Here is a 67,553-nt window from a genome sequence, read left to right as displayed (position 1 = left end):
AGGTGTCACCTGCCTACTAGGCATGGAAAAACCAAGCCCAGCAATAAAGGGACCTGAAGCCACGGATAGTGCCAAGCCCTATAGATGCTGTGGTTTTTTGCCTCCATGCACGTATCTATGATAAGGCATCATTTATAAATGATATAAACAGGTGGCCAACATTAGCTCAAATGACAGGATAATTAATGCTGTAAATAAGGTAAAAGCTACCTGGACACAGGCACTGCCATGTCATGGATCCAACATCAGTGATGGCTACTGAAGGATTGCAGTGTGCAAGACATGGGCAGTGTGGCTGGCACTGCCCAAAGCAGGTACAGTATTTGTTTCTGGAATTTTGTGTTTAATACTTTAGGACTGGAAGTGGAGATGGGAGTACCAAGATGGGAGTAACTAGAGCCACAGGTTAGGGGTACTCCTGGAGAAGCAGCAGTATGGTGAAAAAAGAAAAGGACTTCAACAGCATGGCCCATCAGCTACCTTCCCTCAACCTACCACTGAGAGTTTATGCAGGAGGAAAGCACAGCTCAGAAAGTTGGCTTGCCTTAAGTTAGTTTCCTAAACTTTCTCCACCATGAAAATATTTGAAATACAGCTTCCCCGCCCCATCTCAGCTCTGCTACCTCCCCAGCTCGTGGAGAATCAGTATTTCTAACAAGTTCCTTAGATGGCTGCTCCAGGCGAGCTCAGGGAACCACGTCCTTCCAGCAACATGTTCCTACTACACTTTCAGAATATCAGCTCCCGATGGGCAGTGGCAAGACTGGCCAGCCAGGTTCCTGCCTCCAGGAACATACAGGAGATGCCCAGGATCCCACCTGGGGGGCCAGGTCCTTCAGGGCACTCCCAAGTCTGGGATCAGCCTAGGACAAGGAGACCATGGCCTGTTGTCACAAGCACTCCACCTCCCGGGACAGACACTGTGAGCTAAAGCTGGCCTGGCCACAGAGGAGGGGTCCTACCCCTGCCTTCCAGCTGTGGCTGTTGCTGGGGAGACGTGGCTCTCAGCACCTTGGCTGCTTGGGCCTATTTTCCCTGCACACTCTCAGGCAGAAGAGGCACAAGGAACAGAAGCCTCACCCTGCAGACATGAGAACAACAGCAGCAAGAGCTAAATGGAACAGAAGAGCCGCAGATGGCTGAGTAGAGGCAAGAGCACGGGGCAGGCAAGAGGAGAGAGCCAGGCAGTTCTCCTTTGGAGCCAGCAGGGGAGCCACCAGCCAAGGACAGCTTGGTTATCAGCTTGAAAAAATTAAAATGATGTGGAGATTGGGTTGTTGGTAGGTGAGGCAGGATTCAAGGAGTTGTCTGTTTGGTCCTGAGTCCCAGGAAGGAGATGAAGGAGAGCAGAAAAGAAGGAAGGAGAGGTGTGGGTGAGGTACCATACCAGGCGTTTTGTACCTATGAGCCAGAGGAGTCCCCAGGTTACTGCTGGAGCAGCTGCTGCTCCAGGTGGGGCCTTATTCGGGTGTCTCCCCAAGACCCATAATAAGGTTTGGCCCCCAGAGTTCTATGCTAATGTTAATATTCTATGTTAATGGTACAAAGAGAGTGAAAACATCACCCAACTTCAGTATGGAGAGGCAGGATCTTTGAGGAGTGATTGGCATGGCTTGGATTGCCAAGATGGAGTCTAGGAGGACTAGGACTGCATTCTAAGGAGAAGCAAGGACAGACGTGGCGCCCTCTGAGTCACACAGGACTCTGCTCCGAGGAGGGGCAGGGACAGACACGGGTGCACTCTGAGTCACATGGGACTCTGCCAGCAGGACACCAGCCAGCACACCGAGCCAGGAGACCTCTCATTCTTGCACTGTGACCCTCCCAGACCTTACTGCATTGTAGCAGGAAAGCGGGTTGCATGGTTCCCCCCAAGACTGCCATGATTGAAACCTTGAGGGGCCAGCTGTTGGCCGCAGTGGTTAGGCCACTCTTTGGGAGGCCCACACTCCGTATTAGAGTACATGGTTGGAGTGTATTCCCTGGGAGGCAGCAGGTGATGGCTCCAACAGTTGGATCCTTGCCACTCCTGCAGGAGACCCAGATTAAGTTCCTGGCTTCAGCCTAGCCCAGCCCTGGCTGTGGCAGCTATTTGGAAAATGAACCAACAGATGAAAAATCTTTGTGTGTGTGTGTGTCTCTTTCTCTGTGTTTTTACCTTTCAAATGAACTAAAACAAATAAAAATTTACAAAAGAGAGTGGAGGCAGGCCAGCATGTAGCCATTAAGCCACCACCTGCAACTCTGGCATCCCATGTGAGTACAGGTTTAAGTCCCGCTGCTCTGCTTCTGGTCCAGCTCCCTGCTGATGCACCTGGTTAGGCAGCAGAAGATGGCCCCAGTGCCTGTTTGTACCTGCGGGGAAGACCCTGACAATGTTCCAGGCTCCTGGCTTTAGCCTGGACCACTCCCAGCCATTGTGGCTATTTGGGGAATATGCAAGAGAATGGAAGACTGTCTCTCTCACAGAGCTTGGGGTTACTAGCAAGGCTTTCACTCAGTCAGGTCATAGGCCAGAGGCTTTACTTGTTTTCAATAAATCTTTACAACATGTGGGTACTGCACAGGTGATAAAACCAAGGTAGTTGAGTGACCATTCCCAAGTCCCAGCTAGGACCTGTTCTGCTTTGGACACTGGCCTGGGTGTTCCCCCAAAGACCCACATGTGCAGGGCCTTACTTCCTAAGTCTCCTGCTCTTGGACTGGGGTGGATTTCCAAGCAGTCATGGCGTCTGAAGGTGGGGCCCTGGATCATGTCACGTTGCTGGGGAAGGGTTCTATGGCTGAATCCTGGTGGCTTCATAAAGAACCCCACTTTGGACACAGCAGTCGAGTGTGCAACCCACGGCTCTGTTCTTTCTATATATTGCCATCTGACCCTCCCTCAGCCTGTACTTGCCAGCCGCTGCCCTCAACTGACACCACAGTTGCTGAGTGGGATGCTGAGTTTGATCTGCAAACCTCTAAAGCCAAGAGCCTCGGTAGACCTACTTCCTCTCAGGGATTGTAGTTACAGTCATGAAAGGGCACGTAACACAGAAGCAGGGCAGATCCAGAGCAAGAGCCAGTGTGACCCTGGGGTAGGGTACCCAGGGGCTTGGGGGTGCTCTCACCTATTTAGATGGCTATGTACCACTGGGCAGGAAGCACACATCCCTGCTGGCCCTAAGTGCACATTCACATGTGTGCAGCTCAAGTTCCAGCTGTTCCATTTCCAATCCAGCTCCTTGTTCATGCATCTGGGAATGCAGCGAGGCTGGGGGAGTGGGGGAAGGTACTTGGGCCCCTGCCTCCCATGTGGTAAACCCACAGGCAGCTCCTGTCTCCTGGCTGCAGTCTGGAGTAATCAACCCTGAAGCCGGGAAGGAAGGCAAGAAGTTGGACGGCTTAGAAAGGGCTTGCTGAGTCGAGCAGGGTGCTGGGCTTTGTTCCGGGTTTGCTTGTGCAATCTCTCCCTCTCCAGCAAGGCGTCCTCAGGACACTAGGAAGAGGGCTGGGCACAGCGCTGCTGGCCCCTGAGGCCCCAGGGACTGCAGTTGTGCTCCGCAGCCTGGAGCTGGCCCAGCTCTCCCCAGACCTGCTCATCCCAAGGCCTGGCCCAGCAATGCCTTCCTGAGAACTCCCAGCTTCTGCCAGGCTGTGCCATGGCCTCATCGCAGCACACAAACACATACACACACATACCCACACTCCACATGCGGGCAGGCCAGGGGCTGTGGCTGCGGTTACTGGAAGTGGCAGAGTAAGGAGCAGCGGACACTAGACAGTGACAACTTACTTGCATTTTTAGGTCCCCTTCATTTCACTGCCCTAGCATCATCTGGATGCCCAATTTCACCATCTCTTCCTTTTTCCGGAAGGGAATCAGATGGAAGACACTGAGCCCCCTTCCTTGGGGCACCCCAAAAGCACTCCCAGCAGCTGGAAAGCCTCCAGGTCTGCCTTCACCAGTCCCAGGCTGGGCTGGCCCCTTTTCCTGCTGGGATGGGGGCTGGGCAGATCGCCCAGAGCCAAGAGCGGCAACCGCGTGGGGTGGGGTGCATGGGGGAGGCACCACCTGTTGCTCAGCCCAGCCTTGCTGGAAGGACACAGCCCCTCTCCATTGTCATCGCACCATCTCACGCTGCTATATTTAAGACCTTGCGGGCGGCAAGCCCACGTTCTCCTCCCAGTCCCCACTGAACTGAGGACACGAAGAGGCCGGAGAGCCTGTCACCTTCCGTGCGCGTCTCCCCGGACACTCCCCAGTGGGCACAGCCATTTCTGTAAGTGTCAGTCCCCGGGGAGGAGAAGGAGCCCTGGGGAGGGGGCTCTGTAAGTGTTCGGGCAGGTGTATGGGTGTGGAGAAAAGGAGACCACGGCCTGGGCAGCAGCACCGGTAGGAGTGAGAGAGGACGCCCCTCCTGCATGCATTGGGTCCTGTGAGCTGTTGGTGATGCCCTTGGAACCAGAGCCTGGCGTGGGGAGTGGGTGAGCTGGCACAACCGGGAAGTTAAGGACAGCGCTGGCCAAGCCATGTTTGGCCCAGGCGGAGGGAGAGGGCAAGTCCTGGGATCCCGAATCCAAGAGCCAGGAGGGATCTGCTCCAGCACCGCTGGGGAAGGGCTTGCCTCGGCTCAGCACAGCCAGGGCCTCTCGGAAGCCGTGGGAACCCGTGGCTGGCACAACCCAGCCCCAACAGACTCCTTCAGCCACTGCCTCTGCCCCAACCCCTAGCTCAGGACCCAGCCCCAGGAGAGGACCTCCTGGGGTGCACAGCAGGGGCCTGGGTCACAGACCCCTCCCTGGCATGGAGTGCTGGACAGAGGACCCCCTAGGCTGGGAGGGGGGGTGGTGGCAAGGGCAGCAGAGGCTGCACAAACTCGCCCCCCCCCCCCGCCAATCCTGTGCATCAGTCAGTGCTTTAAAAAGCATCAATGGCTCATCTGTTAAAGCCAGGGGTCTGGCAGCTGGTGGCCCAGAGGTCAGGGAGGAGTGCCAGGCCCAGGCCAGTCACAGTGTTAATCAGAAGCTGAGCTTCCAGGGGCAGGAGGCCAGTGCTGACGCCAGCCAGCCTTAACCCTGGGCTCCCAGAGTCCCAGGGAGGCCAGTAGTAGGGAAAGCCCTCAGGTCTCTAGGCTGGGAGGTGTGGGGACCAGGAGCAGAAAAGGGTAGGACCAGCCCTGGGCTGTGTGGAGGAGAAGGCAGAGGGAACACGGCTAGCCGTCTCTTCCCTCCCGAGCAGGCGGGGGCAAGGAGTGGCTGACCTGGTGCCCTCAGGAGCCACTGAGGGGGTGGTCCCAAATCCCAACTAACTCTTCAGTCACCCCCATCTCTGTTCTCTCTGTTCTAATGGTCACCACTGCGGACGCCAGATGGAGCAGAACTGGGCAGAATACCACTAAGGCTGAACCCCTGCTGTCCCAATCCCCTGGTTCCCACAAATCCCTCTCCAGGGCCCCTCTGTGTTAGAAGCCCAAGGAGAGGGCATTTGGTGCTGTGTGCATTGCCAGGTGAGGACGCAATCTACACACACACATGCACACCCCACACACAGTCACACATTACACATGTTCAACACAAAGGATGGAAGCAACCTCGGTTCTTGTCTCCCACAGAAAGGAATTTTCTTGTGAACACTTTCAGGGAGCAAAGCAAGATTTATTGAAGACAGAAAACCTCTTGCCACAGCAACAGGAATGAGATTCTGAGAGAGGAAAGACCCAAGTATTTAGGAGGGCTGAGTTTTTAAAACTCAGTTTTGGGGAACATCCATCATCAGAGGGTGGAGAGCAGTGATCCTGTCTAGCTTGTTCAAAGCAAAGCCATCAGAAAGGTATGCTTGCTGACTTCTTGCTTTCGTTCTTATAAGCGGAATGTTCAGGCACTGACTCTTCACTTTCTCGTGATAAACCAGAGACCCACAGGAATAGAGACTGACACTTTGATCTGGCCAAAGAGAGCTTTGGGGAAGATGAAAGACCTCCTTGCTTGTTTGCTATTCAGTGATAAAACTGGAAACCCAGGGCAGTGCAATTCACACTCCCAAGTCTGCCAACCAGCTTTTGTTCTCTGGCCAAATGGGAAAGTCGGAGTGCATCCTGTGCACTTTTAAAGAAACCCCCCTTTGTAAATCCAGCCAGGAACCTGGCCTTATCTCCTAGTCTAACTCCTTACACACACTCCCATGCCAGCACACACACACACACGTGTGCACAGGCATGCACACCCCGCAACGCATACACATGTGTATACAATACACCCACATGTGTGTGCATACATATGCTCACACGTGTGCACAGGTGTGTGTGCAGACTCACACATGCACACTCACAGTCCGCAGCAAGCCTGGAGAGGCCGGGCCGGGGCAGCAGGGCCTCGTGGGAATAGACAGCCAGGAGCCGAGGCCGTCGCTCTTCTGTTTTTATTCCCCAAATCCAGCGAGGACCTTCGTAATCAGAAGCTTGTGAATGGGGATCCCTGGTTGCAGGTGCACTGCCACCCCAGGACACCCCTAGAGTTGTAAGCTTTAGGAACAGAGGGACTCTCCACAACTCTGGGCTCCGGATCAGCAAGCAACCCAAGTCCGCCCGAGACCAACCCCTTCTGGCCTGCACACTCTGCTTCCCGAATAATCACCACATCACCTTGACCCAAATCTACCCAGCACCCCATCTGTGACCTTGACCCGGGGTCCTCGGAACACAAAGGAGGGTTCACATGCTGAGACCCCCTTCATGGAAGAAAGATCGTATGGTCCACTGTGTCCCCCAGCCAAGACCTGGACACATGACCAGGGGTCAAGAGGGCTAGCCATCGGTCCCTTTTCATGTCCCATAGTTACTAAGCAAAGGCACAGAGGAGGAGGCACTTTGGAGAAACAATGCTAACACTAAGCACCCTAGGGGGATGGCAGACCCATTTCACAGATGAGAACACCAAGTCACACTCAAGGTCACGCATGTCAGATTTTGAACAGGAGTAGAGTACAGGAGGTCTGGAGGAGGGGAAAGCATTGCAGGAGATTAGACAAGTGTGGACAAAGGCCCAGGGCTGGGGCTGAGTGAGCGCAGAACAGGGGAGACCGCGGTCACCTGCCCACTCTGAAGCCCAGAGACAGCCCTGGATGTCACAGTGTCACGTTGCTCAGGGGTCTGGCAAGTGGAGGCCCAGACTGGGGAAAGCGCAACCCAACCTGCAGCGCATGAGGCCGCTGGGATGTGGCAGGAAGCCCCACAAGAGGCTGGCAATGGGGCCTGTGCTCACTCAACCTTGGGCATGCATGGCTGGGGCAGGCCCCGAAGCTGCCACTGCCCCCTCAGGCGATCCCCTTTCCCTCTCGTGCCTCAATGGCCCCCTTTCCTCAGTAGAGAGATCTCCCTCCCCTCCCACTCACGAGAGTGGGCTCATATGAGAAGGGGTGGTGGATGCCTGGGAGAGTGACCATGTACCTTGGCCTTGACAGGTTGTCTCAGTCATGACCCTACCGCACAACCCCGCCAGTGGTGGGGAGGCCCGGCCCCCCCAAGTCGTGGAGGTGCACAAACGGGAGCATCGGCAGGAGGAGGAGCAGAAGGAGGAACGGCAGCACAGCCTGCACATGGGCTCCTCCGTGCGAAGACACACCTTCCGCAGCAGGTGGGCGTGCAGCCCCCCAGCCCAAGGAGGCAGGCACAACCCTGCCCTCTGCAGGCTCCATTTTAAGGGTGGGGAGCTTGGCTCTGAGACTGCAGACTGGGGAGGGAGGCCTGGGTCTAGCTGCTGTGTCCTGAGGCTTGGGCAGCAGCGAGGCCTGTCTGCAGGGAGTCCCTCCCTCCGACCCCCGCCTCCAACCCCTTACCCACACTCTCCCAGCCGTGCAGGACACTAACAGCCTGGCCACTGCCCACGCAGGGAGGAAGAGCCTGAGTTCAGCCCTGCGGACTATGCCCTGGCAGCAGCCCTGGCCCTGACAGCAACCAAGGAGGTGTCTTGGTGAGTGAGCCGACGCCTTCCCATGAGCCCAACATTCACCCCAAGCTAGAGACAGCATCTAGAAGGGAGGCCCAGACTGAGCTGTCCCACCACAGGGCACGTGTTACACGTTGCCTGGGGTTACACGTGTTGCCTGGGGACAGGTCCCCCTCCACATAAGGAGCATGTCCCAGCAGGTGCAAGGGACCCCATCATCAGCAGAGGGCTGGGAGTGGGGGTCAGTCCACCAGCCTTCAAGCCTCTGACTTCTCCAGGGGCTGGCAGGGCAGATAAGCCTGGCAGCCTGGTGACTGGGGGTAGGGTGAGGAGTGGCCTGGGTCACACCCTGGCTGGACTGAAGTGCATCACCAATCCTCAGTTACCCATGCTGTAGAATGGGACAGCAAGAGAGGTGGAGGTGTTGTGCATCCTCAGCTGGCATTATCCCGGGCCCCACCTGAGCCTCACCAGCCTTTGTCCCCCAGGGAAGCCCAGCTGCGGCGCCAGGCCTCAACTGTAGAGCTGGAGGAGCGTGGGCAGAAGCGTGTGGGCTTCGGCAATGACTGGGAGAAGACGGATATCGCCGTCCTGAATACACACCAGCTGCTGCGCCAGAGGCAGGACCGCCATGCGCTGTGGCGGCGGGTGAGAGTCACACGGTTGGGACCCAGTGGGCACTGTCCACTCGCTCACTTCTTCCCGGTAGCCCACTGGACGCCCAGGCAGGACTCTGGGACCCTGCGCCTCCTGACACCCCCAGGCCCCTGCTGTGTGATCTTGGGCAAGCAGCTGGCATTCCTGAGCTTGTCTTCTCATTTGTGTAGTGGGTGTGGCTGCAACAGCTCTTATGACCAAAGGGGGCACAAATGAGACTGCATCTGTCCACTGACTTTCCCAGGGTCTAAGAGACGCTCGGGCAAAGCAACTCCTGACCCTTTTCAGGCCCTTGAAGCGGCTCTACATCCCTTCCCCAGGCACCCCCAACTGCGAGAGTTCCTACCCGTCCCATCAGCCTCATTATATCCCCATAGGGGACCAAAGGGATAGCATTACCTTCCCCATTTTACAGATAAGGAAACTGAGGCCCCAGCCTCTCAGCTGGTAACTGGACCCACCCAGAGCCTGGATGTCTGGTGGAGTCAGGGAGGGGAGGTGGTTCCCAGCTCACAGCCTCCACCCCTCACCCTCCAGACAGAGGAGAAGATCCGTGAGGCCCGGGAGCTGCGGGAGTTGTGTGCCGGCCGCGGGCCCTGGTTCTGGATCCCGTTGCGCTCGCACGCCGTCTGGGAACACACCAATGTCCTGCTCACCTGCACCATACAGGGCTCACCTCCGCCCCAGGTCACCTGGTAAGACGTGGAGGAGTGAGGGGGCTGGGCAGCCCTGCCCACCCCCAAACAGGGCAGCAGCCCCCCTGGGTTATTCTTAGCCTGGCAACCTGCAGGGGGCTGGAGGGCGGAGCAACTGGGGAGCTAGCTCTTGAAAAATATGATGCTGAGGCTTGGGTCAGCAGCTGCTCTGCGCAGGATGTCTCAGGGTCAGAAGGCTCTGACCCGAGTGAGTGAGCAGGAGTGGAGGAAGGGGCCCTGCAGGGGCAGCTGGGATCTGCAGCCAGAATCCTGTGTTCCAAATCGAGCTCTCTCTGAGTCTCTCTGCTAACTCAGCATGGGGTCTCAACCCTTGACCCTTATCCATGCTGGTCCTGCCTCAGTTTTCCTGTTCTGCAGCATGGGTTGGGGACTGCCCATCCACCCACCTTGCACACCTGGAGGATTTAATGCCACCAGCACACAGGGGCTCTCGGGCCTAGAAGGGGGAGACAGCAGGAGACGCCATTCCTGGAAGGGAAACAGTAGCTGAAACCAGAGGCTAGGCCTTGCTGGGGGCATGAGGAAGGGCCAGGGGTCTCCAGAGCAGAGGTGGTGGACATGAGGGTGAGCATGGCCACATCCCTGGGGCCCCATTCTCACCATGGAAGGGGTAGGTCCTTTGCAGTGGAGCTCCAGGCGCTGAGTCCCCAAGGCCCACTGCAGGTGCCTTAGGCGACTAGGAACAAGTCCTAGCAAACATTAACCAAGCACATCATCTACCCAGGCCTCACCTCGGGCTCTAGGGCGGGCAGAAGCTTCCTTTAGGAGGAAACGGCTTCCTGGAGGAGGTGGCATAACAGCTTGACCAGCAGTGAGGAGACCTGTCTGATCGGTGTTGAACTGCAATCGCCTCTACGTTGTCTTGGCATTATTTTCTCCTGAGCCTCACATGTGAGGCGGCAAGGCCCAGAGAGGTAGTGTGGCTGGCCTGCAGTCACACAGCCAGTGTGCCTGGGATCCAGGTTGCAGCTCTGCCTCACTGGCCCAGGAAGGACAGAGAGCAGTTTGGGCTGCTGCCACGCCCCTATAGTGTACACACAGCACTTCAGAAGTCTCTCCAGGAAGCATATGGGCCACCAGCCACCAGCAAGGCTGTCTTGGGGTTTGGGTGCTAGGCTGGTCATTGCCAGCTGGCACTGAATCAAAAACGTGTGCCAGGCACCATTCTGGGTGCTGGGGTTGTGTGGGGACAAGGCAGCTCTGCTCACAGTGCTGGCCCCATGAGGAGCCCCGCTCCTGCTCCAGTCTGCCCTGGTCTGAAGCCGCGTTGCTGACATTCCGTAGAAACTCTTCGAACAGGGCCTGCCAACAAGGTTGCCACAACAGGGAGCAGAGTGTTCCTCACCAGGTTGGCAGCCAGAGCCGGGCCTTCCTCCGGCACTGTGACTCAGGGGCCCCTGTAGGCACTGGCTGTGACGCTCTATCGCCTGTCACCTTGGGCAAGGCCACAAATGACTGCTGGATCAGCCTCTAGCTCACTCAAACCCTTGTAGATGCCTCACCCTGGGCCAGGGGGAAGACCCTGGCTTCTCGGGAGTGGCCATTCATCCAGCAATTATTGGGCACATCCTGAATGCAGAACCCCAACACAGGGCCTCACCCTGGCTGAGGCTTTAGCCAGACAGAGCCAAGATCACTGAGGTGCGGGAGGCAGGGTTCCCCCCTGTGGGAAGGGCTCCAGAGAGAGGAACAGCTCTGCTTGGGGGTACCCCATGAGGGCAGTGAGGCTCAGAATGGTACCTCAAAACCTCAGGCACCCAGGGTGCTGACCAAAGGCCCACCTTGGCCACATCAGCCACAGACTTGGTGCTTGACCTCCAGCTCAAGTTCAACTCAACTGTCTTCACCTTCTTTTTTTAAAAAAGAAACATTTATTTATTAGGGAAAGAGTGCTACACCATAATGCCTGCCAACCCCCCCCCCCCAACACACACACACACACACACACATCTTAAGAAGAAACATAACACCAAATAATGTAGAAGAAAGAAGACTTCAATCCGCTCTGGGCAGAGCGTCTGTCCTCCACTGTCTCACTTTGTGTTGTTTTATTACCGAAGTCACTGAGGACCATCCACACAGCCTGTACCTCTGACACCCCAGAGACCCAGCAGGGTGAACACTGAGGCTGTGCCCTGCAGCGCCCACAGTGCAGCTGCTGGCCAGGCTGAGGTGTCTGGAATGTTCCTGACAGGTGCAGGCTGGGGCCCCGCAGGCTTGGGAGAACTAGAGGGATTGGGTGCCTCTCTCCCTGTGGGAGGCTCCCTTGGGCTCCTCTCCAAGGAGGGCACAGCCTGGGCGGGGCGGGAGGTGGAGGGCACAGGTGCAATGCTGTTTGGTTGTCATGGAGACAAATGGGGCTGTGGGAGGAGTCTGTGTACTAGGATCACTGTGACCTGAGGCTGGGGCGCCCCCTCGCGACAACTCAGTCACCACCACCTTCAAGCTTGAGACTGGCCAAGCAAGGTCAGGCACACAGAGGCCCAGAGGACACTGCTTGCCCAAGATCACGCAACACACAGCATCTCGAAGCCAGGCCCCCCGACTTTCACTGACACCCCCTCCCCCGTTGCCTGACCCCTGGGGTACCCTATGGAGTAGGAAAAAGAGGCCCCAGGGGACCTGGAAAACAGATGGGGTCCAGGCAGGGGCACTGCATGACCACCCTTGAAAATCACCTTTTTAAAAGGCTGATGTCCAGACCCACCCCCAAGAATTCTGGTCTTGTTGGTCTGGGATGCGGCCTGAATGTGCGTTTTGGTCTGGTCTTCAGCAACCTACATAAGTCGGGGTCTACTGTCTCTCTGTATGGCTGCTGGGATGCAGCCAGCCCAGGCTGCCACGGAGGCAGGGCATGGCCACCCAGATGCCACGCAGCTTCCTCTGGCTGTCACTGCAGGTGTAACCATGGCTGTGGCCGTGCGTGGTGGGCACAAGCACCACCTTCCCAGTCTTATGTCTGCTGCTGCACAGAGGGTGGCTGAGCCAGGGTTGTCTGAAGCAGCCGGAGAAGGACACTGTCCCTACTTCCTGTTGACACAGCTGAGTCAGATGCCACACCTGGCTGAGCAGCAAGGAAACATGCTCCGTGCTGCAGGAAGTCCAGCGGTGCATTCTAAGGTTTTACAATGGAAGAGCAATGAGCGGTTTCGGATACAAAGTCTTAAAGCCGATTTTGAAAGCCAGAGCAGAGGGACTTTGCACAGGCCCCTGAGTATTTCTAGCACAAGGAAAAATAAAGGCCAACTGTCACTAGGGCTTGACAAAGGAGAGAGAGAGAGAGAGAATCAGGGAGGACCCCTTCCCTGGCAAGCCCTTGGAGAGGAAGGTGAAGCTAGGGGTTGCCCAGTCAGGGAAGGGGCAGTTCCCACCTCTCTGCCCTGGCCCACTTACAGCATGTGACTGGCCTCATGCTGTGTCCCTTGTGGCCATCATGGCAGCCCTGTGAGACCAGTGTGACATGCCCCCATTGCACAGGTGAGAACAACTGAGGCTCAGGGCAGAGAACATGCTACCCTGGGTCAGCAACCCAGAACTGAGGTTGGAATCCAAATCCGAGAGCCTCTGGACCCCACTAAACACTCCCCATGTCTCCACAGGTACAAAAACAATGTGCAGCTTGACCCCCGCCTCTTCCCTGCTGGGAAGTACCGCATCAGCAACAACTATGGACTCCTGGCCCTGGAAATTAGGAGGTGAGACTAAACGTGGAGCGACTCAGCCCTGCCCCCTCCACTCTGGAGCCAAGCACAGTCCCCAAGCTGATTAAGGGGGAGGCTCCTCTCCCTGGCCCCGGAGATTCCAATTAGGTAGAGCTAAAGTGACCTGTCACACACACACTCATATGTACAAACACACAACAGGGGTACATACGCACATGTAAGCGCACACATGCAAGGCGAGGCAGCCAGAGTAGAGAGCAGGACCTTGCAGGAGATGTGGAGTCTTCCAGGGGTGCAGTGGCATGGAGGGCGCACATGGCACAAGAAGGCTCACCAGAGCACCCATGGGTACCCAGCCCTGTGCAAGGGGCTTTGAGCCTCTACAGAGCAATCTTACCTCTCTCATTATAGCACAGGGGAACACCAGGGAGGATGTCCAGGGACCCCCACCTAAGTAGGGCCTGGATGGGGCCACTGCTTTCACTCAGTCTTGGTGTTTCATTTATGCCAATCTCTCCAGTCAGTGCAGGCCTCAGCAACACACAAAACACACCCAGATCCTACCCTCCAGCAGCAGGTGTCTGACCACACAAGGCCACAGAGTGAGGCAGGCTTTCACAGCCAGGGGAGGGGAAGGGGCAGAGCTCAGGGGCAGGTGCAATTGATCCTAGAAACAGGAGGGATCTCTACCTGGGTGACCATGTGAACAGAGAGGCCACTTGTGAATCAAGGGCCTCGTCTTTCCCAGGGAACCCAGCAGGTGCACTCTCTCCTTTTCAGATGTACCACCGAGGACTCGGGCACTTACACAGTGAAGGTAAAGAATGCCCATGGCCAGGCCTCCTCCTTCGCCAAAGTCCTGGTTCGCAGTAAGTGCCCCTAACCCAAGTTCCAAGCACGCCCAGAGGTATCCCATTCCATCCTGAGTTAGCAGCAGGCAGGACTGGGACTTGAACTTGGCTCTGTATGCAGGATCATTGCTGGCATGGATGTCACCTTTACATGGGCACAGGGACCCCTCTCCTCTGAAAGGACACCATTTTCTCACCCAGGCACGCGGTGCAGCAAGTGGGAAACTGGAATGCAGCCCCATTTTCCTTCTCAGTGAATGCCTTTGTGCAGTTTACAATCTACTCAACTGTCTAAGACAATCCCATCTGCCTATCCAAGGGGCATGCTTACCCCACTAGGCTGGGATAGGGCCCAGATGCTGCTGAGGACCCCTGGGAGGGTGAGCCCTGCCAACTGCACTGAGGAGTCCTTAATGACCATGGCTGGTTTCTACCCATCTCCTACCTGACTGCTCCAACCTGCCCCATTCAGACTCCAATACACATTACCCGATCGGGCTCAGGCCCTGCTAGAAGTTGCCCCATGGCATCTCCAGCCTAAAGCATGGGAGCCACACAGGAGTCCATAGGACCCACTTCTCCTACTGACTCAGCACAGACTGGCAGTGTGGACCTGAACAAGCCACTTCACCTCCATAAGCATGTTTCTAGAAGTGGGTGCTGATAAGGGGACCGAGGTGGATAAGCCTAGTGGGTAGAGGACCTTCAGAAAACTAGGACAGAGCCCCATATGGGACCCACATCGAAAGATCTGGGAAAATGTTATGCCCTGTCCCTGGAGAGGGCCGCTCCCTTCCCTGCCCTGTGCCCTCATGCACCCAGGGCAGGATCCCAGGCAGCTGGCAGGCTGGAGTCCAGCTGTATATCAGAGCTCTTTAAACTGTCCTTCACAGCCCTTCCCCCACAGCACCCCCACCTTGGGCCCTGTCCCAGATAGCTCTTAGGACACAGCTGCTCCAGGCTCCGAATGGAAAGTGGAGCTGTCCCCATAGGCCATGTCCAGAGACAAGCCCAAGGTCAGGTGTGGGAGCCCTTGGCTCCTCTGTCAGCCAGCCTTTCTTGCAGCTTCCTGCAAATTCTGCCCCTGCCTGTGTCAAGGCAGGCGACCCCCCAGATCCGCCCAGCCTCTTCTTGGCCTCTCTTGGCTAAAGCCATGGTCCACACCACTTCCACTCTGGCTATGTTCTCACAGTCCAAGTGCAAGGCCCCGGGCTGGGAAGCGAGGGTCCTGGGTTCTAATCCCAAGTCTGCCCCCTCTGGATGTGGCTCAGGAAGAACCCTGCTGTGTGGCTCTGCCTCAGTTTCCCCGTCTAGATGAGTGTCAGCGGCTCTTGTCATTCTCTGGTGATCTGTATCACGTGAACTGGGCTTTCACCTGTAAGTTTCCAGATGGTTCTCTCGGTATCACCCCTGCCTCTGTCAATTACCCTGACCCCACCAGTCATTCCATTGTCTTCAGCTGGGATTGACCACTTTATGAGCAGTGTGGGATCCTGGCAGCCACCGGCAAGTTTGGGCAGAGGAGGGATATCCGGGGTCCCTGAGTCTATCCTGGGCAGGCTCTGGCTGAGGGATGCGGTCAGCCTGCCACTGTCAGTAGGAATTACTGTCCCATTTCACGGGGGAGGAAACTGAGGCACACAGTGGTCATCAAGGGCCCGAGCCCAGGAGAGACGTGGCATTTGAATTTTCTCCAACTCCATTTGCTTTGGGTTTTCAGCTTACCTGGGGAAGGAAGCTGGCTTTGACTCGGAGCTCTTCGGACGTAAGTGGGCTGCAGGAACAAGGCATGGGTTTCAAGAGAGGCGGGTGTTGGGGACCCTTTTGGGGACAGGGATCACTGTGGGGCTACACCCTGGTTTTAGGGGTCCCAGTGCTCTCCAGGACTGCTTCAGCTGCTGTGCTGACGAGAATTGGGGCCAAACAGCCACATCCAAAAGACAGATGAACTTGGCCTTTGAATGTTTGCTATTTCAGCTTGGCTGGTCCCTCAGCCCCTTCTCTTCCTAAAGGCTTCCTTGGGGACTATGAGTCCTGACCCAGCAGTGTGATGGGATGCCCTGGAGGGTCTTGGTTTCTGTCTGAGACGCAAGCCAGCCAAGCCAGCTAAGATGCCTCCTGCCCCAACGTTCTCCCAATTCAGGGTCCATGTTTGGCCGCGATGTGGAGTTCACGTCAGAGCTGAAACCGGTGTTTGCCCGTGAGAAGGAGCCCTTCTCCCTGGTCTGCACGCTCTCCGAGGACCTGCTGGGTGCTGAGCACAACATCCTGTGGTTCCAAGATGGTGAGGGCCATGTCCCAGAGTCCCTGTGGCTCAGCTGTCAGGCCCAGAGCTGCAGGAGCCCTGCTCCACTGCCCCGCCCCTTACCCTGGAACCTCACCTTAGCCCTGGGCAGCTGTGGATGCTGCAGAGGCACCATCAAGTGTGATCCAACAAGTCACCATGTGAGTGGTCACCATGCATCTGCAGGGGGCTGGGCTGGGCTGCGCTGGGCTGGGGCCAAGCAAGGGGCAGGGCTGGACCAGTCTGAGCTTGTGGCCTGCAGATCTGGGAGGAGCAAGGCAGCCATCAGCACACACATTGGCACCATCATGGCCTACATGCATGTGTGGCTGCCACCTGGAGTGAGGGACTACATTGGCCTCAGCCAGGAGGGTGGCTGGCACTCTCAAGACATGTTATGGTGCTTGCCTGGGACCACCCAGAGTCAGGCCACTGACTCAGCAGTTAGGAGGATCCTGGGGGGTGCGAAGAGTCAATGTGGGGGCAGACTGCTTATCTGAAGCAGAAGAGATGGCTGGGGAGGGGGAAAAAGGATGGCCCACCTCCCACCCTATCTTTGATTGACCTGCAGCCAAGGAGTTAAGAGTGCGGCTGCTCCAGCCCCAGCACCTGCTGGGAAGAGTGAGAGATCCAGAAGGATTTGAGAAGCAGCTGAGAGGTTTCCCAGGCTGCTGTGATGACAGCAGGGGGAGACTCCACACTGTCCTCAAACCCACAGGTCCTTGCTGGGGCCCCCACACCACCTAAGGTCCCACCCAAGGCTCCACTCCCTCGATGAGCCCCACTCTCCCAACAAGCCCCTGATGTCACTCCAAGACCTCTCCCTTTCATCAGGCCCCCTAACTCGAGGATGGCCCCTCTCTCTTCTTCACAGGCCCCTTGATCTCTCCGTCCCCCCTGGAGTGCCCTTCTCACAGGCCTGCCCTGCAGTTTAGCACACACCAGCCTTCTACCTCTGTCTGACCTCCCCCACAAACTCACATGGGACCTCCTTCCCCTCCCCTCAACAGGGAGGCTGTTGAGGCCTCTGGGCCGCCGGCAGACCCTCTACGCAGACTGCCAGGCATCACTGAAGGTGTCCTATGCTTACAAGGAGGATGAAGGACTCTACACGGTGCAGGTACCCTCGCCCTCCGGGCCCCGGCAACAGAGCACCTACGTGCTGGTACGAGGTGAGAGGGCTCTGGGCAACCTATTTCTCTGCAAAAAAAGAATGGGCTTGTTGGGCTGAGATCTTGGGAAGAATTCCCATGCAGCATATGCCTGAGCTGGGGAATGTGGCCTGGGATACTTGGGTTACGGGTTCATATCTACCCCCTGGTCCTTGAGCCCAGTCAAGGTTCAGGTCCTGGCGGGGTCACTTCTCTCTGCTAGACTCAGTTTCCCCATCTGTGCTTGGCAGAGCTGCCCTAGGCTCAGAGATGGTTTCTGTCACACCCTCAGTGCCTGCTGGGGGATGGCACTGGCATCCCCCCACCCCCAGCAGCTATTGTTGCGGGGTGGGGCTGTTGGTTGGGCTCTGGTCTTCAAGACCAAGATCAAGTGCTGGAGGGTGAGCAGAGGGTGCCAGGCAAGAAGGGAGAGGGATTGTGGTCACACAGCCGGTGGCTAAAGGGCCCCCCACCCCACCCCGGGTTTCAGATGCTGCAGCTGAAAAGCCGGGAGCCCCAGGCTCACCGCTGAACGTCCAGTGCCTATGCGTAAACAGAGACTGCCTGATCCTGACCTGGGCCCCGCCCAGCGACACCCGCGGCAGCCCCATCACTGGCTACTGCGTGGAGCGGTCAGTGGGCTTGCCCTTGTTGGTGGTGTTCTGTTGTTGGGGGGATGATGGGCCGGAGTCCAGCTCCAGCTGAGTTCGGAACTCGAGAAGGGCGCGTGGATGAGGCGTAAAGAGGAAAGAAAGAGACGGACCACTAGGACTTCATGATCATAATGGACCATGCATGAAAGCTGTCCGCTTTATTTATACAAAATCAGTCAAATTCTGGCTCAGACTTTTTACCAAGTGGGTGTTTCTAAGGATAATTCTGCCATTAGTTTTACCTAGAAACAATAGAAGTTCCTGCTAACATTACCTAGAATTTCCTGCTAGGATTCTTATCCTACAACTCAATCTTGTACCACAAAGAAAAGGGGAACTTAAAGATCAAGGAAAGAATGAAAGCCTAAATACAGGTCCCTTGATTAACAAAGGTTCAATGGGGACAGCCAAGACAGTAGGAATGATAAAAGGCCCCATTTGCAAGACATTGACCTCCAAGCTCAGGCTGAGCAAAAGGTTAACCTCGCAGTAGCAAATGCCAGGATGGATTAGAATTCTTCCGCAGGGTGGTCCAGTGTCCATGCAAAAGAAGGTGGAGTTGCATTCAGGTGGTTGTAGAGACATCCCCCGGGTGGGCCCTGCCGAACAGCGGGAAATTCCCTGCGGCCCTGCCTGCAATGGAACACTCTTCACCCCCTCATGTCCCCCACATCTACTGCACGGACCCCAGCAATGATGGGTGTGAACAACAGCAGGAATCTCAGGGAAGAGGCAGCACCAGGCCCTGACTCCGAGGATCCCCTGTTGCCAAGCCACTTCCCTGGACACAGGGCAGGAAACAGACTGCCCTGCTGACCTCGGGAGCTGGTGTGCCTTCTGGGCCCTTTACAGCATGCACTGAGCATGCAAGAACAAAACAGCAAGTGCTCAAGTGCTAGGAACCTGCTTATGTGCCAGTTTGTTGGTGATTTTCCTCCCCAAAAGGCATGCAGAGGTGGAGTGGCTGGCACGTAGGAGGGAAGAGCCATGCCTTGTGGGGTTCACTGCATTGCCCCCCAGCACCTTATCCCACTTTATCCTTCAGCAACCCCAAAGTAAGGTGTATGGAGATTTCCTAGCTCCCTAGACTATAGATGAGAAAACTGAGGCCCTTGAGGAGACAAGATCTCATGGCTCATTGGTGGAAAAGGCAAGACTTGTACCCACGTGCACCCACTGCCCCACCACAGGGCACAGGAGATGCACAGTCCTGCTGCTTGGAAAGTGGTACTCAGGGGCACATATAGGGTGTGCGATGACTTAGGAGCAGATGGTCCTCAACTGAAATCCTCACTTTGCCACTTTGGAGCCATGTGTCCCACACTCTCCCATGCAGAGTGAGGCATCGCCTAACTCCTGTTCCAGGTTCATCAAGGGGGGAGTTAGTGAGAGGATCCCAAGGTTGACCCCAGGCTTTGAACTTTGGTGAGTGGGACTTTGATTGGAAGAGAGGAGCTGGGCTCACAGCCAATAGCAGAGATATGCCATATAGAGGCTTCAGCTGGGAAAGTCTGAGTCAGGGGTGGGGACTCTGAGCTGGGTGCTATCTCCCACAGGTGCCAGGGTGACTCCGGAAAATGGGTACCCTGCCACGAGACCCCTGGGGCGACCTGCCGGTGCCCAATCCAAGGCCTCATCGAAGGCCAGAGCTACAGGTTCCGGGTGAGAGCCATCAACAAGGCAGGCAGCAGTGTTCCCTCCAAGGCCTCAGCAGCGGTTGTCATGGGAGACCACGATGCTGCCCAGAGGAAGAAAGGTGAGTGATGCAGCCCCAGGGACATCTGAGGGCCTGAGTCAGGCACGCTCAGGACCACAGCACACAGCAGGCAGGTGCCAAGTCCCACCCCCAATTCCCCCATTAAATAAGGGAGAAGCACAGTGCTGTCCTAGAGCCATGGTCTGATGGAGGAGGCAGTGTTGTCCTCAGCAAGTCAGCTTCTTGTCTCTACAACAAATGCCCATGAAGAAGCCCCTTAGGAAGGAAGCGGGATGAACTCCACTTGCAATTCTGGACTTCCGCTCTGACGTTGGGGCCCCTCGGGTCTGGGGTCTGAGGAGTGAAGATGCATGCAGGCAGTGAGGCAGGGCACACGCACCTGCTGCAAGGCCTGTGTCACTCATTGTCAAGCACACTGATGCATTCACAGGGCCTCCACCCTCTCAGATTCACCCAATGCAACCACGCCCCAAGTTCTGCTTCAGATGCCGTAACTGGATTAGATCTGGCCTTGATCCATGACACTCTGGGGATTAAGACTTTCAAACACAAGCATTGGGGCACACCCAAATTGTCATTCAAGCCATGACAGGAATCCCTAGTCTGAGAGAGACACGTTCTAGCCTTCTAGAACCCCTAGTCTGATGGAGGAGACATGGTCCTGCCCTTAGGAACATCCATCCTAGGGAGAAGTGTAACTTCTCTGATGGGAGGAACCAAATCTGTCTACGAGAGAAGCCAATATGAGGATGACCCATAGTGGCTTCATCACACACCTTTACTCTGTAGGGGGAAAGCAGCCCGTGGGACCCCCCCAGCTTGGGTTTGCCCCAGCCAAGGGGGCCCTTGGGGTTGAGTCTAGGTCCACTTGGCCTGGGACACAGAGTGTGTCTTCCAGGGACACAGGGCTCCCCCGTGGGCTCCAGAAAAGGCTGAGGGCCTGGGAGCACCTGCATGAGGTCACACAGTCAGGCCGTAAGGCCAGGCCCAGGCAGGGCGGGACCCAGAGCTTCTGCAGCGGGCAGGCCCTAGCTGACTCCCTAGGACCCAGCCCTACCCAGCTCTACTCTCCTTTCTAGAGATCCTCTTCGACCTGGCAAAGAAGATCACAATCAGCACAGACGAGTTTGAAGGTATGAGGCCCCTCCCAGAGACCCTGGCATGCCACGCCAGCTTCCCATGCATACTGGAGACCCGGAACAGACCAGCAAAGCACAGAGGCCCCTATGTGCCTGGTCAGGTGTGGGGTACTATGGGCCCTGGGCTCTGCCCACCTGGAGGAAGTGGCATGTCGGGAAGAGTCCTAGATGGGACAGTGGGGTTCCTGAACTCCAGTGCCGGCTGTGCCCCGCCTTGCTGGGTGACCTGACTCATGTTCCTGCCTCTCTCTGGGCCACAGTTCCTTCCTTTTTACAGAATAAGAGGGCTAATCTGGGTGGGGGACTGTCTGAGGGCCCCAGCCTTCTCTGCCCTGGATGATTCTAATTGCAGATGCTGTGACCATCCCTGGGCCCCCCACCAATGTCCACGCCAGTGAGATCCGGGAAGCCTATGCGGTCCTGGCCTGGGAGGAGCCGAGGCCCCGAGGCAAAGCCCCACTCACATACTTCCTGGAGAAGGTGGGCCACCGCATAGGCTCAAGTGCAGGTCCAACCCCGCCTGTGAGACAGAAAACAGGCTGAGACAGGAGTGTGGGGGAGGGCACAGGGCCTGCTGAGGCTCCAGGGGCACCGTCAGGGATCCTGCAGACAGCTGAAGTCAGTCCCTGCCCAGGAGTGTGGAGGCAGGGCAGTGATGAGGTGGCCTTCTACAGGTGCTGCCTGCCCAGGGTACACCCCAAGACCATCAAGAAAGCACACACAAGAAAGAACCAGGTGACCCCAGGTCACAGGCTTGGTCAAGCTCCTCTTCCTGGCAGGCCACACTCCAAGGGGAACTAGGCTGGTGACCCCCTAACCCCCAACCCCTGCCACCAGCCGGGGACACAAGGAAGGGTACTAATGTGGACAAACTGGGGATCGTGGTTGGGGGTAACCAATGGGATGGCTCAGGTGTAGTGGCTCCACAGTGCAGAGGCAGCAAACAGCACATGCACCCAGATCCAGTCAAACCCTGGCCAGTGATGGGCCATCCTGAACTGCTGTGCCAACTTCTCTGAGCCAAAGCCGTGCTGTGGGGTGGAGTAGAAGCCAGCACGCAGCCAGGGCCAGCAGCCTCAGTCTGCAAGGGTCTCTCAAGGAAGGATGGATGTGTTCATTCATTCATTCAATCAAGTTTGTACTAGTTTATTCATTCATTCAAGAGACAGTGTACCCTCCCACCGCTGGCTAACTCCAGATGTCCAACAGCTGCACGGGAGGTCTTCACACTTCTCCTCGGGAGACATTCCTGTACATGCTTACTCATTTATCTACTTGTTTATGAGGCAGAATGAGAGCTCCCGTGCCTTCATGCCCACAACAGCTGGCCCTGGCCAAAGCTGGGGGCCAGGAACTCCATCTGGGTCTCCATGTGGGTGGCATGGACTTCTTGGGCCGCCACTGTTCCCTCCCAGGGCCCATTGAGCAAGGAACAGATAACCAGGCACTCCAGAGTGGGAGCACCTCCACCACTACCTCTGTGCTCCCCTGCTCTATCTAGGGAGCCTCTGCTCTCCCAGAAGCCCAAGGCGCGCCCCCTGCTGGTTGCCCCCTTGGCCTGGGCAGAGTAGATAGTCAAGTTTCAGCGAAGTGATGAATTAGAAAGGAACGGATTCCCAAGAGGGGCTTGGGCTCTGCTATCCATGTGGGCCTCTTTTCACACTCCCCAGTGATGAAGGAAAGCTGCAGGTAACTGGAGACTTAAAAAAATATCTGACATCATTGAAGGAAAGACTGAAAAGTTAAGGAAGGCTAGCCGGATAACTCGAGGAGAGGATGGTGGCCTCGGTCAGGGTCATGGGAGAAACAGGAGGGTGGCAGGTCATTGGATGAACGCTGAAGGGGAAGTCAACTGCTGCATTTGCCAGGGGAGCATATTTGGGGAGCGAGGGGAAGAGAAGAGCTAAGGACACCTCCACAGTCAGCCCAGGGAACAGGAAAGATGACTGCTCCAGCATAGCGCAGGAGGCACAGGGTGGGGGAATGCTCCAGAGTTGGGGCTTGGGCTCACTGGCCGACAGGAGATGCTCTGGATGGAGGTGTCCAGGAGGCGTTGGGGATAGGGTGGCCTGGGCCAGGGACCCTGCATGGAGCCCCAGCTCATCCCCTGTTTCTTGCTCGCAGTCGGTCCTAGGCAGTGGCACCTGGGAGGCCATCAGCCCAGAAACGCCCGTGAAGTCTCCGAGGTTTGCCCTCCTGGACCTGGAAAAGGGGAAGACCTACGTCTTCCGTGTGCGCGCAGTGAACCAGCACGGTGTGAGCGAGCCCTCAGAGCCCAGTGAACCCATCACCTTGAGGGGCAAGCCAGGTACCTTGGGCTGCAGTCAGGGCCGTCAGCATCTGGGGCATGAGCCGTACCCATGTCACTCTCCACCCTCTCCCCGGGGGCATCAAGACCTTGGTCCTGCAGTGTTCAGAGCCCTGGGCAGGAGGGTGATGGGTGCAGGAGTGTTTTCCCCATATCAGCCATGTACAGGTTGAGTGGGTCCAGCCGAGCCCCCACGCAGGAACTTACTGTTCCTCAGTCCCAAAGGTCTCTGGCCGGCCCCTTGTGTTCTACCTGAGCTGTCCCCACCCAGTCCTAGGGACCCCAGGCCAGGATACCTCCCATCTGCAGGCCTGGGCAAGCCACATCCAGGCTGCAAACCTCACTGGTCTCACTGGCTGACCTCTCTACTCCAAAGACCCCAATTATACTCCCAGCCCTGACTCTTCACTGGCTCTCCCAGCCGCAGCTTCACCCTGACCTTCACCCCCCAGGTCCCTCCCCGCTGCTGCCAAAGCCTCTGAATTTTGGGGCTCCCAGAAGTCGTCCTGTAGCTGCCATCATCACTCAGACCTTTAGGACACTTAGCAACAGTGTCACCTGCCAGAGAAAAGCTGGGATGGCAGCAGGTCCTGGTGGCATTGGTTCCCAAAGTCTAGGACTTGCTCTGCCGCCATTGTTTAGGACAAAGAACACACATGCACGTGTGCGTACACACAAGCATACACACATATACACCCACACACATGTGCACACATGTGCTCCTGTACACGCTCACACAGAGTGAACAGGCTAGCCAACAAGCAGTGTTTGTTCTTAAATCCAATGTGGCCACGCACATTCCTGAACCACAGGCAGACCCACGCAGAGCCGAATCATCACGTTAAGATGATGACCCGACACACATTGTCTCCTTGACGCTGGGTTGGCAGTGTCTGACAACTACTCCACATCACAAGTCCCTTAAGTTCAAGTTATCACCTTTGGGGAGAAACAGGTCTTAGTGGCACATGGGATCCCCGAGGGGCCTCCCTCCTGCCTCTCCACTCAGCCAGCTGCACCCATGGCCACTGTCCTCAGAGCTGATGCTCACACTGCTAGTAGGCCCTTCCAGAGTCCAGGACACGCCCTCAGCAAGTGCACTGCCCCACCTCGGGGTCAGCCCTCGGTAACTTCAAGATTGAGATTGGATGGATGCTCAGCTTGGTACAGAATGCAACCCAAACTGGTTGGAGGAATTGCTGTTGGATCCCCAAAAGTGGTCTGGCTCACCTGCCATGCTGCAGGTCAACCACTTACTCCACAGTGGCAGAACAAAATAGGTGCAGATTTCAGAGCCAGGAGGTGGGCAGCTATCGCTTCATTCCCAGGATCCATGAGCAGTCAGGATGGAGACTAGAGCTGGGGTTCAGGAGTCCATGTTCAGCTCCTATCCAAGCCCCTGGTCACTCTGCAGTGCTGGCAACCCTCCTTCAATTGATCAGGGATGTCTTTTAAAAAGTGACCTATTTATTTATTTGAAAGACAGAGTTAGGAGAGAGAAATGATTTACTCCACAAATGACTACAACAGCCAGGGCTCGGCTCAAGTGAAGCCAGGTGCTTGGAGCTTCATTCGGTCTCCCATATGGGTGAGACATTTTCTGTTGCTCTCCCAGGCACATTCATAGGGAGCTGGACCAGAAGTAGAGCAACCAGAGTTCCAATGGCACTGATATGGGATGCTGACGTGGCAGGTGTAGCTTATCACATAACACCAAAATCGTGTCTTTTAGAAAGTTTCAATGAAGGTAAAATGGCTCTTGTCAGTGTGAGAGCTACAGGCAGGCAGCAGCTACCTACTACTTGAGGCTGGGGGTCCTGGAGAAGAAACCCCTCAAGAAGAGACCAGAATCAAGATGTTACCCATAGCAGAAATCAGTGACTGCATGAGTCTCATGTTCAGGGACCCTGTAGGATCAGCAGTCTTCCTCCCCCAATCCAGGGAGCAAAACAGGTTGATTTGCAATCCTAAAAGTAAGACCAAGGGAATTTTCAGCTGAGGAACAGCGAGCAGGACATGGTGGTTTCCAGGGTACATATCCAAGGCATTGCACAGTGGTTAGGTTTCAAGCTTATCCTTTTTCCATTGACTCTGAGGCAACACCAGCACACAAGGAAAGGTGGTCAGGGACAACTGAAAGGTGAGGCTCTGAAATTTAGAGAAAGCCAGATTGGGAAAGAGCAGGGCCTGCAGAGAGGGTGGGAATGCAGGCCTGAGACTGGCAGGAACAGGTCAGGGAACAGAAGGTGTGAGGAGCCACTGTTGGGCACATAGGGGTGATGAGGGCCACCAAAGAATGTGCAGGGATTGGGAAGGAAGCAGCCTTGGATGCTCATACACCTGCCAGCTGTGTGTCATCCACTCATCCTTCAACCAAGGTACACCAGGCAGCGCCCACTCAGGGGGTCAGGAAAAGTCAGCACAGTTCTGAGGGAAAAGAACCAAGTTTTCTTCAGACTGAAGAAGAAAGCTGTTAGATGTGATAACTTCAGAGAGAGGGGCTGTACCAGTCACTTTAGGTTACTGCTATGATCTCCCTGGGAAAGCGAACGTACACGGACAAAAGTTTTGTTCAGCTCACAGCTTGAGGTTGGTGCACGCTCCGCAGCAGGTGGCAGAACACAGAGAGTTCAGAGAGAGGATGTGTGGTGAGCTGGGAAACAGACAGAAAGGTGGAGCCCAAACTCTGGCCTTCACAGCCACCCTCCTGGGCCGACTCAGGAGTTCACAGGAGACCCAGCTTCCACATACATACCCCACCCTTCTCCCCAGGAAGTGGAGAGACCTCAACCCAAAGCTGCCTGCCTCCCTGGGCCTGGGGCTCCTGCATCACCCCCTGAGTGCCAAGGGGCTCCTTGCTGCCCCCTCACCCCACCCACTGGGTCCTCAATCACCTCACCCAGCCCTCTCTGCTTTTCAGCTACGCTCCCTCCCCCAGCTCAAGTTCAAGCTCTCCGAGACACGCAGACATCTGTCTCCCTGGTCTGGGAGCCAGTGGATGCAGGCTCCGAGCTGCTGGGCTACTACATTTATGCCCGGGAGGTGGGGTCGGCGGAGTGGCAGACGGTCAACAACAAGCCCATCCAGGACAACAGGTAGGACAGCCCTTGAGGGAGGGCCTATTATGAAAGTGCAGCTTCCTGCTCCCCGGGACAAGAATCCCTGGGACACCATTCCCTGGTCCAAACACTATCCGGAGCACCCACACGCACACAGCAGGTCACCTGGGTCTTAGAACATGTGTCGTGGGTGCATGCATGATGCATGTGCAGGACTGTCATTTCTTAGCATGTTTCACAGGAAGGATTCCCAGCTCACAGCGCTAATTAGTTGCCCACATTCCCTACACTAGTGGAGGGGCTGGGACTTGAACCTGACAGTCTCTTTTCCAACAAACACTCCATGCAGGACTCCGCATGTGGGGATGGCTATGACTGGGCCCTTCTGGAAGCTTCAGAGTCACAGATAGGTGGGTGGGGGTAGAGTGGGAGGGTGCAGGGCAGCCAGAGAGGGCTGGTTCAGTCTGCACACCCACCCTGCCTCCCTGTCTGTGGTGTCCTGCAGGCAGAACTAGCCTTCTCTGGGCCTGTCCCTTCCTCCATGGGCTGGAAGGGTGGGACAGTGGACCTGTCCTCTTGACCTTCCAATTCCCACTGTGCTCAGAAGACCCCTTCCTGAGATCCTTAGGTGAGGCCCAGGCTGCTGGGCCAAGCCTCTAGCAGGCTGAACCATCCAGATTTCGACCAGTTAGCTCAGAATCAAGCTTACCCCAAGAATAAGACTTTCTCTGCTTGCATTCCCAGATGTTAACGGGGGAGAGGTGTCATTGTGAATGCAAACTTGCCATGGCAGGGACATGTTCCCCCAACCAGGGCCACAGGCTCCACTGGCAAATCCAGAGAACGGAGCATATGTGGGTGTGTCATCTGCCCCAGGTTTTAGCAGGAGGGCTGAGGGCATGAGGGGCAGCCACCTGGACTATATGGCTTGGTGTGTGTACAACAGGGTGGCCACACCCCTGAGAGCCCAGCGCACAGCTGGGCCTCACCAGTGTCTACTTGAACAAATGAATTAATGAGGGACTAAGGATGGAGGGATGAATGAATGAATGGATGAATGGAGGGATGAATCAATGAATGGAGGGATGAATCAATGGCTCAGCGGCAAGTGGGCAGGTGGTATGCTGGTGCTTGGGAGACCTAGCTCAGGTCCAGGATGCACCCCAGTAGGCTGTGGGCTCTGGGCATACCTCTACCCTAGCTGAAACAGAAAGTTCAACCCACAAGGGCCCTTCCCACAGCCTCATATCCAAGACTTTCTGCTCAGCCCCCAGCCGAGTCAGGGGTGAGAGCAGAGCCCTCCTGAGGGGAAGGTGCAGACTGTAACCTGTACAGCCATCTCTCACTTAAAGCATCATTTCCATCTCCTGTCCACAAGACCTGTCTGTCCACAAGGCCAGGTGCACCTGTTTAAGTACCTCCCTCCCCCCTCCAGCTGCTTCCTCGCTCCCTCTCCCTTTCCACGTGGGCAGGGGGATCGAGGCTTTGTGGCATCCACTGCCAGTGGGACTTAACTCCTCGGAACCCCCACCCCTGGAACCGCTGGCTAAGAGGAACTCCCTATGAAGCAAGACGTGAAGCTGGAGCGAGACCCACAATTTGGGTTTGATTAAGAAGGGGTTGGGATGTGCGGTGACATGCAAGCTAATCCTTCATCTGCAACTCCAGCATCCCATCTGTGCACCCATTCAAGTCCTAGCTGTTCCACTTCTGAACCAGCTCCCTACTGATGGTCTGGGAAAGTAATAGAGGATGGCCCAAGTCCTTGGGTCCCTACAGCCATGTGGGAGAGCCAGAGAAAGTTTTTGGCTCCCAGCTTCGGACAGGCCCATCTCTGGCCATTGCAACCATTTGGGGGATGAACCAGTGGATAGAAGATCTCTCTCCCTCCCCCTTTCGGTAATTCTGACTTTCAAGTAAAATAAATAAATTTTTTCTAAGGAGGGGAGTGAAAGAAGAAAAAGTTTTCTTTTTTAAAAATAAATTTATTTATTTGAAAGACAGAATGTAGAGGGGGGAGGGAAGAGACAGAGAGACAGAAAAAGAAAGAGAGAAAAGAGAGAGAGAAAATGCTTCCATCCAAATGTCCATAACAGCTTGGGCTGATACGAGCCAAAACCAGGAGTCAGGAGCTCCTTCTGAGTCTCCCATGTGGGTGGCCAAGGCCCAAGCACCTGGGTCACCCTCCATGCCTTCTCCCACTTTAGCAGGGACCTAGACTGGAAGCAAGGCAGCCAGGCCCTCTGATACAGGATGCCAGCATCACAACAAGCAGATTAATCCATCGTGCCACAGCATCAGTTCTTCCCCAAGCCAGAGTGCCCAGTGCATCTCTGGATGGTGATGCTTGCTGGGGGTGTCTGCAAGGCCTCCATGCTTTTATCCCAGCATGGGTGCACACAGCAGCAGCCATTTGTTCTTTGTAAAGGATGCCCCAAAGCCCAGAGGCTATGCTGCTGAGCTGTGGGATGGAGCTGGCTGCCTTCCCCTCAGTGAATGTTACCCCAGATTGCACCGCTACAGGCTCTGGCAATGTTGTCCTGGGTCTAGCACCATGTAGACCCTAGTTCCTGCTTCTTGGAACCCTCAGAACTCATGGTACAGGAGGTCACTCATTCTACTAGGGGATTCTAGAAGGCTCAGGAATGTCTCCAGGCTGCTAAGGCCACCACTGCTAAGGGCTGTGTTTTCCTCCACCAGGTTCACAGTACCCGGGCTGAGGACCGGCAGGGAGTACGAGTTCTGTATCAGGTCCGTCAGCGAGGCTGGGGTGGGTGAGAGTTCAGCCCCCACCGAGCCCATCAGGGTCAAGCAGGCTCTGGGTAGGTACATGGGCAACCCCGGGCTGCTCAGCAGGTTGGGGACTCAGAGAACATTTCTGGGAGGGATCAGCCCCAGCCACCAATGGGGTATGCATCCTTGAAGGGCCCAGCAGCTGGTGCTGACCCTCCCACCCCCTTCCTGGGAAGAGGCCTGGTCAGCTCAGAGGGCAGGAGCGAGGAAGCCCACAAAGCCTCCAGGACAAGGATGTTCAGCCAGAACCCCCTGGAGCTGGGTTACAGGGAACACCTGGGAAGCATCCTATTCCCACAGGCCCCTTCCCCACCAGGTCCAAGCCAGCCACCCCTGCTTGCCTCCCCATAGCTACCCCATCTGCCCCATACGACTTTGCCCTCCTGAGCTGTGGGAAGAATGAAATGGTCATCGGGTGGAAACCCCCAAAGCGTCGTGGAGGGGGCAAGATCCTGGGCTACTTTCTGGACCAGCATGACTCAGAGGAGCCAGACTGGCACCCGGTCAACCAGCAACCCATCCCCAGCCGGGTGTGCAAGGTGAGGCTGGTACAGAGGGAAGCCCTGGGCTGGAGGCCATAGTTCTGGCCTCTGGTCAAGGGCAGGACACACTCCAGCAGTCCTGCTTCAAGCACCACAGGGAGCTCAGACTCTGGATTCCTCACCTGCCCCAGCTTCCATCTTTATAGCTTGCATCTCTGTTCTTCAAGGTCAGTAACCTCTGTGAAGGCCACTTCTATGAGTTCCGGGCCCGGGCGGTAAATTGGGCAGGTGTTGGTGACCTGTCGGAGCCCAGCAGCCTGTTTGAGTGCAAAGAGTGGACGATGCCACAGCCAGGTGAGGACCCAGAGGTCTAGGCACAGTCCCTCACTGTCTCTCATGGCTCCAACAGAGCCAACAAAAAGAGCGTGCACTCGGAATGCTCTTACACACACTGGGCTCTCACAGCCCTGGCCTTCCACCCACCGACCCTGTGTCCCCTGCCACAGGCAGCCTCCCAACTCTGCTACTTGACACTGACTCTGGCCACGGTTAAGGTGACCAAAGGGTCACAGTTTTTTAGGGGCCATTTAAACATCCCACAGCCAGAAACCCCCTTGATCCTGGATGCCCAGGGTGGCTGGCGACCCCACATGGCACACTACTCCCTCATCCAAGCCTCACTCCTGAGTGTCCAAGGAGGGACACTCACAGCCTTGCATGTCTCTGCCCCGTCTCTCATCTCCTGCAGGGCCCCCCTACGACCTACGGGTGTCAGAGGTACGGGCAACCTCCCTGATGCTGCAGTGGGAGCCCCCACTGTACACGGGTGCTGGGCCAGTCACAGGCTACCAAGTCAGCTTCCAGGAAGAAGGCTCTGAGCAGTGGAAAGTGGTCACCCCAGGTCCCGTCGTCGGTACCCACCTGAGGGTGAGTCCCCACTCTGTCATGTTCTGGCCAGCTGAGCCTTCTGCTGGACATGGCAGAACATCAAGGCTGAAACAACCTTCACGGTCACTTCCTCACTGAATGGCACAGAAGGCTAGAGAGGCAGAGTAACTTACCTGGGGTCACACTGAAAACTGGTAGTAAGTCTGGCCAACTGCTGAACTTCCTCAGCTCCATGCTGGGCGGGCTCCCCTAAAAACTCACCTGACAGCCGCCAAGTAGGTCAGCATTTTTCACCTGTGTGTCTTGACTCACATGGTGCTAAAGCAATAACAAGGCGGCTGTGCAGAGTCCCCAGGACAGCACCACCCACTGTGCCATTGTCTACAATGGCAAAGCTGGAGACAAGCTAAATGCCCATCAGCTGACGGTGCTGAACTTCATTGTGGTGTAGCCTTCCAGCCAAGTCCAGGCCCAGATCCCACAGAGAACAAGATGGTGTAGGGGGTAAACAAGGATGGGGGTGGGTAGTGCAGGTGCTGTTCAATTTGCTGAGGAACCTATCGGAGGTGGAAAATACTGCCAAGCTGGAAATGCATTAAACACCCCTGACCAATCCCACTCAGCCCAGCTCAGCCACACAGCCACACAGCCACACAGAGTTTCCATCTGCTGGCTCATTCCCCAGATGCCCACAATGGCTGGGGCTGGCCCATGCTGAAGCCAAGAGACTGGAACTCCTTCCACGGTCTCCCATGTGGATGGCAGCGGCCAAAATACTTGGGTCATCTTCTGCTGTTTTCCCAGGCACATTGACTAGGAGCTGAATCAGAAGTGAAACAGCTGAGATATGAACTGGCACTTACTGGGGATGCTGGCATCACAGGTGGCGACTTTACCCACTGTGCCACAACATTGGTCCCAGAGGCTAATTTTTAAGTTGACCATTTAGGTATGGCCTATGAATGATGTTATAAATATCCAATGGTCCTTAGCAAAGAAAAGTTTCCCTACCTATGGTGTCCCCTCACTGCCCCACAGCTGACCAGAAGCTGCCCTCACTGCCCAGCATTGCTGGAGAACAGCAGGCAATGTAGGGAGACATCCAAGTTCAAAATTCAGAGCGAGGTCTCAGCTGACTGACAGTAGCTTTGACACTGTTGTAGCATCATAATGCTAGTCTCCCATGAGTCATGAACCCCCGAGGTACATGTGGATGTGAACACACATTTGTCACATGGGTATCAGCAAAACAAAAGCCAGAGTTGTCTAGACTCATGCTCGATAGTGTATTATGTGGAGAGCTAGATTTTGTTGTAGGTCAAATACAGAAACTTGGATGCAGATATGACAGTGCTTGCAAAAGCTTGCAGGAATCAAAGTTAGAAGACAAGCTTAATTTTGTGAAGAAAAAAAATTGAAACCCATACCTGGAAGATGGATCCTCAAAAAGTCCATGGATTAAATGAACAAAGATGAATAAGAGCCAGTATTGTGGCATAGTATCCCATATGGTGCCAGTTCATGTCCTGGGTATTTCACTTCCAATTCAGTTCCCTGCTAATGTGCCTACAAAAAGTAATGGCAGGTGGCCCAAGTCCTTGGGCTCCTGCACCCATGTAGGCCACTTAGGAAACTCCTTGACTAATTCAGGTGAGGGGCGTGATGCTTCAGCAGGACTGGGGTGCTCAGTGGAGGGCTTTTCCAGGAAGCCTGGGGGAAACTGGGAAGATGGAGCAGCTGGGACTTGGTTGCTGGATGGGGAGGGTTCAAGCAGAGGCTATCAGAGGTGATCCTGGCTCTCTTGGATGTCAGACAGCGATGGAGAAATGAGGGAGGCAGGAAGTGGAGGAGGGGGAGGCTTTCCTGTTGGGAGGTGGATGGGGAGTGGATCCTCGAGTGGGTGGAGTTCAGGGGGCCACCTGCCAGGCCATAAACCAGATTGAGCTGCCCATCAAACAGCAGACATTAAAGCTCCAGGAAGGCTGTGCTCCAGGTCCCTTCCCCCAGGCAAGCTGTGCTCCCTTGGGGTGCCACAGTGAGTGATTCCCCCACTCAAAGCTCACTCTTCCCCTCCCCCTCCTCCAGGTGTCCGACCTGCAGCAAGGAAAGAGTTACTTGTTCCGGGTCCAGGCTCTCAACTCAGCTGGCCTGGGGCAGCCATCGATGCCCACTGATCCCATCCTCCTAGAAGACAAGCCAGGTGGGGTGTCCAGAGAGAGCCAGGGCACCCTGTTGGGTAGGGAGCAGAGAGGAGCAGCAGAAGGATGTACTGCAGAGCCCCTCTCCCTGTCTGGCCACAGTCTCTTCTGCTCCCTGCTCTCCCTCACTCTGTTCACCCGGGTGGATGCTGAGACAGGAGCATGGCTGTTCCCCGTGGCACAGCCGTGGATCCATCCCTTGTGAGGTATCTCCGTGTAAAGCACCCTGGTCTCAGCTGCTGTATGTGGGCTGGCCTGTCTCAGCTCCTCAAGCCCTCTCCCACTACATCCGCACCAGGTGCTGGACTTGGTCCTCATCCTGCCGTGGGAGAGATAGCCCACCATGCTTCAGGAATGAGGGGTGGGAAGAGCCGAGCCTGTGTGTCATTTACCAAGGCCCAGTGCCCCCTCCCTTGGGTTTCACCCTCAGATGCCCACGAGATAGAGGTCGGCGTGGATGAAGAAGGCTTCATCTACTTGGCTTTCGAAGCTCCCGAGGCCCCTGACTCCTCCGAGTTCCAGTGGTCCAAAGACTACAAGGGCCCACCGGACCCCCAGAGGGTCAAGATCGAGGATGGAGTTAACAAGTAAGTGAGGGGGGGCCCTGCACTGTTGGAAGAGGGGGCAGAAGCTGGTACACAAGACCACCAGAGGGACCCATGGGCAACGATGTGCTGAGAGGGGGAGGGGTCTGGCTCTGAGGATGCTGCCTGTTAGGATGAGAGGGGCACAGTTAAGGGGCTCAAAAAACAGTACATTCACTCCTTTGGAAATACTTATTTGTGTTTTTCTAAATGTATTTATTTGAAAGGCTGAGTTACTGAGAGAGAGGTCTTCCATTAACTAGTTCACTTCCCAAATGCCTGCAATGGTCTGAGCTGTGCCAGGCCGCACCCAGGTGCTTCTCCTGGGTCTCTCACATTGGTGCAGGGGCCCAAGCACTTGGGTCACCTTCTGCTACTTTCCCAGGCACATTAGCAGGGAGCTGCATTGGAAGGTGAGTAGCCGGGTCTCTAGCCAGTGCTCATACAGGATACCAGCAAGGCAGGTAGAGGCTCAAACTGCCGCTGGCCCCTGGTGATCTTTCTTTGTAAGGAACTGTGTGTGCTCTGCCTCAGTCTCCCCTCGGAGAGACTCAGTCCTTGGTTTCCAGTTGCTCTCACAAACTCTGCGGGATCAGCTCTGTGACCACAAGACACCCAAGAGACACTGCTTCTAGGGAGAGATATACTTGAGCTCATGGCTTTGGAGGTGCTCAGCCCAGGAGGGGCTGGCCCTGGGTCTGTTGTCCCCTTGCAGAGTCCCAAGGTGAGGCAGAATACCACGTGGCAAGACGGAGTACCCAGGCCCCCTCCTTATAAAGCCAGCAGGACTCTGTCATGGGGCATCCACCCTCAGCATCCAGATCCAATCCAGTCTCCCAAAGGCCCTGCCTTTAAACTCCATTACTGGAGTACATTTCCGCCTTTCCCTCTCTGTCAGCTCATGACTTCATTTTGTTTTAATGCTTTATTTGAAAGACAGTGAGAGAGAGAAAGAAATGTTGTCTACTGGTTTACTCCCTGAAAAGGTCATAACAGCCCAGGCTGAATCAGGCCTGGAACTCCATCTACCTCTCCCAGGTGGGTGGCAGGGGCTCAAGTATTTGGGCCATTGTCTGATGCTTTCCAGGAGTATTAGCAGACAGCTGGATCAGAAGTGGAACAAACAGGACACAGAACTTGAACCAGTGCTCACATGGGATGCCAGAGTCCCAGGTGGCAGCTTAACCCACTGCACCACAACACCCATCCCTCTACTCATAACTTTAGAGTCCAAATTCCACCAAGAGTTCTGGAGCCCAAGGCTGCTCAAGCCATCACAGCTTCCTTGTGGAGAGCTGGGTTTGGAGGCAAGGACCTCTGCCCCAGGAGCTCTTGACCTCAGCTGTGACCCTCAGAGACAAAGCCAATCCCCCGAGGCCTGTGAGGACAGGGTGAGACACCAGCAGGGAGCCTGTGTCCCAGGGCCTGGCTGGCATTACAGGAGCCAGGTCTTAGGGGTGCCCCGGAAGCATCCTCTCCCCTCCCTGCCTGCTTCCTATCTTGGACAAAATCTGGGGTGAGACTGAGAGCTGCCGGAGCTGAAAGAGAACTCTCACTCCCTCCCGGGCTTCCAGTGCCCAGTCCCCAGGAGCCTCTGCTCTGCCCTCTCTGCCAGGTCCAAGATCATCTTGAGGGATCCAGGTCTCGAGGACGTGGGCACTTACTCAGTGGTAGTGACTGATGCCGATGGAGACATCTCCGCAAGCCACACGCTGACCGAGGAAGGTGAGGTCCCTCGTCCCCTCTACCTTCCCAAGAGGGACAGGATAGGGAGGGGGGCACATGAGCTAGGTCTTAGTCTCAGGGAGACAGAATCCATGCCCAAGGCCAAGACCCATGGTGTCACCAGTGGCCCCTGGGAGCAGGAGCTCCTCCATCGCACGTGGTGTCATAGCACAGCATCTGGGTGCCTTCCACCTGCAGAGCTCACTCTGGTTTCTTCCTCACCCAGAGCTGGAGAAGCTGAAGAAGCTGAGCCACGAGATCAGAAACCCAGGTAAGCTGAGCCACCACCAGCCTCATACAGCTCCCAGCGAGACCATTGAGCAGCCCTGAGTCTGGGTGGGAGGAGAAAAATCCCTGGGGGGCAAGAGTGGGGAGAGGGAAGAGACAGAGACCAGGGAGTTTCCTGAAAGAAAAGGGCTGGCACCAGGGAGCCAGCGGGGTGCAGGAGGGCAAGGTGGCCAGGGGCTCCCTGGAATCACTGGAGCTTTGCAGTCATTTGGGCTGTGAAGGCTGAACCTCTGCTTGGCTGCACGGAACTGCCCAGGGGTGGGGCAGGTTAGTGTGCGCCCCCAAGACTGGCCACACATGAGAGTCACCCCCAAAGCCTTCCAAAGTCTCCACACCCTGGCCATGCCCAAGACACATCTGAGAGTGGAGCCCAGGCAGCAGAAGTCCCTGGCATCCACTGCTCAGCCCGACAAGTTGAGTACTAGGGCCCCAGAGCCCCTGGGAAGAAGCTTGGCCAAGACTATGTCCAGAGGGTCCTTGCGGACTTCCCTAGGTCAACAACACACCCCGGGTGCAGTTGTTGGGGAGAAGGACAGGGTTGAGCACACCCCACCCACTCCCCTTCCCCCTGCCCTTTCCTATCTGCCAGTGATCAAGCTGATCTCCGGCTGGAACGTGGAGGTCCTAGAGCAGGGACAGGTGAGGCTCTGGCTGGAAGTGGAGAAGTTGTCTCCGGCTGCAGAGCTGCACCTCATCTTCAATGAGAAGGAGATCTTCAGCTCGCCGGTAAGAGGCACTTGGGGCCCCCAAGTGATGCACCTGCTCCCAGGTATAACTCACCCCCATCCCCTGCAGTGATGCTCCATGGCAAGACCCTCATCTACCCGTGAACATTCCTCTCTGGCCATCCCTGGGTGGGGATGCTGCTCCCAGTGGCCGGTTTGAAGGACATGCCCACAAATAAGTTCCCATGCTCTCCACAACATGTGGACCTTCCACCAGACTGAAGATTAAAAAAAAACCTGCATACATACTAAGAATTATGAAGGCCCAGACTCTCACTTGTTTTGGTTTCACACACAAAGCCTTTTTGCATGGTTTTGGTTGCTGCTGTTGTTGTGTTCATTTGATGATTCGTTTATTCATTTGAAAGGTAGAATGACAAAGAAAGGAGAGAGAGAGAGAGAGAGAGAGAGAGCGCTTCCTTCTACCAGTTTACTCCCCCAAAAAGGCTGCAACAAGCAGAGATGGACCTGAGGCCCGGAGCCTAGGACTATCCTGGTCTCCTACATGGATGGTAGGGTCCCAAGGACTTGGCCATCTTCTGCTGTTTTCCCAGATACATTCACAGGAAGCTGGATCGCAAGTGGAATAGCCGGTACACAAGCGGGTCCTGGCTCCAGCTTGCGATGCCAGGCAGTAGCTTTATTCGCTGTCTCGTAATGCCAGCCTCTTGTAGTTTTAATACACATGGATAGAGAACATCAGAGAACATCCACATTTCATTCTGTTGGCCGCTCGCCTAGGCTTACCCAGTGCCGCTTGCAGTCTTTTTGCCTCTCTTCCATACAACCCATTACAAATCAATGTGGCACAAACAAGGCTCCATGCAAGCATGTATGTCCTGAAATGCATTGTTTTATTTCAACTGCCTTTTATACCCTCTCAACAGAGCATTATACTGATTTGATCTAAAATCGTATTGTAGACATATGGTATTAGATCAAGCCCTGTGAATTGTGATTTTTCAATTACTTTTGCAGCAAATGTGATTCCATTCTGCGGTTTGATCTGCTTTGTTTGTGAATTTCCTCTCCAAATGGCAAGACAGCCATCTGTGTCCTGGGGAGAGGAGCACGGGGCCTACCCGGCAGAGGAGCTCTGGGGAGATCTGCCCATCCGTGTGGGCTCTCCGACCTCAGGCAGGGCTCACCACTGCTGTGTGCCTCAGTGACCTGCATCTATACAATGGGCCTCATGAGAACAGATGAGAAAGTAGATGCGAGTGTTCTGAGAAGGTAGGGCAAGTGGCCCACAGAGTAAAAACCTCTCCGTTCCATGCAGATTAAAACTGCAAAAAACTCTGCATATGCACCTGCCTTGGAGAGTAGATTTGAAAGTGCCACATAGAGACAGCGCCATAACCTCCAGCACTCGCCACGTGGTCCAGGAAGGGTCACCAGGAGTTTAGAATGTACTCTTGGGGGCTCATCAGCTGCCCCTTGAGGGAAAAAAATCACAGGCCACTGCCTACACACACACACACACAGCCAGGCAGAGTAAGAGTGTGGAAACCAAACTCTAAAACTGCTAAAAGTAAGTGACATCAAAAAGGATAATGTGACCACAGCGATTGCATCATCCCTCGGGCCAGCAAGTCTGTAGCTGCTTCTGAAATGACTGCACATTTGAGGGGTTACTTTTTTGTCCACCAAAGAGTAGAAAATTACCCCAAATGTGGCAGAACGAGGGCTGGAAGCTGATTATCAAACTGTGGTTAACTCACTCAGTGTGCGCCTCCCCTTTACCTGCTGGGCCCTGGTGGGATTCCCAAGGATAGAGTGGGAACCCCCATTCTATATAGTCAGGGAAGGGCTCCCTGGGGACCACAGTCCTTGGAGACTGATGACTGTGCACCCTACAAAGGCGGAAGCACCAGAGGCCTGTGTGCCCTTGTGCCCCCTCCCTGCAGAACCGTAAAATCAATTTCGAGCGAGAGAAAGGCCTGGTAGAAGTGATCATCCAGAACCTCTCAGAAGACGACAAAGGGTCTTACACTGCCCAGCTGCAGGACGGCAAGGCCAAAAACCAGATCACCCTGACGCTGGTGGACGACGGTCAGTCCACACCCCTGGCCTTGTCCTTGGCCTCTGGGGCCTGCTGTGCGCACCCCACATCCTGCCCTTGCCTCCTCTATAGACCCCAGCTCCCAGCTAATCCCAGGTCCTCCCCCGGTTTGCAGATTTTGATGCACTGCTGAGGAAGGCGGATGCTAAGCGGAGGGACTGGAAGAGGAAGCAGGGTAAGCTCTGGCATCCAAACTTTGCAAGAGAACAGGGGAACTGGGGTAATGGGGCCACACGAGTGTGCCCTGATGTCTGTCTAGTTCTGTCCCAAGGCTACAACAGTCAACATAGACCCAGTCCTGAGATTGGCCACCCCCTTTAACTTTGCCTCCTTCCAGTCCCCACCCTGGTGGGAACAGCATCCTCAAGCTCCCTGATCCAGCCTCCAGGGGGCATCCCAGCTGGACAGGATGGGCAGACATGGCTTGTCTATCACTGGCAGGTCCCTATTTCGAGGAACCTCTGCAATGGAAGGTCACGGAGGACTGCCAAGTGCTGCTGACGTGCAAGGCAAGTGCACACCCCACCTCTGGCCCTGCTGCTGCCCAGTGGGGGCAGGACTTGGAGACTGGTCCAGAGTCAGAGGCCTGCCCTGCCCATCCCCTAAAATACTATCCCCTGAGCTTAGCTGGCCCACATCCAGGGCAAGCAGCCCAGCAGACTCCACTGAACCCCAACGCAAAGCCCCCTTAAAGAACCTCAGTGACAGGGTCAGTGTGGGGCGTGTCCACCTCCCAGAAGCTCTGGAGGGGCTCCATGTCACCAGGGTTGATGCCCACCAAGGATCCCTGTGTTTAAGCCTTGCCAGACATGGTACCCCAGGCGGCCTGGTACTGTCTGTTGTCATCTCTTCACTGTCCTCGGAGAATTCAGTGTTCCTGGCTCACTTTATGGGTGAGGAAACGAGGAGGGAACTAGCTCAGACTGGCACACAGGTGCTACCCAAGTCTACATGACTTCAGAAGCCCAGGCCCTGCTCAGCAGCCTGCAGCCTCTTTAAGGAACAAAACCCTCAGGGTGAGAGGGGTGCCCACTGCCTGCACCTGCACACAGTAACCTCGAAACCCCTGCCTGGTACTGGACACATGGAGGAGAAGAAGCCACCTCCTTGGGCCTCTGGGAGCCAAGAGGCCAGGGCAGGGTCCCTGCAAAGTCGCTCAGCTCACACGTGATTGAGAAGGGTAGGTGGAGGGCATTCTGGGGTATCTCCAGGAAGACTTCCTGGAGGAGGTTGCATCTAATTGAGCAAATAGAGAAGAGCAGGGCTCCAGAGGCCAGGGGCACACTATTAGCAGAAGTCCAGAGCCTGGAAGCCAGCCAAGGTAGCACATGGGGTGAAAAAGGAGATGGGGCCCGAGAGCGTGAGGATGGTGCAGGAGGAACATGGGTTTATGAAAAATCTCTGATGAGCTGAGCTTCCGCTTGGAGAGAGGGAAAGCTTGATGGAGTCTCCTCATTCTCTGCCTTCCCCAGACAACCAACACCAAGAAGGAAACTCGCTTCCAGTGGTTCTTCCAGAAGAGGGAGGCCCCGGCTGGACAGTACGACCCGGAGACTGGGAAAGGAGTTCTGTGCATTGAAGAGGTGAGTGTGATTCCTGCACTTGCAGCTGTCAGGCGCATGCTGGGCAGTGCCCGGAACACAGGGCTGGGAGTCCACAGCCTGCCCAGGATTGGGCAAGGCAGGTGAGCACTCCTGCTGGTGCAACATTTCAGAACCTCAGGAATGAGGATGGCATTGTGGTGTGTGTGGCCAGTTAAACTGCTGCCTACAACACAGCATCCCATGTGGGCACTGGTTCAAATCCCAGCTGTCCCACTTCCAATTCAGCTCCCTACTAATGTGCCTGGGAAAGCAACTGAGGTTGGCCCAAGTGCTTGGGTCCCTGCACTCATGTGGGAGACCCAGCCATGACCATTGTACTCATTTGGATAATGAACCAGCAGGTGGAAGATCTGTAACTCTGCATTTCAAATAAACAAAATGAATGACTCTTTAAAAATAAAAGGAACAGGTAAATTATATTATATGCAGTATTCTTAAAAATCAAAGTTAATGCAAAAAAAAAAAAAAACACCCAGCCAAATTTCCCATGGCAATGGGATCAGTGTCCCTGGGTTTTCCCTTTGCTGCAGATCCTGTCCAGGCCCTTCCCCTGACTGTGCAGCCCAGGTGGCACCTGCAGCCTCAGGGAGTCCTGGACTAGGCAGGAGCCGAATACAGGACTTGTTGGTTCCCTGGTGCAGCCACTAAGCTCTGCGGCCTCACCCAGCACCAGAGGGAACCAGAGTAAACCAGCTCTGCTGACCCGGAAGGAAACAGTGACCTCAGGTCTTCTCCAGACACTGCGTCTAGCCCTGGGTCACCACTGGACAAGCTCCTGGAAAGGGACATGGCTTCAGGCAGGTTCTCTGTAGCCGAGGGGTTTGGCTACGATCCTGGTACCACCAGGGCTGAGCCACCTCCCCATCATCATTGCCACTGACACACAGAGATGGAGCAAGGATCAGGCCACTGTGTTACCAACAGGTTAAACTAAGTACCAAGAGACAAGGCAGCAAGCAGGGCCAGAGGACCAAAAGTCACTCCCACTGAACTCGCCGGATGTGGCTGAGACTTCAGAGCCTGCCTGGGTTGGGGGGTGATGGGTGCATGTGGAAAGGAAACAGGAGATTTTGGGGTTTATCCCCACATTTCCTGGGGTGAAACCTGGCTCCAACCCTCCGTCATAGAAAGTGTGTATTATAGAGGACTATGGTGGATTTCAACCTAAATATAAATTTGAATTCCATTTTTCCATGAGCTTTAAAAATATTTATTTTCATTTCATTTTAAAGACAAAGAGGGATTTTTTCTTCCATCCACTGCTTTGCTCCCCCAAATGCCTGCAACACCTAGGGCTGGACCAGACTGAAGCTGGGAGCCTGGAACTCCAGCCAGGTCTCCTGCATGGGCAGCAAGTGAGCCATTGCACATCAGCAGGCAGCTGGAATTGGAAGGGGAGTGAGGACCCAGCTCAGGCACTGTGATGCAAGGTGGAGGTGCCCCAAGTATCATCTTCGTTGCTGTGCCAAACGCCTGGCCACCCTGGAGGAGGGGCAGCAGGCAGAGTGGGCAGCAGGCACAGAGAAGTTCCACCTGAGTATGTGTTGTCTGCTGCTGCCTCAGCATTGCCAAGCCCAGACCCTCGCCAGGCAGCACTCCAGGGGGCCTGGAGCTGTAGCCCCCACAGGCTGCCCATCCCACATGGGTAAACTGAGACCCAGAAAAAGGAAGGATCACATTGGAGCGCACTCAGTCCTGGAGCCCAGGACTCCTGCTGCGCTGTCCCCATCTCCTCCTGCACCCCCAACACGATCCTCTCCCTGTTCCCTTCCAGCTGTCCCGAGAGGACAGGGGCATTTACAGAGCTGTGGTGGCAGACGAACGAGGAGAGGATGACACCCTCCTGGACCTCACCGGGGAAGGTAGGAGCTGGTGGGACTCACAGGGAGGCTAGGAGCAGGAGACGGTGATGTGAGCTGCAGGCAGAAACCTACAGGATCCCCATTATCACACGGGGAAGGTGAGGCACAGGAGGCCCAACAGTGTGGCCGCAGTTACACAGCAAGTCGGTGGTCGGGGCCTGGGGTGTGATTGACACCCGCAGCCTGGTGTCTCAGGGGGCCTGAGGTCCCTCCTGCGGCACAGCTGGTGAGGTGACTGCCCTGTGGACATGTCTGTCCTCCTCCTGCGTTGCGGTGGCTCAGGACAGAATGTGCCAGCCCCTCCCCCTGCAGAGCTCTGTGTTCCCAGAAAGCATCTTGAGAGCGCTACCAGTGTGTCCCCACTGCAGGGCACCCACACCAGCTGACTGTTCTCTCTGATTCCCTCCAGAACTGGACACAATCTTCACGGAGCTGGGCAGGATCGGGGGTAAGCAGCCTGTTTATGTCCAGTCTGGCCCACCTCTACCCACCCTGGTGCACTTCCACCCAGCCTGGCCTGCCTCCGCCCAGCCCAGCCCACTTCTGCCCAGCCTGACCCACCTCCACTTAGCCCATCCTGCCTGCACTCAGCCCAGCCCACCTGGCTATTCCAACGTGGCAGAGGAGCTCCGGCACCCTGATAGCACAGTTCCCCTCCACACCCTATCTCCCCAACATGAGGCCACTCAGACTGGCTCCTATCTATGCTGCCCAAAAACTCACCCTTCTCCTGTCTCTCCAGCCCTCTCTGCAACCCCCCTGAAAATCCAGGGCACTGAGGAAGGGATCCGGATATTCAGCAAGGTCAAGTACTACAATGTGGAGTACATGAAAACCACCTGGTTCCACAAGTAGGTTGACCTTGCCCAGGAGCCGTACCTGTGCTTGCAATAGTGGGGCCCTCCTCTCCTCCCATCCTGCCCAGTACTCCCAACAGAGCCCAGTCACAGGGTAGGGGTGGGGCAGCAGCAGGAGACACACAGATCTCTTGCTGGCCCTACTGCATTCTCCAGGGGAAGCTAGGACAGGGAGCAGCAGGCAGGAAGGGCTCTCCCAAGATCCTCCAGGGAAGATGGGAACTGTGATGATAGGAACACTTTTCTGGAACAGTCACAGCTATAGCAGGATCCCAGCCTCAGAGTTAACATCTAGGAACTAGGGAAGGGAGGGGAGCAGCCACAGGAAGAAGCAAGCAGTCAATGATTTGTGGTGTCCATGTGGGCTGTGCAGCCTCAGCAGACTTGGGCAACCAGGCTCAAGAGGGATGGTGCAGGCAGAAGGACCTGTGCAACTGAGAAGAAACTGAGGCCCAGAGCTTAAAGGCAGGACAGATGAGGATTCACACAGAGCCAGCCAGGAGTTACATTGTCCCAGAGAGCTGGAGAATAGAGCTGCCCCAGTCCTCGGCAGGTGCATGCCTCAGCCTTGTGGGGCAGACATCATTGCACCTGTTCTGTGGGGAAGGCCAGGCTGACGTGGTCAAGTTTGTCAAAGGAGTGAGAGGCAGGGGACAATGGTCTCCTTCCCTACCTGGCCAGAATGACCAAGTCCTGAACCCATCTATATGTGATACAACAAGGCCCAGAGGCATCACATTGATAGCCCAACACAGGGGACTTGGATCAGGTGTTTCCTAAAGGTTATGGAAGAGTTAGGGAGGTTTAAGAGGAAGAAATGATGAAGAGGCTCCTGGAGTGGCGGTCACTGACCCTGGAGGGACATTTGTTCAAGGTCCCAGGCTGCAGGAAATATCACAGACACAGCACTGCTGAGAGGTTGCTAAGACACACAAGCTGATTCATGAAGAGTTGGATGTGGAATGAACACACAGTTGCCTCGTAGTCAGAGGGTGGGATACATGTTTCTCATGAATGATCCCTACCCTGGGGAAAGAGAACCCGAGAGAGCAGGGTACACCGCAGACCCACAGGTGGCCAACTAACCGCTCCTCTGGCGACCCTCTCAGGGACAAACGCCTGGAGAGCAGCGAGCGGGTGAGGGCCGGCACCACCCTGGATGAGATCTGGCTACACATCCTCGACCCCAAGGATTCGGACAAGGGCAAGTACACACTGGAAATAGCTGCTGGAAAGGAAGTGCGGCAGCTCTCTACAGACCTCTCTGGGCAAGGTGAGCCACCCACACACCCGCCTGCCTACTGAGAAACTTGGGTAAATGGTATGAGTTTAGCAGGTGGGGATGCTCCCCCAGCCTCCCACCCGGGGCCTGGCCAGGCTTCCAAAGGGAGAACCATCAGGGCTGAGCTGTCCTTGGGGGTCACCCAGCAGAGGTGCTGACACTCACCTCCTCTGCCCTCCTCACAGCTTTTGATGATGCTCTGGCTGAACACCAAAGACTGAAGTGAGTATCCCACACTTTAAGAACCCCTCCAGGGTGTGGCCCTCCCAGTGACTCCCTCCCCCTTCCCCTGCCAGATCCACCCTGGACCTCTGTGCCTTCTCGGCTTCAGCCCCTTAACCCCAATCCCGGCAGGGCTGTCCCTGCATAAGCAAAACTACCACTGTTCCCATTTCTGTTTTTCAGAGCCTTGGCCATCATCGAGAAGAGTAAGTCCAGCTCTGGCTCTGCTTTTCTGAGTGATGCCAGGCAGGCCTGCTTCCCTGGGGCTCAAGGTTCTAGATCGGCTGCTTCATCTCCACTGCCCCCTGGGATACTGGGGACACCTGGATGGTGACAGCAGCTCCAAGGCAGTTAGATGCCTAAGGAGGTGGGAGATATGTTGAGATCATGGGTCTGGAAGTATGTAGCAAAGGCCTGTGGTGCCAAGGGGGCAACATGGATGCAACCCCAAAGGCAGGAGTCAGAGAACGAGCTGCAGCTGAGACTGTTGGGGACACCAGAATTTAACCTAACCCAGGACATAATCCCAATCACAGCAGGACACAACTTGGCCCCATGCACACAGGTACCAGCATGGAGACACACAATGTCCCATACCTCCTACTTCTGAAGCCCATGATGCTATTTTAAAGATTTCAGTCAAAGTGATGAAAATAGAACAGGAAGAAAACCTTGCTTGGGAATGCAGCTCAGCTCTGTAGGGACCTGCTTCTGGGAGCAGGTGGTAGAGAAATGCTCACCTCTGGGATCTCCATTCCAGATCGCGCCAAAGTGGTCAGGGGCCTGCCGGATGTGGCCACCATCATGGAGGATAAGGTACTGACTCTCCCTGGCCTTGGCCAGCCACCTACACTCATGTGCCCCCATGCACCCATTTGCAGGTTATGAACCATGGTGCTGAGTGGGCTCAAGAGCAAGCAAGGGCAGCCTGGCCAGCAGGGGTGACAGCCCAGGGACCCCCCACTTCAGCAATGGCATGGGGTATAAAGGACCTGTGTGGGTGCCCCACCCAGCTCTAGATAGCTCTGGGCTTCATGGACTTGTATCTGTGAACTTGGCTTTTCAGTGGAAACATCCCTACCAGCCCTTCTAGTCTTGCATTCTGCAAAGAGCTCACCTTGAGCCAGGCCCTCTTCCAACTCTGCTGCACATTTTGACTAATTTTACCATCAAGGCTTCTCCTGCGAGTGAGGATTCCTGGTCAAACTTAGGGCTGAGGGAGGTCCAGAGTGGTTAAGGCCACACAGCCTGACAGGACCTGGGCGTCCAACACTTTACACTGCAGCACGCTGTGTCAGTGCTTGTTGGAGAATGTTCAAACTTACTTTGTAAGTCATTTGTTCTAAAGCAATACCATCCACTTGCATGGTGAAATCATAATGACATTCATAGGACCAAAAAAAAAAACAGTAAAGCAAAGTAGGGAACAGATAATTGCTGATCTGAAATCCTAACAGATAAATATTCCCCAAGAAAGGCTGAGGCTGAAGAATGTGGAGTGAAAACAGAGCACTTCTCCCCTTTAAGGGCTACAATAACATGAGTTTAGCATGAGGAGCACCTTGCCCTGGGAGCTCTCTGGGGTCATGAAGTTGCCAAGTTCAAGGTGATGAGATGGTTCTCTTCCTGTCCATTGAAACAGACCCTGTGCCTGACCTGCATCGTCTCAGGGGACCCCTCCCCTGAGATCTCCTGGCTCAAGAATGACCAGCCTGTAGCCTTCCTGGACCGCTACCGAATGGAGGTGAAGGGCTCAGAAGTCACCATCACCATCGAGAAGGTCAACAGCGAGGACAGCGGGCGCTACGGGGTCTTTGTCAAGAACAAGTATGGCTCCGAGACGGGCCAGGTCACCATCAGCGTGTTCAAACACGGGGATGAACCCAAGGAGCTGAAGAAAATGTGACGGGCTCTCAGGCAGGGGTCACAGCTGGGCATGGGTCAGAGGGCAGGGCGAGGCTCTCAGGCAGGGGTCACAGCCGGGCATGGGTCAGAGGGCAGGGTGAAGGGAACAGGGGTAGGTGGGAGCCAGGGCACAAGGGAGAGGGTGGAGCAGATCTACTTAGAGGAAAAAGCAAAGACTTGGCCGGGTGGTGCAATTAGTACTGGACTTGGAATTGGAGACCCAGATATAAGATCCATTTCACCTCTGAACTCCGTGCGCCTTGCCCTTCATAGCTGTCAGATGGGCGCTCCTGCCCCAGGGATTGTTTCTTAAAAAGCCCCTTATAGTTGGCATGATAGCGGTCCTCGACAGGAGGCAATTCTGCTCTCCGGCGGGAGACATTGCCAATGTCTTATTCCTGCCAGTCATGACTGGGTTGTCTCTTGGCATGTGGGAGAAGCCAGGTCCTGCCCAACACCACAGCCCCACCACTCAGACACACACCCAACCCCACATGGCAGCAGTGGTAGGCTCACCTGACAACAGCAACACTCCTTTCCAAGGCAACTCTGTTTAGATTCATGTAAGTCCAACTGGCATTCATTTGGAGTCTAGCCTATGCCAGGCTGGGGGTAGCACTGGCAGTAATAGGCAGGCCTGGCCACAAGCAGATCTCAGTCCAGTAGGACAGAAATATCCAGCGTGAAAGACTAGAAAAAGGCAGGTGATGGTCAAGATGGTCAAGTAATATGTTGCAGTGGTCAGAGGAAGAGACTGATAGCTGTGTCTACCAAGGGAGGTCATGCTTTGAAATGCCTTCCTGCAGAGGGCAGAGCCACTGTCAGGCTCTAAAAAATGAGTCCGACGTGCCAGTGGTATTGGGAGGACAGGTCAGGAGCCAAGGTGACCAGGCAAGGGCAGCTGCCTGGGCACTCACGGTGCCAAGCTCAGAGTGGACCATCTTTAGGGCTTCTCCCAACACGAGGCCCCGTCCAGGGTGACCCGTACCGGCTGGCCTTGCTCAATGGGTCTCAGGCCAGAGCTAGGCCCATCCCTACACTCCTCCTCCCCACCCCTTGCCCCATTCCTTCCTTTAAAAAGTAACATGGTGAGATTATAAAGTTACAGATGTCTATTGTAAAATTTCAAGAAACTTTGGAAGTGATGAAGCCCAAAATAAAAGCCAGCTGTACCCCCAACAGCAGGAGCTAAGACCTGCCTCTGCTCTCTAAAACCACTGCTGAGTTGAAGGATAAAGGGAGTCGTGCCGCATCCACCAGCCAGGCAGGTGTCCAGGCAGGATGAGAAATAGACAAGCCCAGGGGGGGTTGCCTTCCAGGGGACTCCAGCCCAAGGAGGGATGGGACTCAGAAAGCCTACTGACCCTGCTGGAGTGTGGTGTGAGCCCCCCCTGTTGATTATGGTGGCATGTACTCTCTTAGAAGAAATTCCCCAACAGCCTGGGGATGCTGGAACCTTCCACACAAGGTGACAAGCAAGCAGCTGGCTCAGGCCTTTGCTCTACTGCATATTAAACATGGTTTTGTTTGCTTGAATGCTTGGCCTAATAATTGCAGGCGTATCTGAGATTGGGGCTCATGCCTGCTCTGTCTCCTCAAACTGCAGCTTTTACCTTTTAATTCCTTACATTTTATTTAAAAAGCAGAGAGAGATTCTACCTGCTGGTTCACTCTGCAAATGCCTATAAGAGTCACAGGGCAGAAACAGGTCAAAGCCAAGAGCCAGAAACTCCACTCAATTCAGGTCACATATGTGGGTGGCAGGGATCTAAGTACTTGAACCATCATCGGTCAAGGCCTCGTTTATCAAGAAGCTGCATCCGAAGGGGAGCTGGAACCCAACCAGGCATCCCGGTATGGGGTGCAGACATCCTAAGCAGCATCCTAACTGATGTGCTAAATGCCCACTGGAAGGTTTTGCCTTTTAGTGTGCCTTGTATCCGGCTGAACGGCGGTCATGACTTGCAGTGGACAGCACTTCAGTGAAGTAGTGTTGAGGTATGGGAAAGACCCGGGAAGTCTGTGTTTAGATCAGGTTACAGGGAACCTGTGCCCAGGCCATCTCGGGTGTCTTCTACCCCCAGCAAGGATAGGCCAGAGCACCAGAGAGGCTGGCATCAGGTAACCTTGCTTTCCCAGAGGCATTGTGAAGCCCCTAGCAGATCTGGCTCTGGTAAGGCAGTTTCCCCCAAGTTCAGGTTTTGTGAAAAAGAGCTTGCTCTGGTGTATTTCAAAATGGCTCATTTTCTCCTCCCCTGGCTGGAAGACACAGGGTTTGTTGTTGTTGTTGTTGTTGTTTATCTTCACCATGAGAACTTGGTCCAGATTTTGGATCCCCATGAGGATGGGTACCCCCCTGAGCGATCCTGTCTCCCACCTGTACACATGGAGCCCCTAGCATCCTATAGTCACAGTCCAGGTTTCCCTACCTGGTCCTGGATCCCTCAGAGGCAGGATGCTCAGATGCACCTGTCAGTCTCTCTAGCAGGGCAGTGATTGACCTGTGACCTCACTTCTCTTAGGGATCTCACAAGAGCTCCTGGTGACTCAGTCATTCATTAGGCGACTTCTAAGCTCCTTAGGAGTCCGACAGGAAGCCAGATGTCATTGCCAGGCAGCACAGGGACATTCCTGTTTGTGGTCCCCAGGATGCATCCTGAAGCAGCTTTCAAGATCACCTGGAACTGCATCATCTCAACTGCTCTGCTCTTTCCTCCCCATTGGGATTCCACCTACATAGATGGTGGACAAGACAGGTCCTGGGGCGGGTGGGCAGTGGGAATGGAGGTGTGGAGACCTTTGTCTCTCATCCCAGTGATGCCTTCAGTACCTTGGGACCAGAAGGGGTTATGTCAGCTCCCCAAGGGGCCTTTTCTGGCTTGATGGATTCCAAGTTTCTGGAGCACAGGGCAGATAGCAGGTGCAGGTCACCAGAGAAGCTGCCACACCCCCACAGTCCCACCTCATTCTTGCTGCATAGCCTCCACCATACTGTGCTCCCCAGCCTGTCCTCAATGGCTCCAGGGCCCCCTCTGCTTCCTCCTCAGCTTCTGCTCCCATCAGCTGCTTCCACGATTCTCCAGGAAACGTGTGGGTGGGTCAGGCACAATCCTGGGACCCTGTGTTGCCCCAGCAGCAGGAACCTGGTCCTGATTATGTAGAAGAACCACTAGCAAGCACACAGCCCCAATATTTTCCAAGGACCTCTCCCTGGATCTCCCAGAGAACCCAAGCCAGTAGGGTTCTCCCAGGTCACCAGCTCCTCCCCACACACCTGTGCCACCTTTTGCATCTTGATCTGCATACAACCCCTCTAATAAAGGGCCTGGAGAGAAGGCAACTTGGAGGACTGACAGGCTTTGTAATAATCCAGCCTACCCACTCGCTTCCGCCAGGGCTCCAGCAAATCCCAGGGAATTAAAGCAAGTTGAGTGCCTAATTCACACCAAAAATAGCTTCCGAAGCAATACTCCCCAGATGTCTGAGCGGAGGTGGGGCAGGCGGAGGCTGAGAGAGCCGGAATCTGGATTTGAAGCTCTGGAGAACAGCTTTGCTGCAGGGACCAAAGGGGCGTCTTGTGAAGAGTACAACAAATGGCATGGCCCCTGCAGAACCTGTCCCTCTCGGTCCCACCTAACAGAACCCCAGCACCCGCTGCTGCTTGTGCCAATCTGCCCGTTATGGAGGTGTCCATGGATAAATAAGTCTTGGGGTTGTCTAAAGATCAGCGAGAGGAAGGGAAATCAACAAAAAAAAGTTTGCCTATTGGTGACGCTTCTTGAAACTCCTTGAAGATTCATACTACCGTTTTCTCTGCCTTCATGTGTGTCTGAAATGATCTCATCATACAACTTTACAAAGACTCCAGAAGAAACAAATCCTCAGCTGTCTTTTCACCCATGGTCATATTAATTATTTATATCTGACAATTAGAAATATTAGATACAGGCAAGGGAGCCTGTCTTGCAGCCAACAATGACAGCCTGCTGTTTTTCAATTGCACTAATTAAAATGAATGTTCAACCAAAAATAATTATCAAATAATGAGTGCAGCTTAAAAAACACCCTACATATCCAAATGATTCATTGGCACCGCCTTCATTCAGCAGAGTTGTTCTTGAGCTTACGGTAAGTGACGGGAAGGTACACAGTTGAAGCCTGCTGCCGTCATCTGAGATCCAGCTTTAATGGGGTTATTTAACCCATCTGCCACTCATCTACAAAATCAAGTTCGAATTAGATGAGATGGTGTTTGCTATGCAGCCAGCCCGGTGCTTGATAGGAGCTCCATGAATGGCAGGTTGCCCCGCCTGCTCAGGCCCTGTGGGTGGGGCAGACGAGGTGCCAGACCAAGTCCTTGCTCTGTAACTATCTGACCAATGACACTGGTATCTGTCTTTACTAAGACATGCTTGTAGATTGCGGTGGTAAAGATGCTGCTTAGAGTGCTTGTATCACAAATCAGGGGGCCTTGGCTGAGTGCCCAGCTCTGCTCCCCATGCCAGGTCCCTGCTGAAGTGCACCGCTAGAAGCACCCGGTGGTGGCCCCCGTAACTGGGTTCTAGCCACCCATGGGGGAGGCCCAAACCAACATCTTAGCCTGGGCTTTAGACTGGCCCATCCCTGACCATTAATGGGCACTTGCTGAGGAGTGAATTATGGTTAGAAGCCTGTCTTTACCTTTCAAACACTTTAAATAAAGAAATAGTTTTTTAAAAGAAAAAGAAAGTTCAAGCATGCACAGTTTCACCCACCAGAAGGCAGCACAGTGGAAGCCATTGTTGACTAACCAGCCAACATATCCTCCCCTATTCCCCCATGGTGGCCTCCGTCCCAGAGGTGAGGAGTTAAGACTCGCTGTCTGAGGCACCGTTGGGCCTGTGATAGCTATGGGTCACAGTTGTGGTGCTGAGGAAACAGGCAGACATTGGCTGGGCATTGTGGAAGCTTCCACCCCTCCCTCCTCCTGCTTCCGCGTGGCCAGCCATCTCAGCACCATACGGAGAAGAGAACCCTGGGGTTTCTCTGATAGTGCATGGCTGCCGCTGCCAGGCCCTAGGTCACCCCCTTCCTTTCTCTACAACAGCAAAGTGAGCCTGCATGTGTTCAAGCCTCTGTAAATCAGGTTTGCTACTCCTTGAAACTAGAAGCATTCCCAATTGACACACGACTGGCTAACAGCTTTGCTAGACTTCCTCTGGTCTACACAGAGCTGAAAAATCCTATATCAGATTGTGTTCTGGATTTTCCATTTGCCATGGCATCAAAAGAACTTTCTCGCACCATACAGCATACTGGGACAGGCATTTGTTACAGCCTGGCGCCATGGCCTAGTGGCTAAAGTCCTCACCTTGAATGCCCCAGTTCTAATCCTGGCAGTTCCACTTCCCATCCAGCTCCCTGCTTGTGGCCTGGGAAAGCAGTCAAGGATGGCCCAAAGCCTTGGGACCCTGCACCCATGTGGGAGACCTGGAGGAAGTTCCTGGCTCCTGGCTCCAGATCAGCACAGCACTGGCCATTGCGCTCACTTGGGGAGTGAATCATCGGACGGAAGATCTTCCTCTCTGTCTCTCCTCCTCTCTGTATATCTGACTTTGCAATAAAAATAAAATAAATCTTAAAAAAAAAAAAAAGGAGGCTGTGTGGGCCCTCCTCACAGGGTCTAATGACATCGGAACAACAGCCCCAAGCGGTCCTCAGAAACAGAAGAACAGTCAGCTTTCTTCGGGACTCAGGAGAGGAGCTTTCTCTGATCCTTTCTTAGTTCCAACTCTGGCTCCCCACTCTCTCTTGCAGTGACCATCAGGGTTGCCCCAGAGCCCCCAAAATTAGATCAGATAAACTGATAGAGACCAATAAGGAAAGCTTAGAACAGACAAGAAAGTCAGTTTGGACTCCTATATACCTTACTAGATAGGACACAAAGATCAGTTACTCCTCACTAAGGTTTGGAAGATTTCTCTGCACACCCCTTCTAAAACTGTTCTGCTCCTCAATTGTTAAGTTAGAGTTATAAGCCTGTTTGGAATATCCTAAAATTCACAAAGTTCAATGAAACTATGCTTGAATACTATAAGCTGCTAAATATACATACATAGAAAAAAAAAAAGACACGAGACAGCTGAATAGTACCCTATAACAATTTTAAGGTTTATAGCAGTTGGTTACGTATAAACTAAAATTGAGATGTCAATGAAGTAGTTACAGGATGTGGTTTAGAACTTGCATTTTCTATTTGGCATGGGTCGGGGGCAGACTAGGCTGAATCAGTGCATGTCATCCACCGGCAAATCCGAGCACCAGAACAGAGTGTGGGTCGAGCCAGGTTCGGTTGTGACAAATTCCAGCGCATATTACAGAATGCCAAGGTGAGATTGCCTGTCCTGGATGTGAGCACAGTGCCCAACCAGTGAGAACCAGGAATGGAGAGGGCAGAGCCGGCAGGGTTCCCAGAATTGGGGGGTGGGGTTCCCTTGCTGGACAGCTACTCCCACTGGAGAGCGTGAGCTGGGATGGGGGCAGACCAGACTAAGCAGGGCTACAACGCCTGTGAGCCTCAAGTGAACTAGATCAGGGAAAAGCCAGACTGGGCTGATTATTCCTACTGGTGCAAACAAAATTAGAGTGGTTGAGGGCTGTTTGGGCTTAGCTGCAGTATCAGCTGGCAGAAGCTGGCACTAGAGGTTAATCCTATCAAGTCAAACCACAGAAGCACCTGGAGAGTGCATCATCCGGGAGTGGGAGAGACCTGGGAGGGAAATAGTGGATTCCTCCCTCTTGGGTTACCACTCCCACAGAAGGGCACAAAAACTAGGGGCTGTGGTGGCTAGATAGAGAGGCACCCAACAACATCCCTGAGGGCTGGAGAGTTGAGCTGATTAGATGGAACTAAGCTTTAATACCCATTGACATGTAAAAGAGCCAAATGGGATGTGGGACAGACTGGAGTAGTCTGCTACACATACAGGCAAACCAGGGTAGGGGGTGGGCCTAGGGGGGTTATTGTGGGTCGCTCTGACTAGGCTGCAGCTCCCACTGGTTTATGTGAGGGCCGAGTATGTGCTGTGCAGAACCAGTCTGGACTGCAACACCCATTGGTTCCAGTGGAAGTCGGGAGTGAAAACAGAACCAACCCAGCAATTGCAACCACCAGCTGATGGGGCGATGGACTGTGCCGGGCCCTGTACTTGCTAGTACATACAAGAATCTGATCTGGGAACACCTCAGACAAAGTTTCTTTAGGGATCTCCCCAACTGAACTACCAGACTCAGAACCCTAATCATGAAAAGACAGAAGACAGAACAAGTCAATCAACCACCTCAGCCATATTTTGGCAATGAAAAACTGGGCAAACAGAGACTCTATGATGGACCATGTCAATCTGCAACGACCTCATCGTGCTTGGAGTGGCAAGATTGGCAGTGATTCATAACTGGTGAACTATCGAAATCACTTGAGCAAGTATGTCAGAGCATGCCCCACATCCAGGACCTGGGGTGGGTAGGAGACTGGGTGGGGCTTCTCCCTCAATAGTCCCCCTTACCTCAGATACATGAAGGAAACAATATGGAAATAATAGTCTTACCCACTTTCCTGTAGCCCTTGAACCTTTTTACCCTAATTAACTATGTAAAGATTGTCAAAAATATAATTTTAAAAATGGAAAAAAATTTTAAAAAAAGAAGAACTTGCATTTTCTAACACATTGGTCACACAGTACTATGTCAATTAACTTCATGATGTTGTAAATTTCCATGTTTCTTCCTGTTGTTGAATTTGTGTTGTGGCTTTTCCTTGGAGGGGATGATATTCTGCCAGCTCTGCTTTCAGATCAAGGATGGTCTCCCAATGAATCTGTTGAATTTATCTGGACAATAAGATGCTGGACTCTCCTCACGGTCCATGCCTGCAATGATGGACTTATAACTGGTTATGAGCTGTACTACTGTAATAATATGAAGGAAATCAATATGGGGGAGAGCTTGGGGAGGGCTTGGGGGAATCCCAGAGCCAATGGAACTGTGTCATAAAATGAAATTTTGAAAAAAGGAGGTTACGTGGGATTAGAATACATGGCTTAAATGCCAGTCCCTGTGTTTCTGACTCCAGCTTCCTGCTGATGTACACCTTGGGAGCCAGCAGGTGATACCTAGGGCATTTGGGCTCCTGCCACCCACATGGGAGAATTGGATGGAATTGCAGGATCCTGGTCTTGGCGTGGACAGTTACAGAGTGAGCCAATAGATGGAAGATCTCAATCTCTCTCCCTCTCTGTCACATTGTCTTTCAGATGAGTAAATCTTAGCAACTATGAGATAATGCATGATAATTAGCTCAATTTAGCCATTTCACAATGTGTGAAATATATATATACATATATAGATACAGGTATAAATAGAAATAGAAATAAATATATGTATATTTCTAAATATGTTCATATATGGCAGGAGCCCAGAATTCCATTCTGATCTGCCATGTCGGCCCATCATACACTGTTTTCCTAGGAGCACTAACAGAGAGCTGGATTGGAAACAGAATAGCTGGAACCTGAACCAGTGCGTGGATATGGGACATACAACCAGTAGTTTAACTCGCTGTACCTATTTGCCCATTTTTTAAAGATGCATTTATTTTACTTCCAAATTCAAAGTTAGAGAGAGCAAGCTTACATTCACTGGTTCACTCCCCAAATGGCTACAACAGCCAGACTGGGCTGGTCCAAAGCTAGGAGCCAGGAGTTTCTTCCAAATCTCTTTATTGGGTGCAAGGGTCCACGTGTTGTATTCTCCACTGTTTTCCCAGGGTATAAGCAGAGAGCTGGATCAGAAGTGGAGCAGCCAAGACACAAATCAGTGTCCATATGGGATGCCAAGACTGCAGGCGACAGATTAATCTGCCAATCCATCATACTAATTCCCCTATTTACCTATTTTTTAAGTAAAATTAAACCTTAAATAATTTTAAATAAAGTCTTAGTATTTTAAAATGTCAAAAAATGGCTAAGTCCTCACCTTGCATCCACCAGCATCCCACATGGGTGCCAGTTTCTATCCCAGCGGTTCTACTTCCCATCTAACTCCCTGCTTGTGGCCTGGAAAAGGAATAGAGGATGACCCAAACCCTTGGGATCTTGTGCCCACATGGAAGACCTGAAGCAAGTTCCTGGCTTCTAACTTTGGATCAGCTCAATTCTGGCTGTTGTGGCCACTTGGGGAATGAACCAATGGATAGAAGATCTTTCTCTCTGTATCTCCTTCTCTCTGTGTATCTGCCTTTCAATAATAAAATAAGGTTTTTTTTAAGATTTATTTAGTTTTATTGGAAAGCCAGATATACAGAGAGGAGGAGAGACAGAGAGGAAGATCTTCCATCCAATAATTCACTCCCCAAGTGAGCGCAATGACCGGTGCTGTGCTGATTCGAAGCCAGGAGCCAGGAACTTCCTCCAGGTCTCCCACATGGGTGCAGGTTCCCAAAGCATTGGGCCATCCTTGACTGCTTTCCCAGGCCACAAACAGGGAGTTGGATGGGAAGTGGAGCAGCCGGGATTAGAACCAGTGCCCATATAGGATTCCAGGATATGTTCAAAGCAAGGACTTTAGCCGCTAGGCCACTCTGCCAGGCCCCATGTGCCATAACAGTTAAGATGCCTTCACCCCTGGGCCAGGGCTGGGACATAGCGGAAGGACTTAAGTCTCTGTACCCACTGAACCACATGAGAGCTGGGTCTGGGTGGACCAGACATGACTGGGCTGTAGCACACAACAGTAAGATCTGGAATGGGTGTGGGCCTGTAGGGAAAGGCCACTGTTCCTGCCAGGACAGGAAGTAGACTGAGTCAGGCTGGACCAAAGACCCATCAGTGTGTGCAAGATCTGGGAGGTGACCTGAGAGAGGAACTTGGGGAGCTCCTCTGTCAGGATGCAGTTCCTGCAAGTGAGTGCAAGAATCAAGGCTGGGAGCAGCCCAGACCAGGCCTGGTTACAGTACAGCCTGTATATGTGTGGATCAGGTCTGGGAACATGTCAGGCTGGCCCAATTCACTGGCAGATGTGAGAACCTCGACATGATACAGGATAGTCTGGGTTGGACCATAATGCCAGCCAGTTCACATTAGGGCCGGGACTGGGGGCTGACTGGTGGATGTCAAGGTGAGGTAAGCTATACCAGTCTGGACCATAGCACCCACCAGCACACCTAAGACCCAGGAGGTGAGGAACCAACCCAGTAGGGTGGATGTGGGGTGCTCCCCTGCTGGGCTACTGCTCCCAATGGTGAGCATGAGATCTGGGACCAGCGACAGACTCGGCTAGGCAGGACTACAACACCTGTTGACCTGCATGTGAGCTGGGTCAGGGGGAGAGCCAGGCTGGGCTAAGCAACCGTATCCACTGGTGCATGCATGAACCAAAGTAAGTGCAGGCTGATTGGGCTTCACTCAGCAACATCAGCTGGCAAGTGCTGGGAATGGGGACAAGTCCTATCAAGCTAAACTGCAGAACCACCTGGAAAGTGCAAGATCCTGGGCTGGGAGTGGGCCTAGTAGGGAAACTGTATGCACCTCTCTGACGGGCTGCAGCTCCCACTTGTGAGCATGAGAACCGGGGCTAGGAGTGGACCTGGCTGGACAGATGGTGGCACCCACCAGCATGAGTTTGGGCTGGATACTGGAGTTGGTCGGGCTGAGCTAAGCTCCAACATCAATTGATGTGTATAAGAGCAGCTTGGAATGTGAGACAGACTGGACCAGTCTGTTGCACATACTGACATGCACAAGAACCAGGGCTGGGGGTGAGCCCGGTGGGGGTTATAGGGATCACTCTAACTAGGATGCAATTCCTACAGGTGTACACGCGAGCTGAGTGTGTGGTGGGCAGGGTTGAGCTGGGGCGTAGCATCCACTGGTTTGTATACGAGATGGGGCCAAGGACAAAACTGATCAGGTGACTGCGACCACCAGTATGTGTGGGCAGATGTGGGTGATAGACTGAGCCAGACTCCACACTGGCTGGCACACACAAGAGCCAGGTTGGGGTCACCTCTGGAAAGGTTTCTCTGGGGACGCCCCCCAACTGGATCATGGACTCAGAACTCCAACCATGGTGCAAATCACAAGACCTGGGTCTGACTATGGAGTGCATGTGTCAGAACCGGGCCTCCATGGTTGCCAGTGTGGTGAATGGCATACCCAGATACTCACGGAGACCTGCAGAGGACATCTAGTGCCATAGAGGGAAAACAAATTGGAAGCTCTCCCAGACAACTATCAGGACAAATCGAGACTCTAAGGTGGACTATGCAGACCAATGGACCCTGGAAGGATTCCTTCATCCTTGGGGCAATGAAATCAATAGCATTGGACCAGGCACAATCGCATAGTGGTTAAAGTCCTCACCTTGCATGAGCCAGGATCCCGTATGGTCACCGTTTCTAATCTCGTCAGCTCTACTTCCTATCCAGCTCCTTGCTTGTGGCCTGGGAAAGCAGTCCAGGACAGCCAAAGCCTTGGGACCCTGCACCCACGTGGGAGCTGGAGGAGGTTCCTGGCTCCTGGCTTTGGATCGGCACAGCACCGGCTGTTGCCGGTCACTTGGGGGGTGAATCATCAGACAGACAATCTTCCTCTCTGTCTCTCCTCCTCTCTATATATCTGACTTTGCAATAAAAATAAATAAATATTTATTTTTAAAAGAAATCAACAGCATCTCAGAACTATCAAAACCACTTAAGCAGTAGCACAGGAACAAGCTCCACATTGGGGACCCTGGGATGACACTGGCTAGGCTTCCCCCTTCCCTGAGTATTGAGGGAAACAGCCCTCTCTCCTCTCTCCATTTTCCCCAGATAGTAGAAGAAAAAAGGAGATCGGAGCCAGTTGTCTCATCCACTTATCCCATTGCTCGACCCTCCCCACCCCAATTGGGAGCCCACATGGGCATACATCCCTCTGAACTTCGTAAACATCATCAAAAATAAAATGAATTTATTATTATTATTTTTTAAGATTTATTTATTTTTGTTGGAAAGGCAGATATACAGAGAGGAGGAGAAACAGAGAGGAAGATCTTCTGTCCCATGGTTCATTTCCCAAGTGGCTACAATGGCTGGAGCTGAGCCAATCCGAAGCCAGGAGCCTCTTCCTGATCTTCCACATGGGTGCAGGGTCCCAAAGCTTTGGGCCGTCCTTGACTGCCTTCCCAGGCCACAAGCAGGGAGCTGGATGGGAAGTGGAGCCGCTGGAATTAGAACTGGCGCCCATATGGGATCCTGGTGTGTTCAAGGCGAGGACTTTAACCACTATGCTATCGCTCTAGGCCCAAAATGAATTTATTATTAAGAGAAAGAGAGAAGAAATGAGGAAGGGAGTGAGGGAAAGAGGGAGGAAGTCTGAATCAGAAAGCACCAACTTGCTACAAGACAGAGAGCAATTCTGCCACCAGCACCACCACCCACCCCCAGACTGGCCTGAGACTCTAGATGCCATGTGGACTCTATCCTGAGTCCCCAGCCCATAGCCTACTTGGCAGACTTGAGCTTCCCAGCCCCACAATGGCATGTACCAGCTCCTTAATAATAAACCTCTCTCTGTGTCTCTTTCTCGAAATGCCCACATGTTTAATTGTTTCTGTTCCTCTGAGAACTCTGACTAATGCACTCCACCCTTGCAGCTCCCCCACCCCATGCCACCCACTGGCAGAGTGGAACAGGAAGCCACCTGGGAAAGCGGAAATCCAGTTTAGGGCCTTAGTTCCAGCAAAGAAGTGTGTAGGAGGGCGGGTGGGAGCTAAAAGACACTGCAGCCGCCCCTGGTTTCCGTGGGGAGTTGGTTCCAGCATCCCTCACAGACATTATGTTCCGCAGATGCTTGGTCCCTTCCATCAGACGGCATAGCACCTGCAGGTAACCTACACACATCTTCCTGTTTTTACAGGAGGAACAGGGTTTGGCTCCTCCAGCTCACGCAGAGCCCAAAGCCTTCTGCAAGCAGCAATGGATTTGTGATCAGGGTTGATAAATTAAGGGTGAAGACCTGATCTAATGTTGGCATCTGGGAAGTAGGTCTGGTGGGAGAACATCAGATCTTGGGGGGGGGCTTTGAAGAGTGTTGGGGGGAGGTCAGTGTGCAAACAGCATGCTTCCTCCCTCTCTCTCACTCCCCTTCCTCTTTCCTTCCCTCCCTCCCTCTCTGTCACTCCTCTCCTTCCCTCCCTCACTCTCTTCTTCTCTGTCTCTCTTTCGTGGCTCCACCAATCTCCAGCCTCACTCGATGCCTAAACCAATGGAACTACCTGAATTCTGAATTTGACCATGAACCCCCGAACCATGAGCTGAAGCAAACGTTCCTCCTTCCTAATCAATCCTCTCAGATACCTCAGCGAGAGTCACGGAAAGCTGGCGGGCGTGCTTCAGAACACCCCTGGATGGCTTATACTCTCAAACAGAACGTCAATGCTGTGCAAACAGCAGCTGCGCCGTACTGTACAGGGACAATGACAAGGGGAAAAACAGACTCAGTGCAGCTACGGGTTTTTTTTAAATGTTTTTGGAAGGTTTTCTTTTAACTTTATGTTTTTATTTTTGAAAGTTGGAGTTACAGAAAGAGAGGGCGAGACAGAGAGAGCTCTCCCATCTGCTGGTTCGCCCCCCAAATGACCACAGTAGCCAGGGCTGGACTAAGCCCAATTCAGGAGCCAGGAGCTTCATGCAGATTTCCCATGGGAGTGGCAGGGGCTCAAATACTCAGGTCACCCTCTGCAGTCTCCGAGGGCTTGCGTGGCAAGTGGAGCAGCCAAGAAATGATCCGGTGTCCGCTAAGGATGCTGGCATCACAAGTAGTGGCTTTACTCACTCCGCCGCAATGCCTGCTCCTCCAAATATTCTGGTCCACAAATGTGGACCCTGCAGATCCAGAGAGCTAACCCTCACCTGTAACTGCACAAGAATAAATAGATAAATGATATGAAGTGATGATCGGAGCTATCCAGAGAAACAGAGTATGAGAAGGAGGGCTGGCAGTGTGGCGGTGTCAGAGTTTTAAATAGTGAGATCATGGTGGCCACAGGAAAGAGATGATCTTGGAGCTGTAACTTGGGCACGTGGATGGCTGTGTGGCAGACGCTCTGCCATCTGGAAACATGCCTCCTCACCCCAGTGCCTCCCTTGGCACCATGAAGACAAGAGCTGTCTCTTTGGAAATTAGCCCAGTTCAATCAACAGGCATTTACTGAGTACCTGCTCAGGCCCAGTCCCACTTCTGGATGGCAGAGAAAAAAGGAGTTGATGGAAAGACCTAGATCCCTGGGTTCAGGGAGCTTGGACTCAGTGTTAGAAACAAATGGAAATGAACAATGGGAAAACACAGCTTGTTGCAAGGTGAGAGAGAGAGGAAATTTCTCCAGAAGGAAATTAAGCAAAGGAGCCCTGAGCCAAATCCTCCCTTTGTCAAGCTCAAAGTCCGGCACCGATGGACAGCGAGTGCCTGGGAGTCTTGCTGAGCAGAGAGCTGTGGGGATTGCAGTCTGGGACCTGCCCAGCCTCTGGGGATGACTGAAGCTGCCCGGGGAAGAAGACGCAATGGCGTGATCTTATGCCCCAGATACAGCAACTGTTGTGTGACTGTGATACTGGGGACAGTGAGGTGGGACGGGCTTGCCGGAACCCACCTACACTCCTGTGACAGGTAAGTGGGGGAGGTGCGGTCTCCTCACCAAATCCAGTGCTCCATGATGTCTCCGGACAACCTGGCCACATCCATGGGCCCATTCTCATGAAACAAGCCACAGGTGTCATCAACCTCCCACCCACCGTCCTTGCAGGCCAGACTCACCTGGATTACCTAAATGCCACTTGGAAATGGGGGTTGGCATTTGTGCCAGCAGTTAAAATGTTATGTCCCTTAAGCGAGACACTCCACTCAATGCCAGCCTCCTGTCAATGCAACCCCTAAGAGACATCAGCAAATGGCTCAAGCATGAAGTCCCTGCCTCTCAGTGGGAGACCTGGATTAAGTTCTCCACTGTCAGCTTCCACTCCTGACCAAGCCCGGCTGGTGCAGCGTTTGAGGGAGTAAACCCACATATAGGATTCATTCTCTTCCTCTCTCTCCCCTCCAACCCCCCAACCACCCACTTCTCTCCCTGTCTCTCCCTGACTCTCAAATAATGTACACAAAATAAACTACCCTTCCACAGTGTGTCCACTGACAGCAAACAGAGCCCCTATTTGGTACATGCAACTAATGGCATCCCCAAGAGACTCTTGTATCTTGACCGCTTTCAGGACCAGTGACAGAGATTTTTCCTCATGTTAAAAGAATCCAGAGGTCAGTTTTATAGCTTAACACATTAATCCTCCACCTGCAGTGCCAGCCTCCAATTTAGACACTGGTTCTAGACCCAGCTGCCCCACTTCCAATCTCTACTTATGGCTTGGGAAAGCAGCCGCAGATGGCCCAGGACTTGGGACCCTGCACCCACATATGAGACCTGTAAAAAGCTCTTGACTCCCAGTTTCGGATCAGCCCAGCTCTGGCCGTTGCAGCATTTGGGGAATGGAGCAGCAGATGAAAGATGATGACATCTCTCTTCCCCTCTCTCCCTCTCTGTCTCTCTCTCACTGCTTCTCTCTCTCTCTGTAACTCTGATTATCGAGTAAAAATAAAAACCAGGGCCCTGCGCGATAGCATAGCGGCTAAAGTCCTCACCTTGAATGCCCCGGAATCCCATATGGGTACCGGTTCTAATCCCGGCTGCTCCACTTCCCATCCAGCTCCCTGCTTCTGGCCTGAGAAAGCAGTCGAGGACAGCCCAAAGCCTTGGGACCCTGCACCCATGTGGGATACCCAGAAGAAGTTCCTGGATCCTGGCTTCGGCTTGGCACAGCTCCGGCCGTTGAGGTGACTTGGGGAGTGAATCATCGGAAGGAAGATCTTCCTCTCTGTCTTTCCTCCTCTCTGTATATCTGACTTTCCAATAAATAAATAAATAAATATCAATACTCTTTTACATGCCAACTCCTGAACTGGACTTTTCTTTCTTTTTGTAATTTTATATATTTTTAAATATTTATTTATTTTAATTGCAAAGTCAGATATACAGAGAAGAGACAAAAAGGAAAATCTTCTGTCCGATGAGTCACTCCCCAAGTGACTGCAACAGCAGGTGCTGCACCGATCTGAAGCCAGGAGCCAAGATCTTCCTCCAGCTCTCCTACATGGGTGCAGGGTCCCAAGGCTTTGAGCCATCCTTGACTGCTTACCCAGGCCACAAGCAGGGAGCTGAATGGGAAGCAGAGCTGCCGGGATTAGAATCAGCGCCCATATGGGATCCCGATGTGTTCAAGGCAAGGATGTTAGCCACTAGGCCATCATGCCAGGCCCCCGTAATTTTATTTTTAATATTGCTTATATAGTTGAAATGGATGCACACCCATGTCAGCCTCCAGTTAGGGTAAGAGCATTGAGGTATGGAGGAAGGTGGGTAGGACAAATGTTTCCATTTTTCTTTCTCTTTTCTTTTTCCTCCTTTGTCCATAGAGTGGGGAAGAAGAGAGCATTCCTCACATCAGACTACCTCAGCACCCAGGAATGGGGAATGATCATTTGACGATGCCTTAGAGACCCCAATGCAGGGAAGAATGCTCTGAGAGTGTTACTTGAGTGGTTTTGACAGTTCTGAGACATTGTTGGCTTCGTTGAATCAGGGTTGAGAAAATCCAAGCTCTATTAGCTGAGCCTGTCCACCTCAAGGCATCCACAGACTCAGACGCTTGCTGCAATGGTTGGTTGCTGCTTTCCATCCTCTGATAAGGTATTCGATATCCTCTGCTGTCCTAGATGAACTGGCTACCTTGTCCTGCACGTGCATCTGGACATGCTGTCCACTGCGCAGGTAGCAGCAGCTGAGGAGTCCCGGTCCTGATGCATGCACTCCAAAGTTGGACCACATGTATTGTGATTTCTCCAGTGGTCTGGGTTTGAGTTCAACAGTCTTTCAGAGAGTTCCCCCAGGAAACTTCACCTGGGGTGACCTTATATTTGACTCTGTGCATGCCAGCCATTGCAGGTATGGTTTGGTTTGTCACCTGCATGAGCTCAGTGCATGTACCATTGGATATAGCTGCCTGGTTAGTTTCATCCCCAGTCTCATCTCACACAAACCGATAGATGCTGCAGCCTAGCCCAGGCGCAGCACTCACACATGCCATCAGGTACTGCAGCCTAGTTAGGGCAAATCTCAATAACTCCCACCAGGCCTAGCCCGGCCTGTCCCACACCCCATCTGGCTGTCATAGGCACTGTGGCTTAGCTCAGCAAGAACTACACCTAGCCTCAGCCCAGACATATGTCATCAGATGCTGGCCCCTTGTCCAGCCTGACCCACTCCCAGCCCTGGCTCTCAGGCTTATCAATGACAAGTGTAGCCTAGCAGGGGAGTGCCTACAGTTCCTCTGCCAGGCCCGCTCTAGCCCCAGAACGCAAGGGGATATTGCGTTCCAGTCTGACATGACTCACACCCGGTCCTGGCACTTGCCAACTGGTGCTGTAGTCTAGCCTGACCAGCTTGCATTCATTCTGGCTCTTGTGCACATCAGCAAGTAAGGCAGCCTAGCCCAGCCTGGCCGTCCACCAGACCCAGCCCACATGCCAACCAATGAGTGCTATAGGCCTGCCCTGCCTGGCCCATCCTCAGTCCCAGCTCTCATGCTCACCAGTAGAAGCAGCAGCCTAGACAGGGAGCTCCCCAAGTTCCCCTATCAGACCCATACCCAGCACCTGATCTTATACATGCCAGCTGATGCCTCAGCCCTGCTTGGCATGGTCCTCCTCCATCCAGTCCCAGCCTTTCCATGTGCCCATGGATGCTGCAGCCCAGTCCAGCCTGACCTCCTCCTAGCCTCTCATATCAGTAAGTTCCACAGTCTAGCCTGGCTCAACCTATCACTACCCCAGCTGTCATGCAAACTGGTGAGTGCTACAGTCCCACAAGGGAAAACCCACAAGTTCCTTGTAGAACCTGCCCCCCGAGATCTGGTTCTCTTGCCTTCCAGTGGCTGTTGTGGCTCAGCCTGATGTGGTCTAACCCTGACTGGTACTCACAGGTGGGTTCTGTGGCCTAAGCCCTGCCAGACAGGTCCCCAAGCCCCAGCTTTCTCATTCACTAGCAGGCAGCAGGTAATGTTACTTAGCCCAGCCCAGGTCTCCCACATGGGCAGGTGCCAGAAAGACCCTCCAGTTTTCCTCCTCTAAACCACCTCAAGTTAGCTCCCTCACCTACCTGGGAGCACAATGGGCCAGTCCATAGGAGTCCCCAGAAGCCACTCCTCACCTGTCAAATTTGCCCTCTGCATGCTCCACTCCAATATACTTCCAGATCACCTTCCCTGGGGAATCTGGTTCCCCCAATACATAGTGCCACACAGCATTCCCTGCATATCTTTTAAAAATAAATAAAATAGACCACTGTGCTGGCATACTGGTATAATTACCACAAAGCTGGCATGAACCAGGCCCAGAATGCCCACAAGCTGTTGGCTGCTTTTCTTCCAGCAATTTAACACTTGCCTAGGTACAAGGTAACCTAGGCAGTTGCCTCCAGCTGAGAATTGAACTTGAGTTTTAAGCCTTCGGGGCAGCTGCTGTACTGCCAATGGCTTCCAGGTCGAGCAAAATTCCCTCCTTACAGCTCTGCACTTACGAACCTGCTCAAATGCCTCATATTCTCTTCCCAAGCAGCTGCAGACAGCCTCTGTGCCAACTCTCCACGAACCTGGGTATAGAAAGTCCTTCCCTGAAGCCGAGAAGACACCTGAGCTGAGAGATCTATCGTGAATGGAGTCACCAGGCAGCACTCCAAATGCCAAGATCATTCTAGAAAGTACTTCCATAAACAGAAACTTGTATGAACTTGCCCTCACCCCCAACACATACACCCATGGGTAGACTTTCTCAAGGTCATGAGTTTATTGCTAAGATTAGGAATAAGGAGCTGTGACATAACAAGTTAATTGTGACATAACAAGTTAAGCCATCGCGGTAATACCAACATCCCATATGGGCACTGGTTCATGTCTCAGCTGCTCCACTTCTGATCTAGCTCCCCACTAGTGGCCTGGGAAAGTAGTGAAGATGGCTCAAGTGTTTGAGCTCCTGCATTCACGTGAGAGACCCGGATGAAGCTCCCGACTCCCAGCTTTCCCCTGCTACCTCCCCACCTGCCCTGCCCATTGCAACCATCTGGGAAACGAACCAGCAATGAAAGCCCTCTCACTTCTCTCTACCTCTCTGTAGCACTTTCAAATAAACAGATAAATACATCTTCAAACATTATTGTTGAAATATGGGCCCGGCATGGTAGCCTAGTCATTACAATCCTTGCCTTGAACTCACCAAGATCCCGTGTGGGCACTGATTCTAATCCTGGTGGCCCCACTTCCTACCCAGCTCCCTGTTTGTGGCCTGGAAAAGCAGTTGAGGACAGCCCAAGACCTTGTGAACCTGCACTCACGTGGGAGACCTAGATAGCTCCTGGCTCCTGGCTTCAGGTCAGCTCAGCTCCAGCCACTGCAGCTACCTGGGGAGTGTGTCATCGGATGGAAGATCTTTCTGTCTGTCCTTTTCTCTAAATCTGACTTTGCAATAAAAATAAAGCTTTATAAAGATTATTGTTGAAATATAATGTATGTGTAGAAAGAAATGCACTGACTTGACACGTGTGATCTAATGAGCTTTGACAAACATAAGTAATAGTGCAAGTGACCTCCCAGCTAAGATTTAGGACGCTTTAACCAAAAAGTTGCTCAAGTTCAGGCATGATTTCTGCTTGAATTTTTTTTAGGATTTTCTTTTTATTTTTATTTAAAAAGCAAGGTTTTTTTTCCCCCTCTTTAACATTATCTTCTAAATATTTTACCTTGTCTTTCAAGGATCTTATAAATACTGGTAATGGTTGTATAATGCAAATGATAATTTTTTGGTAAAATATTTTTTTTATTAGAAAGTAAGATATACACAAAGAAGGGGAGACAGAGAGGAAGACCCTCCATCAGCTAATTCACTCCCCAAGCAGCCACAATGGCTGGAGCTGAGCTGATCCGAAGCCAGGAGCCCAGAGCTTCTTCATGGTCTCCCACTTGGATGCAGGGTTACAAAGCTTTGGGCTGTCCTCAACTACTTTCCCAGGCCACAAGCAGGGAGCTGGATGAGAAGCGGGGCCGTAGGGATTAGAACAAGCACCCACATGGGATCCCAGCACATACAAGGCAAGGACTTTAGCCACTAGGCTAACATGCTGGGCCCAAAATTTACTTTTGAAGAAATATTGCAAGACACCTACACATAGCGCTGAGCCTTAGCGTCTCCAGAGTCCCGTGTATTTTGGGGATCAACTACTTCACTCAGCATGTGGCCCACTCACCTGGCAAAAAAAAAATGAAGCAACAACACGTTGCCTTAAGAAAGCTAAGGAAAGAAGCAATGAGCCTCAACACATAAACACAAAGCCACGTGTAAAAGCTGATGACCACTCCACACCTGACTCTGAAATCAGTGCTCTTGGTCAGCGGAGGCAGCAGAGCGTCCTCAGCCCCGTGTCCAACTTCCAGCTCTCTTCCCTGAAACAAGGCTGCTGCTGCAGGCTGTGCTCCCCCAACGGCCCCAGCGTGGCGAGCCAACATAGAGGTGCCCTTATTTCTCAAGGGCAAAGACTTCCATTTTCCACTTTCTAGAATTCTCTTTTCACTGCAATTTTTCCTCTTCAAAAGGAGCTTTTCCCTCCTGCTATAAAATTTTTAAATTACCGTAGTAACCCTTAAGACATTCCACAAGTCGATGACTATGATCACAAACCCCAAAAGGAAGTCCCTGGGTGAACAGGGGTTCTCCCAAGAATCGCAGCAATAGTGCACAAGGAGTTGTTCCTGTGGTGAGTGTGCACAGTAAGTTGAGACCAGCAGGAAGACTGTGGGCTCCCAAGCTGCCCTGGGAGAGGACTGGGCACTGCTGCCTCCTCTGTGGCATTCGTGGTCCCACCTTGCATCTCTCCAGGGGTGGCACCCACAGCTGTCTATGTTCTCTGCTTACATCTGCCCACTCCAGGCTGCACCCTAACTGCTCTTGGCAAACAAAATCCCCAGTGCATGTGCTCCAGTCATGTTCTCCAACGTACCCTCAGATGTGCCCAGCTCACTCCTCCACGGCCCCACTGGTCACCCCCTGCTATGACCCCCTTACTGGACACCCAGCACTCCTCTAGTTTGCCCCTCCTCCCGTCTACAGCTGTAGTTTCCCGTAGTGGTGGCCAACTTCTAAGCAACGAGATAAATAACGACAGGTGCTGATTAAAATGCTGAAAACAGATTTAGTCTATAGCTACTGACAAGCAGGGACGAACAGAGCTCCGTTCCAGCTTGTGCAGGGGTGACAGTACTTAAACGGAGAGATGGGAAGCAGAGGGGGCAGCAGGAACTAGTGCGAAAAATTATTACATGTGAATGCCATCAGGCCTGCTCTGAGCCGTCAGAGATCTCTCAGGACTCTGTCCCCTCACCCCCACCACCCCCGAGCTAGGAGACAGATGCACTCACCCTTCCGATAAGCACCCTTGGAGGTCCTTGTAAGATGCAGGAAACATATATATGTGCCAAAAGCACAGAGGAAGATCTGTGGTCTAAATACTCTGAGAATGCGAGGCCAGGGGCCATGTCTGATCCTGGCTGGAACAAACCCTCTGGATATCCCTGAGGCTTCCAGGAACTCAGAGTGGGACTGAGGGTCTGAGGGAGCACCTTGGGCTGCTCGAAGCTACACTTGGTCAGAGTCTCTGAGTGTAGGAATTGCGAGGAGGCATGTCGGGTGCCAAATGTTCTTACACTTATCATTACCCACATCCTCACCCTGGGGCTCCTGACCTTGCCCTTGTTACATGCCTGCCTGGTGCCAACATCACCGTCC

At 53.7% G+C, this 67,553-nt stretch overlaps 1 protein-coding gene across 1 annotated transcript; it reads left to right on the top strand.

Moving 5' to 3' along the window:
* Positions 1-7,456: 7,456 nt before the first annotated feature.
* On the top strand, positions 7,457-45,604 carry MYOM3 (myomesin 3). Its single transcript, XM_040979749.1, has 36 exons — positions 7,457-7,617; positions 7,873-7,953; positions 8,418-8,577; positions 9,124-9,281; positions 12,902-12,997; positions 13,745-13,833; positions 15,536-15,580; positions 15,959-16,099; positions 17,110-17,271; positions 17,741-17,882; positions 19,460-19,659; positions 20,700-20,753; positions 21,112-21,239; positions 22,884-23,067; positions 25,988-26,162; positions 28,827-28,948; positions 29,271-29,458; positions 29,629-29,755; positions 30,150-30,328; positions 32,375-32,489; positions 32,918-33,074; positions 34,687-34,796; positions 35,023-35,067; positions 35,674-35,810; positions 37,717-37,861; positions 37,987-38,046; positions 38,313-38,380; positions 39,344-39,454; positions 41,250-41,337; positions 41,747-41,785; positions 42,080-42,188; positions 43,304-43,467; positions 43,662-43,698; positions 43,882-43,904; positions 44,459-44,514; positions 45,341-45,604. Exons 1-36 carry the CDS (start codon positions 7,457-7,459, stop codon positions 45,602-45,604), a joined length of 4,320 nt encoding a protein of 1,439 aa, XP_040835683.1.
* Positions 45,605-67,553: the final 21,949 nt, after the last annotated feature.

This window comes from Ochotona curzoniae, unplaced genomic scaffold (assembly GCF_017591425.1).
Source record: "Ochotona curzoniae isolate NIBS_2020 unplaced genomic scaffold, NIBS_Ocur_1.0 contig_3255, whole genome shotgun sequence".
Taxonomy (NCBI): domain Eukaryota; kingdom Metazoa; phylum Chordata; class Mammalia; order Lagomorpha; family Ochotonidae; genus Ochotona; species Ochotona curzoniae.
This window is presented reverse-complemented; position numbering and strand designations above follow the sequence as displayed.

What these genes read in the sequence shown, in the direction of transcription:
- MYOM3 (XM_040979749.1), top strand. Translation starts at nt 7,457, where the DNA reads ATGACCCTACCGCACAACCCCGCCAGTGGTGGGGAGGCCCGGCCCCCC. An exon ending in CAGCACAGACGAGTTTGAAG is followed by an intron (nt 20,754 to 21,111) that starts GTATGAGGCCCC and finishes TTCTAATTGCAG; the next exon opens with ATGCTGTGACCATCCCTGGG. An exon ending in AAAACCACCTGGTTCCACAA is followed by an intron (nt 42,189 to 43,303) that starts GTAGGTTGACCT and finishes CGACCCTCTCAG; the next exon opens with GGACAAACGCCTGGAGAGCA.